Source organism: Chiloscyllium plagiosum, unplaced genomic scaffold (genome assembly GCF_037043375.1).
Source record: "Chiloscyllium plagiosum isolate Xiang-an unplaced genomic scaffold, Cpla_swu_hap1 HiC_scaffold_6, whole genome shotgun sequence".
NCBI lineage: Eukaryota > Metazoa > Chordata > Chondrichthyes > Orectolobiformes > Hemiscylliidae > Chiloscyllium > Chiloscyllium plagiosum.
Window position 1 is genome coordinate 11,294,747 of NW_028270144.1, and position 72,089 is coordinate 11,366,835.

Consider the following 72,089-nt stretch of genomic DNA (forward strand, 5'->3'; position numbering starts at 1 on the left):
TATTTAAGACAGGTGGTAAGGAAAAGCCAGGGAACTATAGACCAGTGAGTCTGACATCGATAGTGGAGAGGATCCTGAAGGACAGGAATTACATATATTTGGAAAGGCGGGGACTGATTAGGATAGTCAATGTGGCTTTGTGCATGGGAAATCATGTCTCATAAACTTGATCGATGAACAGTCATCTAGACTCGAAACGTTAGTTTGCTCTCTCTCCATTGGTGCTACCTGACCCCCTGATCTTCAGTGTGTTTTGCTTTCAGTATAGATTCCAGCATCTGCAGTAATTTGTTCCTACATTCTGGAGACCTTGGCTGCTTCCAGATCTGGCCAGTCACGAAAGCCCATCCTCAATGCATCAATAATACATCCGGTATTCATTTTAGTGTTTTTGTGGACTCCTGTTTGAGTGTCTGATAAGTATAATTAGACAGGTTTATACAGCATATTCTTGTCTCTTCCCAGCTTCCATGTTTGAAGAGATCAGGGAGGGTGGTTTGCCAAAAGATGAAAATTTGAGAAGAATCTTACCCTGGATAATTTATTTTGTCCTTGTTGACCTGCATGTACCTGGATTGGCAGATGAGTTCAATCAATGACAGCCTGCTTCTGTCAAGAGCTACCAGTGATAGTGTGAGCCAAGTTGACCCATAGGTGGATCATCTCATGTTCTGACCTGTTGACAAAAATTAATAACCAAAGCCATAAAGGGAAGGGTCCACTCACTCTGACTGGTAAGTGATAAAATTGAAACAATTGCCATTTAGTCCCAACATACGTTAGCAGTGGATCCCTGGCAGGAAATAGAAGCAAAGTTCTGAGGGCACTTCGGGACTTTTATAAACATTGATAACACATGGCCATGATGAACAGCAAGCAGTAGGTCTTTTATCTTTGAGGTGGCTGAGAATGTATGCAACTACCTGATATGACTACCTGAACCTTTTAATACCTGGGTGTTCTGTGTTACCAAGGGAACAGGGGGGCAGGACATTATAGGGACTTGAACGACACTGTGAGGTTTGTGACTTAAATCATGCAAGAAGTCCAGTGAGGCCAACCTCAACATTTCACTGAAATCGTCAGCAAAATCCACAGCCTTGACATTAAGTTGAAAACTGTGTGTCAATATTTTGCTCATTGAGTGAAAACATTATGAACTTTGATGGTCCAAGGGGGCTAGGACAATGATGGAAGCTTTCAGGTAGATTGGGATGAGAGAATGATATCAGGTTCATTGGAAAGAGAGCTGATGCCAGGTTCACAGCTGTGAGAAGACATTATCTACCAAAGGGATGAGGACGAGGGGAGGCGATGTTGGGGAGTGGGTGGTGCTGCGTCCAGTAGTGTTCACTCTATTCTGCTCTCTGTTCTGCTACCCTGATGCACTTTGTATGGTATGATCGGTCTGTACAGCAAACATTTTTCACTGTGTCTCGATACATGCAACAACAATAGATCTAATCCTATCGAAGCAGGAGTTAGAGTAGGTATTCAATAATGTAATATGTCCTCAGTGGCTATTTAATTAGTTACACTAGAACCTTCTGAATTGTCAGATTTAAATGAATACTTTTAGATGGTCTATCAGGCAGGGGATTTGTTAGTTGGAATCTTCAACTTCCTGGGATAGAATCTGCTATACCAGGGATTCCTTAGAATACCGAAAACAGTCCTCTCAATTGCGCAATCTGGACTCCATGAAATCTGGGCTGAGATACTCAGTAACAAGAAACATTGAAATCAAGTTTGTTAAATAGTGCGTTAAGTTATATTTTCTGATTCAGCGTGGATAGACACACAAAGAGAATGTAGTATCACATTATCACTTCTTTACAGCATTATTGACTTCTAAATTAGCACTGTTGTCTCAGAATGCATCAAATGGAAATTCTCAGGGGGATAAGCCAAGTTCCACTCTGGCGGCTGATTGACAAGAACATGTCACTCTGCTGTTTTCCACTGCTCTAACACTCTTATATTCCCTACTTATTCTCCAAGCTTCAGTACCGGTGGGTAAGAGCGCAGTGTGCAGTTTCTCAGGCTTTGATCTCTATTGATTTAACAGAGCAGAGTTGTGAAGTATGTAACCAATTAATTTTCAAAGTACACATTATATTTTGTTTCCTTCACGTGGTGGGTAGCCAGCTAAATATTGCAAATTGTTATCATGGAAATCAAATTGATAAGTTTTAAAACCTAATGGTAAAATAAAAACACACCATAAGTACAATTTTATGCTATTGATTTCTAATTTTCTACTTAAAATTAATGTAACAAAATTGGGCACATTCAATAATGAAGGCAATTAAAGAATGGATAATCAGTTCACAAAATGGAATTGTAAGGAAGAACATATACCTCAGCGCACTTTGGATTTCCACAGAAGTCAAAATGGAATACCTTTGTTTGCTGATATCCTTCCCATCAACTCAATCCTCACGCTCATTTATTGAATAATTGTATCATAGGTGCTTGGAGCATTCAAGAGAATATCTGAGCCAGTGGCTCTATGACATCTTTAAATCTCCAGCATCCAGTAAGTTATGCAGAAAGGAGCAAGTAGTTTCATTTACATTGTTACAATCGTCACCATTTATTTTAATGATTAGATTACTTACAGTATGGAAACAGGCCCTTCAGCCCAACAAGTCCACACCAACCCTCCGAAGAGCAACCCACCCAGACCCATTCCCCTACATTTACCCCTGCACCTAACACTATGGGCAATTTAGCCTGGCCAATTCACCTAACCAGCATTGTGGGAGGAAACCGGAGCACCCGGAGGAAACCCACGCAGACGTGAGGTGAACGTGCAAACCCCATACAGAGAGTTGCCCGAGGTGGGAACTGAACCCAGGTCTGTGGCGCTGTGAGGCAGCAGTGATAACCACTGTGCCACTGTGCCACCGTGCCGCCTACAAATGCACTAACAACTTTACTCGTAATATGAGCCAGCCGTTTCCAGGATTCCAATTATTATGTCATTCAGCGTAATGACCAAAGCAAGTCTTCCATAAAGGCCTCAAGAAACATGGGTACAAGTTCACATAGACCCCACCACACAGCGGAAGACAAGCAGAAAACATATTGAGGAGGAGACAGTGAAATTGAAGAACAGAAGTCAAGATAATAACCTTCTTTTTAAACATTACCTGTAAGAAAGGTCAATTAGTTAAAATAGGTGAAAACTAGTGAAAATAATCTTTAGTATCTTTGTAGGAATTTCTGAAAGTAGCATGGTAATTCCTCTTTCTTTTCACTCCAATGTAATCAAATAGCACTTCAGTTATGACAGTCACTCGGGCAGAGAGAGCTACATTTTTCAAATATTGAAATGCATGGATTTCCTGGAATTTTTCATTTGCTTCCCAGACTCAGTGTCTGCCCCTATCCATTAGTCACCACAGTGATCTTAGGTTGGTAAAGCAGCTTTGAGTGCTCACTTCTCTCCCTTGGGATATCATTCTGTTCATTCCTACTTTGTACTCATCGGGGATGACAGTTCTATGGCTGAAACTGCTTTTCTTTTTTCCCTCTCTCTACACTCAGCAGCGACAAGCTTTAAGCTTTCCCAGGTCCATTTCAGAACTCACACGCGTGGACTTTGTTCTCTTTCAGTCTGCTTTTGAAATTGGCCAAGTTAATTTGTCATCACTGCAACAAGTGGAAATTAGTCAAAAAATCCTTTTGTTAAAATGGAATTTCCACCAGGAATCTCCAACAGGGGTGAGCTGGATTACCTGGTTGTGTTCATCATGGGGAGTAAAGATTGATGGATTTCACGGGCTCATTTAAGGCAGTTCTGTTCATAAAATTCAATTTTATTTAATGTACGCTTCTGCACAGAATATTCTGCAGAAATGACATATAGACCCAATCTATGATATTGTCATCTCAGAGGCATACCTAATATCAAATACTGAATTTATAAAGGTTTAAAAAATCATGAGGGGCATGGATAAAGTGAATGGCATATTTGTAAGGTGAGAGGAGAAACATTTTTAAAAAGAAACTAGCGGCAATGTTTTTACACAGAGAGTGGTTCATGTGTGGAATGAACTTCCAAGAGAAGTGGTGGATGCGTGTACTTTTACAGCATTTAAAAGAAATTTGGATAAGTACATGAAAAAGAAATGTTTGGAGGGATATGAACCAAGCTCAGGCAGGTGGGACTAGTTTAATTTGGGATCATGGTCGGCATGTACTGGTTAGACTGAAGATTCCATTTCCATGCTGTGTGACTTTATGATTCTATGTCTCAATAAGTGATGAAATAATCAAAACGATAAACTTGCATTTTCAGATGCCTGTTTTCATACTCACCATTGAACCTCAGTTTAGAACTTCTATCTGCATATACACAGCACAACTGTTCACAATGTCCACTCCATTAAAATAAGTTTTCTTAAAAAGAAATATTGTGTGTGAGTACATCTCGGATGTGTTGATGTGAAATGTATGCTATGATGGCATTTCTCATTCTTTTCTGACTAGGGCATGATTTCCAACTAGCATTTTCCTGGACCCTCGCATTATGAAGGTACCTTTCTGCCCACATATGACAGGTCAAGTCACCATATTCTTACCAGTCCATAAGACTACTCTCTCATGACAGATAAACAACTGGGTGGTGATTTAAAAGCCACTACACCTCAGGCAAGGGGAATGGTTGTGAAGGAGAATCCTTTAATGGTAACTGCAGCTAATGATGGGGATTGAATCCACATGGTTGGCATCACACTGCTTTGCAAACTGACCATCCAGCTAACTGAGCTAAACCAACCCCTGTGTACCAGTACACACACACACCCATGCACTAAACCTGACCAGCGCAACTGCACACAATAACAACTATATTTGATCCTCATATTTCCCTTTATTAAGTTTCTTGTAATAGTTTTCTCTTTAGTGTATTTCCTCTCCAGAAGCTAACTGCTAAGCATCTGCCTGACAGAAAGGAAGACAGAATTCATTCATAGCAATGGAAGGCAAATTTCTTTGAAACATGAAGCCAAACTTTAACATTCCATTACAGCTGCCTTAAGAATGTCAACAGATCTTTGATATCTTGTGTTAACAATCATATGCATAGCAAGAATATTTCACGATGCTTTTCAATTGTTCCAAATAAGTTACTTTTAATATTTAATTGGACACAATTCCTCTTTCCCTCTTTGAAGATCTTCCATTGATTGCAACTTTCATTAAGCACTGGGACACAATCCCATATTCCTGTACTTCACAGCATGTGCACATAAAGAATATTGAATGGAACTCATGAGCCTATATTTGCTGATTCACTAACACTTAAAATGAATGGGTAATAAAAATCTAAGGTTTTTGGGTCTGTCTTCTTCCAGTCATGATTTGGAGGTGGCGGTGTTAGATTGGGGTGTACAAAGTTAAAAATCACACAACACCAGATTATAGTCCAACAGGTTTATTTGGAAGCACTAGCTTTCGGAGCACTGCTCCTTCATCAGGTGGTTGTGGAGTATAAGATTGTAAGACACAGAATTTATAGCAACTGTTTTACTGTGTGATGGAACTGAAATTATATATTTTTTTAAATATATAATTTCAGTTACATCAAACTGTAAACTTTTGCTACAAATTCTGTGTCTTACAATCTTATACTCCACAACCACCTGATGAAGGAGCAGTTCTCCGCAAGCTAGTGCTTCCAAATAAACCTCTTCCAGTCAGTGGACCTGCAAGTTTTATTCTCTCTGTCAGCTTTTGGTCAGCCGGTCATTTACAGGGCAGGACTAATTTTGTGATTCTTAATATCAAACATTCTGATGAGAAAAATGACTGGATATAAAGTACAAATCAAATGCTGTTTAAATTTCAGATAAAATTCCATTGTCTTCATTGCACAAAAGGGTTGTTTCCCTTCTCAGAATGCTTCCTTTCCTGCTTCGATTTTCTGAAATAATAATAAGCTATTTATTAGATTTAATCAATTTACTTTGTAACAAAACAATGTCTCAGGCATTGGGCCAGCTTTGTACGCTGAGGTTATATTGTACAAAGGTGAATTTGTGGCAAGCTATTAGCTCTAAATCTGTGTGAAAGTCAGATGTCTGGTTCAATTCAGTTGGCCTAAATCTATTCCAGAATTTAAAATCAAGTGCTACTCTCTTCATGCTCTAATTGTGTTTCTTCCAGTCTGATATTCCCTAGTTCTAGACTGTAAGTGACCCAATCAGATGCTTATCCCACAGGTGTTGTATCCCCTGTTTGTTTTGAGAATGGTTCTGCCTCATCACAAAATAGAAAAAATCCATCATCTTGCTGCCAGCCATGAGAATTGTACTATTTCTGTACACCACCAGGTATTTTCTGATCCTGGACAACAATTCAGCTATGCATCAGATCAGGATGATCAACTCCGAGGGCTTATAGCTGCCTGTAACTAAGCTTCTACATTAAATCCCTTCCTGAGTGAAGGGCGTCCGTGACTCGAAAAACATTCTTTCCTGCAAACTGTCCTTTACTGCACTTCAGACAGGGCCCATCAAGATTTGAATATCCCCATAACAACTTTAAAACGAACAATTTGTAAGTCACTGAAAATACCCTTGGACATCTCAGTCCTGGTGCAGTCTGAGGTGTCCAGACAGATCTCCTGAAAAGAAGTCCATTGCCTGACATTAAAAAGCTATTATACCAGCTCAGCCTGTCACCTAATTCCCACTTGTCCTGAGCCACAGGAAATACTTAGGTCATCGTTACCTACGTCTTTTCTGGCCTTAATTCTGCCAGCCATAAATTGCTGGAAGTCCCAAGTATTTAATACCACGGTTGCACTTGGATGTTACAATCTGATTGAGGTTAAATGATATCATCAAATGCTGATATATCAGTATCAATGAGCCCTGCCCACAGGCGGTGAATGGTCTTCAAACAGCCAATAACCACAGGGTTAAAATGGGTGCAGGTAATGAATAAATCAAAAGCCCAGTGGTTATTGCCTAGCCATCACGCTAACCCACCCTTCAGTCCCTTGTTATGGCAAGGTCAAAATCAAACCTTATCCTATATGGACAATAATAAAACTCAAGTGTCGACTTGTTCAAAGCTTAGTAAACAACACTTTGAGAGCACGAAGGAAATGGAGAGTCATTCCAAAGTGCATTTTCTTTCAAAACCTTAACTCCAATATAAGTTGTATCAAATGCACTGGTCATTATTATTACTAACAATATAGAAAGGCTGCGCAGATGCACTTAAGTGGAGAATTACACAATGTTCACATATCAAATTTTCTGTTCAATTATTTAGCTTCCTAGCTTTCGCTTTGAATGTAAACAGAGATAGAATTCCTACAGTGCAGAAAGCATGCATTCAGCTCATTCAGCCTGCACCGACCCTTCATAGAGCATTCTATCCAGCCCCACCTCCGTAACACTGCATTTCCCATGGCTGACCCACCTAACCCACACATCCCTGGACACTATCAGATAATTTATCGTGGCCAATCCATTTAACCTGCACATCTTTGGACTGTGGGAGGAAACCGGGGCACCCAGAGGAAACCCACACAGACATGGGGAGAATGTGCTAACTTCACACAGACAGACGCCTGCGGGTGGAATAAAACCAGAGTCCCTGATGCTGTGAGGCAGCAGAGCTGACCACTGAGCTACTGTGAATTGATATGTGACAGCTGGAAATTTGAAATTTCATCTTTTCACATTCTGCTTTACTTCATTGTTAAACCACCTTTGCTTCAGCTTAGACACTTTATCACTTCTACTCAGCAATTGTAACTCTTGAGAATCAAATACAAAAGAGAAGCAGCAGTTTTAATTCTAGTTGCTGCTTCATTCCTCTGTGTATTCTGCTTCAATTAAGGTAAACGCCCAGGGTTTCAAGAAAGCTGGGCCCTTATCTGAACCACTCCCTGAGGAATGGTGCTAAGTAAGTGAATTCAAACAGAGGGAAAGGGACAGAGCAGGACCATCTCACATGTACCATCTAGTGGTGAATTGTCAAATAACAAATAGGAGACCAGGTCAGTTGTCTTTTTAACGTTAAACATCACAAAACACCAGGTTACAGTCCAACAGGTTTATTTGGAGGACCTAGTTTTCGAAGCGCTGTTTCTTCATCAGGGGGTGATCATCATCACCTGATAAAGAAGCAGTGCTTCGAAAACTAGGTCCTCCAAATAAACCTTTTGGACTATAACTTGGTGTTGTGTGATTTTTAACTTTGTCCACCCCAGTCCAACATGGGCACCTCCAAGTCATAATTTTTTTTAACGAAAGACTGGGGATAATGTTAACATTACATAGTATTGACTTGTTTCCTGATAAACAACCTGGTTGATTGGTGCAGCATATAATAGGTAACTAATGCAACTTTATGATGTTGCCCAAAATTAAGATTCCTCACAGTGTGTTTAACAGACATTGTGCAGAAACAAACAATAACTTTCACTGGCACTTAAAATGTAAGATAGAACGAGTGTTAACAATGTATATTTATATCTGTAAGACAGGGTTAATAAAAAATACCCTTCCTGAAGAAGGGTTTATGCCCGAAACGTCGATTCTCCTGTTCCCTGGATGCTGCCTGACCTGCTGCGCTGTTCCAGCAACACATTTTCAGCTCTGATCTCCAGCATCTGCAGACCTCACTTTCTCCTTAATAAAAAAACATGCTAATGATGAAAATGCATCTAGAGTAGTTTAAGGATGCTTGTGACCCCCACATTTCATTGACAAGAGACTAATCTGTAAGATTGCTGGCTATGTTTGATGGTGACTTGTGAACTGAAACATGGATAATCAACACAAACAAAATCAATATGATCAGCTTTGTGTGACTCCACAGATATTCGACAGCACACTCAATAGTGATAAGGAGAAGAGGTCTATCAGTAAGGGCACAAAAGGCAATTATAAAGCATACAGTGATGGGCTATCAGGGTGCTTCCGCATCATCTAATAATGCTTGGCTCACTGGGAGAGAAGGCTGGCATTCTGGTAGATTAATAATGATGTTCAGTGCACACCAACAATTACATGCTGCTGTGGGCACAACCTTAGTAACTGAATAGAAGCTACCAACATCTCTCTTTCTTTCTCTCTCTCTCTCTCTCTCTCTCTCATGTACACACACAAATAACACGATTTAATTATTCTGTGCAAGAAGAAATTTGCCAACAGAAAGAGCTACAATAACATGACATTTCATTTCTTCAACAACAAACTGGAAATGTCAACATTATTTCACATTCATCTCACTGAGGCACTTGTTTCCAGTTATCTTATTTCTTTTACATTTGATTTTGATTAACATTTCTGTATTTGCTTCATGGTTCAACGGGGTTGAGATGTCCTTACTTACGTCCGAGGATTCCAATGTTTAGCAGAAAATAAATAATCCTGCAAAGTCCTAGATTATAGAGTTCAGCACAGCTGCATTGTGAATTTTTTTTTTATGCTCTTCAGAGGACATCTCATAACCTATTTCAAGCTGAAGCAGAGTTCTTCACCGTACACACACACACACAAAATGAAAAATCAAAGCTCTGAGCCATATTAATCCTGGAGTCCATTAATCATCACACAGAGCAGAAATGGAACTGACACATGGGTCACCTATAGGCAAAACTTTGCAGAAGGATTACATATCAACAATGTCCTTAAGAACACCTGCTGAGTATATTCTGTCCCATCGTCAGCGAAGAACCAAAATTTTCATCACAAATGATGCCTGCCTAATTTTGGCCATTGATAAGCTCATATCATAATGGATGCCATCACCAATACATCAATTTATCTTTGTTACATGCTGCTTATTTGATGCATTTTTCTGTACTTTGAAGATAGCTGTGTTGTCACTTTAAAAGAAATGTTGCTTGCTTGTGGTTTATTTGTTGCATTGTGAGATGCATTCCGTTCAGCCCCACATCTATGTGGCTCTGAGGGAATTGAACATTGTGATCATGGAATGCTCTCAGTGTTTTTATTAACTTCAAAATCATAAATAAAACATGCTCCAGAAACTTGAACACAGCATTCAGTATGATACTCCACTAACCATTGCACTCCACTATTCGATGACGCATTAAGGCAAGGTCTCATTCACGCTCTCTTGTGGATGAGAAAGAACCCTTGGCATTATTTTAACAGAGATGAGATTATTTTTATCTGATGTTGTCACCAATATTTATCCGAAAGCACCATAACTACAATCAAATTATCTGGTCGTTGTTGCACTGCTGTTTATCAGACTTCGCTGTGCACAAACCATGTTTCCTACACTGCATCCATTACTGCACTTTTAAAAATGTCTTTAATTCACTGGGAGTGACTGGGATATCCAGAGGTCATGGAAAGTGCAATGAAGGGTAACTTTACCCTTAATGTTTTTTCTTAAGGCTTGTTATAAACAGTGAGAAAATATCTGTACTTTAATGCCAATTTTCCCACACAATACTGCCCAGGAAATGCTGATTAAAGATATGCACTTACTCCTTATCGCTATGCTGGGTTGAAACATGTACTATTTTCTATTCATCGTTCTCAGCACTCGGATCTGAATCAGCCAGGCTGTGATACAGTGAAGGTGTTAAACATTTTGTGTGTCTTATGGCAGAATTTCCTTTAGCTTTATGGGACATGATGATTAAGCTTTCGGGCTGCACACTGCCATAATACAATTACCTTTGAAGCATCATGTACTATGAGCATTCTGAACACTTTCCCACCTCTCACTTTTATAAGACACCAAGTAGAAGTATATTTTGATTATCGTTGTTAACTGGATCGGTGTGCACTAGTGCCAACTCCTTCAGAAAATAAAACACGACCTAAACTCAATTGATTCAGTGCCGATAAGAAGATCTTTTTGAAAATATGATCCATTTATAATGAACAAAGAAAATGTGTTCAACAGTGCTCGCATGACAGCTGCTGGTAAGTTCATAAAGAGTCATTGAGCAACAGGGGGTGGTCAGGCTACGTCACTTTAACTGCACTGTTTCTGTGCAACAAAGAAACACAGCGATTCAGCTCTCATATCTACTCAATTGAAAACATTCATCTGTGTGTACTGCTGGAACAAAAGCTGTACCATCCACCTGAAACTCCAGAAGAGCCCTCGGTACAAAAGAAAGCAACCAATTGGAGCAACTGTGTGGCAGATAAGTCTGACTTGTGCATTTGTCAATCAAATTGTTCAATAGTTTAAAAGAAAGGAAAGCAGCATGAAACATGACTGTCTGCTCTTCAGTCAGGACTGAGTACAAAAACTGTGTGACCCTATCCCCCAGCACACAGTCTCACCCCTCACATTAACAAAGTATGGCTCTCCGCCACATGGAGAGACACTTCAAACACAGAAGAGAAAAAAGCCATTCAGCCCCTCAGGTCTGATCCGGCATTCAGTTTGGTTAGGGCTGATCTGTATTTGAGTGCCATTTACACGACATGGTTCCATGGTCCTTCCATAGGCCCAGGCGCAGGATTCCAATGACTGGCTTTGGTGGTGGTTTTCATCGGCATTGGTCTGGGTTTCCTTGTGGTGGCTTTGACGCTAGTCTGTAACTCCATTCAGCTTTTCTTCGGCATCATGGGAGTCCGGCTTGGATTCTAACTGGGTGTGTTGTCAGTTCCTTGAGCCCAGGGCCATGAAATGAACTAATTTCTCATTTTTAAAATAATTTCTTTTTTTATTATTATACTGCCGGGGAGGAGCTGTTATTCCGAACATTTTATTTCTTTATTTTTTTACTGTGATTTTGTACTTTTGAAGGTCTGTAATGCTGGACTTTATATTTTGTTTTTGTCCCTCAGAATTTATACTCTAGAATCTGTAACTGGGTGCCTTTGAACCTAAGTTGGCGCCATAAGTGGCAACTTATAAATTTTTCATGTGACAATAAAGCTAATTCAATTCATAATCTTAACAAACATTTCTGAGTTTCAGTTTGAAATGTTCAGTAGACATAAAGTCAGCAGCTTTTTGGGGAATGAGAGTTCTTCATTTCCCCAACAGGTTTTGTGGAGACATGTTTCTAATCTCATCCCTGAACTTCCCAGCTCTGATTTCACACAACTTCAGCACACTCAAATATGGCAAAAAATGTTTCAGACGCACCCCACCTCCTTCACTTAATTGCATCCAACTCAATTCCTACACAGACTTTGAGATTACTTTTTAAAACTATGATGGGGGCAAGCCTATCAGTTAACAGTTCACGTGCTGTCTGTTCGGATAGATTTAAAATCAATTAAATTCTGCTTTCATTATTTAAAGTGAGCCCACTTAACACTATCAAAACACATTTGTGTCAAGCTAAGTACAGCTATATGTTCAGTTTAGTGGCTATTGATAATATGCTATATGTTTTGGTGATACTTGACACAAGAAAGAATTCTCAATACAGCACACAATAAAAAGTGAAGAATGTAAAGTTACATTGCTATGTTTAGCTCCTACTAGATTATACTGGCTGAATACAATGGTACCCTGCAAAATAACAAGCAAGCAAAAATGATATTCTGATGGAGAAATTCCTAGCACAAGTTCTGTCCAGTACAAATTAAGTTTTAACAATTTTATGTATTGATTATACTGGAAACCATTGCTGTCTGGAAATCTGGTCAAGCCCTGGATCAAACCAATAAGGAAAGCAGGTGCCCATTAATTTTGTCCACTTCCAGCCCTTCATGGAACCTCTTAAGTCAGAAGTCACATGACACCAGGTTATAGTCCAACTGGTTCCTTTGAAATTGCAAGCTATCAGAGTCACATGACTTCTGACTTTGTCCATCTCAGATCAACACCGACATGTCCACATCATGAAAGCTCTTAAAATAAAGTCTCTTTTAGAAGTAGACCTGGGTTACTTGGCAATTTTGAATATTAAAAATATTTAACTTTCTTAAAAACTGATTTGTGTACTTTGAATAAACCTGTAATTCCATTCTAAAGGTATTTTTATTAAATTCATAATCAATTATTTCAATTCAGTTGTGAATTAGGCACACTGGGGTTGATTCTCAATGGCTGTTTCAGGCACAACAGAGCACCTGAGGTGATTGTTATAGTATCTTGAACTGAAATACTGGGCTGAATGTTTACCACAAATTGGATAAATGTCAATTGTGGTGAGTTCTGTGGAGGATTTCCTTTCATGAGCCCCAGCAAGACTTCTTTTCCCATTCTTCAAATCCATCTCGTTACCCATGTAACACATCTTTGTGATGCCCATTTCATCCCCTCTTCCCTCTTGTCAGAAGTGTGGGTATTCATCGTTACTGTGAACTCCCAGGATTCACCAGCAGAAGCGTCATTTTTAAAGCCCAGCTGTGCAGCCAGTCAGGAGCTGTTGGTCATGTGTTGGCCTTCACTGGACATATAGTGCAGCAGGAACCAAAACTAATCATTTCTCAGGGAATGTAGATGGCGCAGTCGACACTTAGTTGCAAATAAAAGGACACATTCATAAATGTATTACTTTTTTAAGAATCAAGCTATGGAAGTTACCCATGCTTTGTAGCATTCCAACTTAGAGCCATGTCTAATGGAGTGCTTCTTCTTCCTCAATGCCTAGGGTAGCCCATAATTTAATATAGACAAACATCATACTGTACTGTCCCACATCAAAGTCAGGGAGGTTATGACCATGACCTCACCTTCTCTGCCTTGCAGTGACCCATGTTACTCAATGCACTATGATTTCCTCACCCCTACCTTATACATTGATTGCCCCTGACTCCCTTTCACAATTATGATCTCCTTTGCATCCCATGAAAGTTCCCAGATGTTAAACATAAGATGAAGTAACTCAAATATTGATGGTACATACGTCTGTAAGTTAGCTCACTGAGCTGGAAGGTTTGCTTTCAGATGTTTCATCACCATGACTGGGTAATATCATCAGTGAGAGTCTCCAGTGAGGCGCTGGTGGTATGTCCCGCCTCTATTTATAGACCTTGGTTTCCTCAGGTGGGTGATGTCATTTCCGGTTCTTTTTTTCAAAGGAAGGTCAATGGGATCTAGGTTGATGCGTTCATTGATGAAGTTCTGGTTAGAATTCCATGCCTCTAAAAATTCTCGTGCATGTCTATTTTGCTTGTCCTAGGATGTGTTTGTTGTCCCAGTCAAAGTGGTGTCCTTCTTTGTCTATATGTATAGAAACTAGTGAGAGTGGGTGGTGTCTTTTGATGGCCAGTTGGTGTTCATGTATTCTGGTAGCAAGTTTCCTGCTAGTTTGTCCAATGTAGTGTTTTTTACAGTTCTTGCATGGTACTTTGTATATGACGTTACTTTTGGCTGGTAGTATCTAATGGATCCTTTAGGTTCATTAGTCGCTGTTTAAGTGTGTTGGTAGCTTTGTAAGCTACCATGATGCCAAGGGGTCTGAGTAGTCTGGAAGTCATTTCTGATATGTCTTTGATGTAAGGTAATGTGGCTATAGTTTTTGGTTGTGTTGTGTTTGCTTGTTTGGGTTTGTTTCTGACGAATTGGCGGATTGTGCATCTTGAGTACCCACTTTCTTGAAAACATTGTTGAGATATATTTCTTCTGCTGTTTGTAGTTCTTGGGTGCTGCAGTGTGATGTAGCTTGTTGAAACAATGTCTTGATGCAGCTCCGTTTGTGGGAGTTGGGATGATTGCTTCTGAAGTTAATTATTTGACCCGTGTGTATTGTTTTTCTGTGGACACTGGTTTGAAGCTCTCCGTCAACTGTGCATTCAACTGTCATGTCTAGGAATGGGAGTCTATCATCGTTCTCCTCCTCTTTTGTGAATTTTATGCCTGACAGGATATTGTTGATGGTGTTGTAGGTTTCCTCTACTTCGTTCCATTTTGTGATGACAAAGATGTCATCCACATAGCAGACCCAAAGTTTCGGTTGGATAGATGGAAGGGCAGCTTGTTCAAGTCTCTGCATTACTGCTTCTGCTTTGACCTCATAGGTGTTCCGTTGACTTGTTTGTAGGTTTTGTTATTGAATGTGATGTGGGTGGTGAGGTACAAGTCCACTAGCTTGAGGATGTTGTCTTTGCTAATGGGGTTGGTGCTGTCTGGTGTTTGTGGTCCTGGTTTTCCCAGTAGCGATGCCAGTGTTTCTTTGGCCAGGTTGATGTTAATTGATGTGAAAAGGGCTGTAACGTCAAAGGACACCATTATTTTGACCTCTTCTATCTTGGTGTCTTTGATGGTGTTCAGGAATTCTTGAGTGGAGTGAATGGAGTGGTGTGAATCTTCAATGAGGTGTTTTAGTTTTTGGTGGAGTTCCTAGGTTAGTCTGTATGTTGGTGTGCCAGGTAGAGTGACTATGGGTCTGAGGGAGCCCCACTTTGTGTATTTTTGGTCATCCGTAGAAGCATGGTGTGCTGGATCCATCTGGTTTCATATTTTAAAAGTCTGTCCTGCTTAATTCTCCTGATTTTTTACATCCTGTTAGAAAGAATGAGAGACAGTACCAACCACATCAGCAGACACAACATCCTCAAGCTAGTAATGCAGATACTTGAACAAGCTGCCCTCCCATCATCCAACCCAAACTTTGGGTCCGCTACGTGGATGACATCTTTATCATCACAAAACTGAATAAATTAGAAGGAACCTACAACATCATCAACAATATCCTGACAGGCATAAAATTCACAAAAGAGAAGGAGAACGACAACAGACTCCCATTCCTAGACGTGACAGTGAAACACACAGTTAATGGAGAACTTCAAACTAGCATCTACAGAAAACCAACACACATGGACCAAATACTTAACTTCAGAAGCAATCATCCCAACACTCTCATCAAGACATATCAAGGAGCTGCATCAAGACATTATATCAAGAAACTACATCACACTGCAGCACCCAAGAACGACAAACAGCAGAAGAAAAAAATATATGCAATGTTTAAAAAAACGGGTACCCAATAAATACAATCCATTGATTCCTCAGAAACAAACCCAAACAAGCAGACACAACACAACCAAAAACTATAGCCATATTACCTTGCATTAAAGACATATCAGAAATAACTTCCAGACTACTCAGACCCCTTGACATCATGGTAGCCCACAAATCTACCAACACACTTAAACAGTGACTAATGAACCTAAAGGATCCATTAGCTACTACCAACAAAAGTAGCATCCTTTACAAAATATGATACAAGAACTGTGAAAAAAAACTACATCGGACAAACAAGCAGGAAACTTGTCACTAGGATACATGAACACCAACTGGCCACCTAAAGACGCAATCCACTATCACTAGTTTCCATACATACAGACAAAGAAGGACACTATTTTGACTGGGACAACACACATATCCTAGGATAGACGAAACAAAGACATGCACGTGAATTCTTACAGGCATGGCATTCTAACCAGAACTCCATCAATAAACACATCAATTTAGATTCTATCTACCTTCCCTTGAAAAAAAGAACTGGAAATGACATCACCCACCTTAAGAAACCAAGATCTATAAATAGAGAGGTGGGACATACCACCAGCGCCTCACCGGAAACTCTCACTGATGATGTTACCTAGTCATAGAGGCATAGAAATGTACAGCACGGTCCAACCTAGCCATGCTGACCAGATATCCCAACCCATATCCCTCCAAAACCTTCCTATTCAGGTGAGGAAACGTCTGAAAACAAACCTTCCAGCTCAGTGAGTGAACTTACATACTTATCATCAACCTGAGCCACAATTCTTCTCAAAGATCGATGGTACATTTTTACTACTCTAACATATTTCACTAAAAACACTTCTCATTCTTTAAACGTGCAAAGAATGTTTGCTCAGTCCCCTCAATTTCTCTTCACAGAATAATCTTCTCATCCCAGATATCAGTCCAGTAAAACTTTGTTACTCTATCCTGAAGGCCAGTATGTACTTTCTTAGATATTATGTATCAAAACTTATACATAATACTCCAGGTGGGATCTCACCAAGGCCCTAAATGATCGCGTTACAATTTCTACACTATAATTCTCCAATCTCTGTTTAATAACCACTGATGTGTAAGTGCATTTTTTTTTGTGATTCCTTGCTGTACCTTCTGTTATTCACATACAGACGCAGTTCTTTCTGAGTACCAACATTCTTCAGCCTCCCATGATTTAAAGAAAGAACTCTGCTTTTCTACATTTCTGTCCAAAATAAACAATTTCACAGCATCCCGCACTTACTATGTTCTTAAGTCTTTTTGTTTTCTCTCATCTTACTGCTACATCTAACTTTATCTCATCAGCAAATTTGGATATATTAGATGTAATTCCACCATTTAAATGATTGATATTGATTGAAAATAGCTGAATCCTAAGGGCTGATCTTTGCAGTGCAGGACTAGTTACAGTCTGCCAAGCCTGATTATTTCATCTCTCAGTTTTTAGTTTGCAAAACAATTTTCAATTCACATGAATATATTACACCAATCCCATGAGCCTTAATTTTGGATAATAATCTTGTGTGATATTGTGTTGAATGTTTTCTGAAAATCCAAATGCACTGTCTCCATTAGTTTCTCGTTATATGCTCTTCTAGTTATCAGTTTTTTTAAAAAACACACAGATTTGTCAAACATTGCTTCTTTAACATAAATCCATGTTAATGCTTCATATTATGATTCTTCCAGTGTTCTATTACCCATCCTTAACAATAGATTCTCACAATTTCCAACCATAATGTCAGGTTAATTATCGAGAGTGTAGTGCTGAAAAAGCACAACAGTACAGGCAGCATCCAAGGAACAGGAGAAACTATTTTTGGGGCAAAAGACCTTCATCAGGAATGAAGCTGTGAGCCGAGGAGGTGGTGAGATAAATAGGAAGGGGATGGGGGTAGGTAGCTGAAAGTGCGTTAGGTGGATGGAGGAGGGGGTAATGGTGATTGGTCGGAGAGGAGGGTGGTGTGGATAGGTGGGAAGGAAGATTGACAGGTGGGACAGGTCATGAAGACAGTGTCGAGTTGGAAGGTTGGAACTGGGATAAAGTGGAAGGAGGGAAAATGAGGAAACTGGTGAAATCCACATTGATGCTGTGGAGTTGGAGGATCCCGAGGCGGAAGATGATGCGTTCTTCCTCCAGGCGTCAGATGGTTAGGGTATGGTGCTGGGGGAGACCCAGGACCTGCATGTCCTTGACGGAGTGGGAGGGGTAGTGGGTTTGGTTGGTGCAGGTGCCCCAGAGATGTTTTTCTGAAGCGCTCTGCAAGGAGGCATCGTGTCTCCCCAATGTAGAGGAAACTGCATTGGGAACAATGGATACAGTAAATGACATGTGTGGAACGACAGGTTAACTGGCCTATAGTTCCATGATTTTTCTCCCGTTTTAAATAAAAGGATACATTTATTATGTTTCTGTCCAAGATAATTGTTCAGCATTGAGAGTATGCTGGATGGTTAAAACCAAAGGATCCGTTATCTCTGAAACAAGTCCAGAGGATTTATTAAGTTTAAGTGCCAATAAATTTCTCTGGTATTATATCTTTACCTGTAAAATCCACCTAAATGCCTCCTTACCACTCAACACTTCATTTCTTTCTATTTCTAGATTGGCTTGTGCGTCTTAATTGGGATTGAAAGCAAGGGCCCGTTGGCCTAAATCCTAGAGTATGAAAGGAATTGGCAGCAGAGATCGCAGAATCACTTGTTGTAATAGTCCTGGCTGCAGGAAAGGTTTCAGTAAATTGGAAAAATGTTAATACCACATATTCACACGGACTGAAAATTATTTGATGGACAGAAAAATGAGAGATGGAATAATCTTTATTCAAAAAGGGAGGGAAGCAGAAAGTGGGAAATGATACACCAGTTAGTTTAATGTATTGTTGAAAAATTGTTGGAATCCATTTATTAAGAAAGTAGCAACCAGACATTTGGAAAGTCAAAAGACAATCCACCAGAGCTAATATGGCTTAATGAAGGCATGTCATATTTGACTAATTTGCTGGAGTTCTTTCAAGATATAACAAGCAAAGTTGATAATGGGGATTTTGTAGATGTAGGTTGGCTGGATTTCAAGAAGGTGAAAGTGAGGACTGCAGATGCTGGAGATCAGAGCTGAAAATGTGTTGCTGGAAAAGCGCAGCAGGTCAGGCAGCATCCAGGGAACAGGAGAATCGACGTTTCGGGCATAAGCCCTTCTTCCTGAAGAAGGGCTTATGCCCGAAACGTCGATTCTTCTGTTCCTTGGATGCTGCCTGACCTGCTGCGCTTTTCCAGCAACACATTTTCAGCTCTGGATTTCAAGAAGGCATTAGATAAAATACCAAACAGAAGGATAATACCCATGAGTTCACATGATGTTGGGTATAATTTATTAGTTTAGACAGAGGATTGGCTAACCTACAGTAAGCAAAGATAAATGGGTCTTTTTTTGGTAGGCAAGATGTAACGAGTGGGGTGCCACAGGGTTTAGTCTTCGAGGTCCAACTATTTACAATCTATCCTAAAGACATGGATGTCAGGATAGAAGGTACTACAGCCAAATTTGCAGATGAACACTAAAATAGATCAAAAAACAAATTAAAAATTTAAAAAATGAAACTTACAAATGGATACAGATCAAGTTAGGTAAATGAACCAAAATTTGACAAATGGAGATTAACATGAGTAAGTCTGAGGTTAGCTATTTTGGTCAGAAGAATAGAAAGACAACTTATTATTTAATGGAAATAAACTTCAGAAAAGTCAGGTATAGAGGGATTTGAGTGTCCTCGTGCATGAATCACAGATAATTAATATGCAGGTACAGTATGAAATAAGGTTTTGACTAAAATTTATTGCTAAAGGAATAGAGTATAAAAGTAGGCAGGTGTTGTTGTGAATATACAAGGCAAGAGTGAGACTGTACCTAAAGTATTGTTTACAGTTTTGATTCCCTTACTTGAGAAGGGATTAGTTGCACTTGAGCTAGTTCAGAGGACATTCCTTCCTGAGGTGAGGGGTGAAGGGAACTTGAGTAGTTTAGGCCTATACTCTCTGGAGTTCAGAAAAATAAGAGGAGATCTAATTGAGGCATGTAAGTTTTTTATTCATTTGTGAGACATGGTCATCACTGGCTGGGCAGCATTTATTACACATCCCTACCTGCCCTTGAGAGATTTTGGTAAGCTGTCTTCTTGAACAGCTGCAGTCCATATGCTGTAGGCTATAGCCTCATCATCAATGACACTTTCATAGAAACAGAGAAGATAGGAACAGGAGGAGGCCATTTGGTCTGTCAAGCGTCCTCCACCATTCATCACAATCATGGCTGATTTTCCAACTCAATAGCCTTATCCTGCTTTCTCTCCATAACCTTTGATCCCATTTCCCCAAGTGCTACATCTAACTGCCTCTTCAATACATTCAAGTTTTAGCATCAACTACTTCCTGCGGTAATGAATTATACAGGGTCACCACTGTTTGGGTGTATAAATGTTTCCTCATCTCCATCCTGAATGGTCTACACCGACTCCTCAGACAGTGATCCCTCTGGACGCACTCACCATCGGGAATATCCTCCCTGCATCTACCCTGTCTAATTCTAGAACATAGAACATAGAACAGTACAGCACATAACAGGCCCTTCGGCCCACGATGTTGTGCCAAACATTTGTCCTAGCTTAAGCACCCATCCATGTACCTATCCAATTGCCGCGTAAAGGTCACCAATGATTCTGACTCTGCCACTCCCACGGGCAGCGCATTCCATGCCCCCACCACTCTCTGGGTAAATAACCTATCCCTGACATCCCCTCTATACCTTCCACCCTTCACCTTAAATTTATATCCCCTTGGAACACTCTGTTGTACCCGGGGAAAAAGTCTCTGACTGTCTACTCTATCTATTCCCCTGATCATCTTATAAACCTCTATCAAGTCACCCCTCATCCTTCGCCGTTCCAATGAAAAAAGGCCTAGCACTCTCAACCTATCCTTGTACGGCCTATTCTCCATTCCAGGCAACATCCTGGTAAATCTCCTCTGCACCCTCTCCAAAGCTTCCACATCTTTCCTGAAGTGAGGCAACCAGAACTGCACACAGTACTCCAAATGTGGCCTTACCAAGGTCCAGTACAGCTGCAACATCACCTCACGACTCTTGAATTCAATCCCTCTGCTAATGAACGTTAATACACCATAGGCCTTCTTACAAGCTCTATCCACCTGAGTGGCAACTTTCAAAGATCTATGAACATAGACCTCAAGATCCCTCTGCTCCTCCACCTTACTAAGAACCCTACTGTTAACCCTGTATTCCGCATTCTTATTTGTCCTTCCAAAATGGACAACCTCACACTTGACAGGGTTGAACTCCATCTGCCACTCCTCACCCCAGCTCTGCATCATATCTAAGTCCCTTTGCAGCCGACAACAGCCCTCCTCACTATCCACAACTCCACCAATCTTCGTATTGTCTGCAAATTTACTGACCCACCCTTCGACTCCCTCTTCCAAGTCGTTAATAAAAATTACAAACAGCAGAGGACCCAGAACTGATCCCTGTGGAACTCCACTTGTAACTGGACTCCAGGCTGAATATTTACCATCTACCACCACTCTCTGACTTTGACCGGTTAGCCAGTTCTCTATCCAACTGGCCAAATTTCCCACTATCCCATGCCTCCTGATTTTCCCCATAAGCCTACCATGGGGAACCTTATCAAATGCCTTACTAAAATCCATGTACACTACATCCACTGCTCTACCCTCATCCACATACTTGGTCACCTCCTCAAAGAATTCAATAAGACTTGTAAGGCAAGACCTACCCCTCACAAATCCGTGCTGCCTGTCCCTAATCAAGCAGTATCTTTCCAGATACTGAGAAATCCTATCCCTCAGTACCCTTTCCATTACTTTGCCTAACACCGAAGTAAGACTAACTGTCCTGTAATTCCCGGGGTTATCCCTATTCCCTTTTTTGAACAGGGGCACAACATTCGCCACTCTCCAGTCCCCTTGTACCACCCCCGTTCACAGTGAAGACGAAAAGATCATTGCCAACGCTCTGTAATTTCCTCTCTTGCTTCCCACATAATCCTAGGATATATCCCGTCAGGCCCGGGGGACTTGTCTATCCTTTCAAAATGCCCAACACATCTTCCTTCCTAACAAGTATCTCCTCTAGCTTACCAGTCCGTTTCACACTCTCCTCTTCAACAATACGGTCCCTCTCATTTGTAAATACAGAAGAAAAGTACTCATTCAAGACCTCTCCTATCTCTTCCGACTGAATACACAGTCTCCCACTACTGTCCTTGATCGGACCTACCCTCGTTCTCATCATTCTCATGTTTCTCACATACGCATAAAAGGCCTTGGGGTTATCCTTGATCCTACCCGCCAAAGATTTTTCATGCCCTCTCTTAGCTCTTCTAATCCCTTTCTTCAGCTCCCTCCTGGCTATCCCTCCAACGCTCTGTCTGAACCTTGTTTCCTCAACCTTATGTAAGCCTCCTTCTTCCTCTTCACTAGACATTCAACCTCCCTCGTCAACCAAGGTTCCCTCACACGACCATCTCTTTCCTGTCTGACAGGTACATACATATCAAGGACACGTCGTATCTGTTCCTTGAAAAAGTTCCACATTTCAATGACATCCTTCCCTGACAGCCTATGCTCCCAACTTATGCTCCTCAGATCCTGTCTTGCGGCATCGTATTTATCCTTCCCCCAATTGTAAAACCTACCTTGTTGCATGCGCCTATCTCTCTCCATTACCAAGGTGAAAGTCACAGAATTGTGGTCACCATCACCAAAATGCTCACCCACTAACAAGCCCATCACTTGTCCCGGTTCGTTACCGAGTACCAAATCCAATATGGCCTCCCCTCTGGTCAGATAATTTACATACTGAGCTAGAAAAGCTTCCTGGACATGCAGCACAAACACTGCCCTGTCCAATCTACTTGATCGAAAGAGCTTCCAATCAATATTTGGGAAGTTGAAATCGCCCATGACTACTACCCTGTGGCTTCTGCACCTTTCCAAAATCTGTTTCCCAATCTGTTTCTCCACATTTCTGTGCTATTGTTAGAACTTTATAAGTCTCTATGAGATCCCCCCATTAGTCCGAATTCCAGTGAAAACAATCTGAACCTAGTCAATCTCTCCATAGGAAAGACGGAGTAAGTGTTGTCAGCTGTCCCTGAAAATGTTTCTGTAGTAACAAGGATCAGTGTTGGACTGGCCACTTGAACAACTGAACTACTGCACTATTAGGACTCACCCTGGGGTGCTTGCCCTGTCAATGTTTGCTTCAGTGAGGTATCGTCAATGGTTTACATGTTTTAGTGCATAACTTTCAGTTTTAGCTATTTTGGGTGAGAATTAGAAAATGGGATAAATACAGACTGTCCCACTGGGGTGGGGGAGGGAAGAGAGGACATGCTGACAGAGAATGTAACAGGTAAGAAAGGGAAGAAATAGGAGTTTGTTCACAACTTGAAGGGGTTGAACTCAATATTAGATCCAGAGGTCTGTAAAGTGCCTAGTCTGAAGATGAGATATTGTTCCTCCAGTTTACACTGTGATTCACTGGAGCACTGCAGCAGGTCTAGGACAGACAAGGTAAGTAAAATGTTCAGTTTTAATGTTTGCCAGAACACCAAAAACAACTACTCATTCAGAAAGTGACCCATGTCTGTTTAATGGATGTAGCACTACAAAACAGCAGGTAGTTGACTAAATTGGAGAAATTAGATCAAGCCATCTTGCAGTAACAGCAGTGAGGAGTTGGGGATAGACTGTGGGATGTGTTGGAACTAAAATAGTTTAAAAGCATTCAGAAAATTCTACAGGCCAGATTAAGAAGTCCAGAGCAAACTATGTTGTCATGGAATTTAAGAAGGTTCTCTGGTTCTCAATTCATCTAGGAATGTGAAGAATTGTGTGAAGAAATGAAGTGAAGAATTGGAACCCCTTATAAAGGAGAAAGGGCTTTAATGAGATATGGTAAACTCAGAGCGGTATTAATATTTGGGTAGAATCTTTCTTGATTGTATTGGTCATTTAAAGTACAAGCTATGGGCTGTTCACTGGAACCTTACTACTTAATTTGTTCCTTTTGTTGTCCCATATAGTCTATTCTTTAAAAGATGAGAGTTTATTAAAACTACACATGACAAATATTCAGTTTGTCCAATATTCTCCTAACAGCATGAAAACACAAGTTTGGAATATACAAGTGGAATTTATAGAAGTGTTGCATTGGTTGTTGACTGGACGATCTATACCAATTGTTGTGCAGCCCATGACTTTCTGTCCAGTGATTTCCTAAAATCCACTCCTTCAGAGTGTCTCGCTGACATAAGAATCATGCTCCATCACAGAATGTTCCTGGGAGTATGCAGAAGTTGTATTAAAATTTTCATTGGATCAGTCAAAATTAAAGTCTGACGTTCTTGTAGCGTTCACTGTGAGTTCATGTTATAGTAAAGTGCTTTGCATTAATTAAAATACCTTTGAAGCTCTGTCACACTTGTAATGTTGGAAAGATTGCAGCCAATACACGGTGATCTGCCAAAACACGGCTGATCTGTTTCCCTGTGACCTCACGTTATAGAAAATCGCACTGTAGAAGATCACTAATAGAAAATCACTTTACCCGTTCAGTAGAAAGTTCACATTATCCAAACAACTTCCACAATTCATCAACTGCGTTATAGCTAATTGGTATTGACAGAACGCATTTTAACAGAATGACCTGTACGCAAATAACAAATTCTTACAAATAGCAATGTAACATTGATCAGATACACAATTTCTTTTTATTATATACTGGGGGGTAAGTATTGGCCTGAACTCCAAAAATAACTATGCTGGATTTCTGGATACAGTAGGGTCTTTCACATTCAGCTGACAGAGTAGTTGGGACCTTAGTTTAAGATACCAACTCACATTGGGGCTGGAGTGTCAGCGTGCTCGTGTCACGGGAGTGGGCCCTGACCCTCAAGGTATTGTTCATTAAGGACATTATTGGTGAGTATCAAACTAACTAAGGCACAGTTGACCCTTGAATGTTCACAGGATCTGTGTTAAGCCTTTATAACACATCAAAATATATCCAACTATGTTAAAGGTGTTTAGTTTTGGTCACCAAGCCATAACAGAATGGACTACCAACAAGTGTACAGCTGTGAGGAATAATTAACAAAACTCTTCCTTATTCAGAATATGGAAAATGTCATCAATTCCTGGCTGTCCTGAGGGGATTGAGAATCAACTATATAATGTGTGGCTGGAATTATCTGCATTCCTAGTCCCAGCAGCAACTGGTCAGACTGTATTTTTGTCTTAAAATGCTTGGAGGTCAGGAAGAAGGATTATCCCATATCCTCTCACTCTAGCCCAACCCCCTCAACAAGCTCTTGGGCCTCCCCATCCTCTGGCAACACCAAATTACTGGTCATGAAGGATTTCCCAGCAATAGCCCCTCTAATTAGCAACCTGGATGCCTTACACAGATGTGAACAGGGTCAGATGTTGGAAAGGATTCTGGAAAGTTTTATTTGAATGAAGCCCTGTTATTAAGATCAACATGATGACCATGTCCTTTGTCTCTCTTGCTGTTTTCTTGCTATACTGATCCTCCAGTAAAACTCAGGTCCAAATTAGGGATGAGAAGATCCTGTACTTGAAATATAACTTCGAGCACCAGTCAAGAGAAACGTCTGAACAAGGCAGAATGACTAATTTTGAAATGTTAGCCTTCTGCCAATTGACCTGGATTAATTTCCTTTGGCAAGTGTTGATCTTGAACATTTCATGGCCTCCTTTCATTTGAAAACATGAGCAGCAATACCATAACTAAAAATATACTTCAATCTCAGATGTAGTTTTGCAATTGATACTAAGTGGTCAGCAAAACTGATGATAAGAAATGTGTCCCAAATTATTTGCTGCAGTTAATGTGCTTGTGGTTCTAACACTGACAGCCTCTTCACCTTATCACTCAAGACATGATTAATCATGCACTGGATAACAATTGCAGAATAGTAAGTGCTCCTTAGATGTCAACACCAATAGATATCAACGAAGTAAAGCCCAGAACCTTGACATTACATATCGTTATCATGATCTATCAATCAACATTGTATCTGACTACTATAATGCAGGGTACTGTTATTTGATCAGTGTCATGTATGTGATATAAATTTGATGGAGTTAATCAAGAGAAGGATACAGATGCTTTTGCGATTGCTGTGAATTTCAAACAAATCCTGCAATAGGGAAGATCTGAATGCAATGAAGTACAGAATTAGTGAAACTGTCTTGCCTGTTTTCATAAGATTCACACTAACAGATGTAGTTTTCTGGCGTGAGTGAAGTTCATCATCTATAGAAAGATGTATATAAATGCAAAATGGTGCAGATGTTGCAAATGTGAAATAAAACCAAATGCAAACTATTAATAGGTCAGGGAACAGACCACTGCTCTGATGACAGATCATCAAACTGAAATGTTAAATCTGTTTCTCTCCGTAGATACTGCATGGCTGTGTGAGCAATGAAAGGTGGATGCCTGGAATTGATTGCACAAAAGACACAGAAAGATAAAGTAAAGTATTGAAAGTCAATCCCTTGATTTATTTTCTGAAATTGAATAGATTTAATTTTGCATTTGCTTTTTACTGTTTTACATCAACACATTCTCATTTCCTGAACTGTTACCATAGCTCTTAACCAACCTGTACAGATATGCTATGACACTGCTCCAGCACATGACTTGAACTTGAATCATCTGACCCAGAAGCAGGGACACTACCATGACACAACAAAAGCCCTTAAGATTAATTTTAAGTTGTGTGGAATTATATATTTGATGAGGTAAATCTTGTCCCATCGTGTTTACAAAGGAATTTATATTGGTTCCTTTCAAAACATATTTATGTGGTTGATTGCATTCTGATTGCATCTAATTAATCATTTAATAAAATCCTCAATAGGCAATCTGATAGGGAGTGAACTATTGATTAGACACTAATGCATTAATTCTAAAAAAAGTAGCAATCTGACGAAAGGGTTTGTCTATGTCAGAAAGGCATGAGATAAGAATGAAATTTATCCTTTGAGCTGTGAATCAGGAATCAGCTTTACATCCCTCCATCTTATTGGTGTTTTAAGTGATTGGCAGTAATTGGTAAGAATGCTTGTCAATAAAAAGAAATGAGGGGAGTGAGGAAGGAAAGAAAAGAGGGAAGAACTGGAGAATGAAGGAAGGGGAGGCTTATATAGAATTTTTCATGAACTCTAAATGCCTCCCAATTGATTTAAAGCCAATGAAGTACATTTGAAATGGAGTCACTCTTGTAATGATGAATACACAACATCTAATTTTCACAGTGAGGTCTCACAAATACCACTGTGATAATGGCCCCATAATTTGTTTTAGTAATGATAGTAAAGAGATAAATATTGGCCAGAACACTGGGAAGAACTTCAAAATAGTGCAGTGGAATTTTTTACAATGTTTTCAACAACATTCGACAATGCAGCACTCACTCAAAATTGCACTGGAATGCCATTCCACCTTCTCTGCTCCAGGAACTGCAGGTTAGAGTATGACAGCTGACACTGATAATTATGTTATTGCAACATTAAATCATTCTGTGGGGTGGACAAAGAAATGAAACCATTTCTTGTGACAATTTATTTCTGCTCACATAAAATATGGACGTGAACCTGCAACATATTAAAATTATTGCAAATGTGGTGATAAAACTCCAGTCCTCAATTTCATTGCCACTCATCTGTAAGCCTCTTTTCTCAAAAAGATTTCACGGTGTAGCTTCACCTCACAAGCCTTCAGCGTAAACACAAACAATGTCTGGACATTAATACAAACATCAGATTATATCTACAGCACCTTGCTGTTGCAGTGGTTTTCTTAAAATACATATTGGCTCACTGGTTCACAGGAATCTAATGCAGTATTTAGCAAACTGATACAAACATCTTAAAAATCAGATTTTGCAGGAAATGAGAGGGAAGATCAACTTTATAAGAAATAACAGACTATAGACATAATTGCAATTGTGCTTTTGACACTGGACCATTGACCTGCAAGTTAGATGAGAAACTCAATTATTCAGTCCACTTACACAATAAAAACATAACTGTGCTTGATTTTACTGGTCATCTTGAAATGAATTAAACAAAGTAAGCAATTACTAATTGTTTAGATTTTTGGGGATACAAACATGATAGCTTTGATTGCGCTATCAACAAAATCAAGTTGAACAATTACCGTGTTGATTAATTGAGAAGGAATATCTTAACACTTGTGAAAGTAACTTTTTCGGCTTGGACTTTCATCTTTGAGATGGGAATCATGAGCTGATCCATTACAGATACTGCAGTCTTGCCTCCCGCCTGACTGTTCCTGACCACGCTACTTTTATCAGGAGTTCACAGGGGCAGACTGGATTGAGGTAACTACCCCTCAAAACATGCCTGAGGCATAAACAGAGAGGTCAGGCAATGAGAAGGGCCACATCAGTTCTCTGGTCCAATTTTGTTTATTCAGAAACTTAGCTCTCACCCCTCATCCCTAACAATTTAGTGAGCACTTCAAAGCCTCCCCCAGTGTTATTTTAAGCCTCATGTGTTCTCTCCATCAGTGGACATGACTGGGGTGGGAATGAAGGTGGCATGGGGTATGGATGTACTAATGAAGAATCCCAGGATATGAAGGGACATGAAGATAAGGGAGCTATGGAGGTATAGAGGTGCATGGAGAATGAGAAAACTTGGAGGTATGGGTATATAGGATACAAACATACAAAATCAAAGAAAAGGCAAACTATTTGCCCCTTGACACTGCTCTATCATTCAGACAGATCATGGTTGGTCTGTCTGTGTTTCAAATTCCAACTTCCCATCTAGGGATGACAACCTGTGATTCCCCTAGCTGACAAGAATTTATCCATCTCTGTTGGATAATATTTAATATTTAATGACTCTGCCTCCATCGCCTTCGAAGGCAGAACTTTTAAGATGCACAAGCATCTGAGAAAACAAATTCCATCCCATCACTGTCCTGAAATAGTGAGTCTTAATTTTAAGATATTGCTGCTTGCCTTGAACAGATTGCTGATATTGAAGTCATTACAGTTTTACAAGATGATTTTAAACAGATATGAATACTATCAGATTATTGACCATGCCTCAGAAATTTCATTTTCTGGGGGTTAATTTTGGCTTCCTGACATTTGGTAGACTTCCAGTTTTGGTTGTATTTGTTGGTTGCAATTGCTATAACAAATGTTTTAGTCCTCTGTGATACTGCACAAACATTTTTCATATTGCCACATCGAAAACAGCACAGTGAGGATGTGATTTTCTTTTTCACTTTAAGAAATTCCCTCCATGTGTTTGAAAGAGGCAATTTACTGGATTTGATTAGAACAGCTGAATCCTTCTCCTGAGGTCCGCAGCATCACAGATGCCAGTCTTCAGCCAATTTGATTCACTCCATGAAATATCAAGAAATGGCTGAAGGCACTGGATACTGTGAAGGCACTAGTCACGAGCAATATTTAAGCAATAGGATTGAAAACTTGTGCTTCAGAACTAGATGCACTCCTAGCCAAGCTGTTCCTGTACTGCTACAACACTGGTATTTATCTGAAAATGTGGAAAATTGCTCAAGTACATCCTGTGCACAAAAAACAAGATAAATTCAACCCAGCCAACTGTTGCCCCCAGTCTACAGCAAAGAGGCAGAAGGGATCATTAACAGAGCTAGCAAGCAGCATTTTCCTTAGCCATAACCCAGTGGCTCAGTGGTTAGCACTGCTGTCTCACAGCACCAGGGACCTGGGTTCAGTTCCCACCTCGGGCAACTGTCTGTGTGGAGTTTGCACATTCTCGCCGTGTCTGCGTGGGTTTCCTTCAGGTGCTCTGGTTTCCTCCCACAGTCCAAAGATGTGCAGGTTGGGCGAACTGGCCACGCTAAATCGCCTGTAGTGTTAGGTGCGTTAGTCAGGGGTAAACGTAGGGGAATGAGTCTGGGTGGATTGCTCTTCGGAGGGCCGGTGTGGAATTGTTGGGCCGAAGGGCCTGTTTCCACACTGTATGGAATCTAATCTCATTCCTCAGAATTTGGGTTGCACTGGAGCCACTCTGCTTTTGACCTCATTACAAACTTAGTCCAAATGTGGACAATAAAGCTGAATTCGAGAGGAGAGGTGACAATGACAGCCCTTACATAAAGCGGGCTTTGACCAAATATAGCATCAGGGAGCCCTAGCAAAACTCACATCAGCCAGTATCAGGGAGTATATTCTCCTTTGGTTTGATTCATACCTAGCACAAAGAAAGATGGGACCAAAAATATTTTGAGCCACTTTCAAATGATTATGCATCACTTTCAATTCTGCTTCAATTTGTTATGTGTCTGTCTTTGATCTATGCATAGTCCCTTCAACTTTTCCCTATTGTCAGTTTAGTCTCAATTTAATTTTCCTGCCTTCAGCATTATTATATCATGAGTGTATTTGTCAAATTAATAAACATAAATACCAATCTGTTAAACAATTATCTCAGCTGTTCAAATATGTAATATTTTATGCATGTTCATGGATTCATATGAAAATATATAATACCTTAAGGCCAGGAAATAGTTCAGATGAAAATGACTCAGGACTTCCTTGGATTTACTCTTGAACCATAAAACACCTACAGTGTGGAAACAAGCCATTTGGCCCAACATGTCCACACTGACCCACCGAAGAGTATTCCACCCAGACCCAGCCGCTTACCTTATAACTGTACATTTCCCATGACCAATGCACCTAACCTACACATCCCTGATACTCTGGGCAATTCAGCACGGCCAATTCACTCAACCTGCTCATTTTTGGACTGTGGGAGGAAACCCGCACAGGCACAGGGAGAATGTGCAAACTCCACACAGACAGTCACCCAAGGGTGGAATCGAACCTGAGACCCTCATGCTGTGAGGCAGTAGGGCTAACCACTGAGCCACCGTGCCACCAGAAATGAGTGATTGCATGTTAAATAAATGCTCTGGAGGGTACACAGAGGGACAGTTGGAATGGTGATGTCGGCTCGGGTCCAGTATGAGATCGACAGCTGGGGTAGGATGGTTTATTCAATCCAGTCTAACATGAACAAGTGGAGGGGGGGGGGGATTCAGATCCTGTGGAGGGGGGATGTCAGTTCCCGAGGCAATTCCTTCAGAGAGTGCTAGGCTGGTGGTTCCATAAGGGCCCCACTGGTATTTTATCTTCTTCAAAGACATTCATTCTGTAGGGAAAAAAAAACACTCCTCCTGTGTGTTGCTGTTGTGCTGAAGGGGTTTTGTCCAGTTTGCAACTGTAATGGAGGTTTTCTGTACTTTGCAGGTGTGCTGGAAGTCTCCCAAAAAGGGAATTCCATCTTAAACCTGGCATTTATCTCTTGAAATTGCATAAGGCTTATCTGCTTTAAATGGTTTGATGAGTGCTTCCCCAAGCTTGACTCTTGGAGTATAAGAGATTTCTCTCACGATGTTCATAGAATCCCGACAGTGAGCCACCGGGCCACCCCTCTGAGCCACTGTTCTGCCCATCTTACTTTGTCAATATAACTTTAAGCAGTAATGACAAGATCTCTATTTTATATAAAAGAAAATTACTACGGACGCTGGAATCTGAAACCAAAAGAGTAAATGCTGGAAAATCTCAGCAGGTCTGGCAGCATCTGTAAGGAGCTCTTTTCTCTCCTTACAGATGCTGCCAGACCTGCTGAGATTTTCCAGCATTTTCTCTTTTGGTTTCTATATTTTATATGTCCATCTCAAAACTTTTTAAAACATTTCTACCTTTTTCACCAAGCTTCCAGTCATTGTTCTTCACCTGACTTTGTCAAATCAGGGTCGAGACTATCTTTTTAATATATTTTCAGGAAGTTTGGTCTGGTCTATTACAATTCTATCAGTCACTACAACTTCTTCTGGAAACTTGTTCCTTGCACGCACCACCCGCTGCATGAAAATGTTGGGCCTCAGATCCTTTCTAAATCTTTCTTCTCTAATCTTAAACCTGCGTCCTTGGGTTTGGACTTTGCTACCCTGGGAAAAAGACTTTGGCTATTCACCCTCTCCATGCCCCCCATGATTTTATAAAGCTCTATAAGGTCACCCCTCAACCTCCAACTCTCCAGGGAAAAAAAGCCCCAGCCTATTCAGCATCTCACTACAGATCAAACACTCTAATCTCAGCAAAATGCTTATCGTATAATCACACAAAAGAAAGCCGAGAAAGAGATGTGGCTCCATCACACATAGATGTGCAAATAAGATGTTAACTGAATTAGGAGATACACTGGAACAATAAAGTCTCAAATGATTGACTGAATACTATTAGATATCAAAACCAAACAACAGTTACGTCAAAAACAAATAGAACTAAGATAAGTTGAGGAATGAAAACTTCCTTTCAATGGTGAACCTTTAAAAAGGATTTTTTTTGAAATCGAAAAGAATAAAGAAAACATAAAAGAAATCTTTATATGAAGGTTATAATATAGTTCACCCTCCTTAAAAGATCTTAGACACTAATTTACTTCATGGGTTAGTTGCATGCCCCCTGATCAGTTCCCATTAAAATGGGTAGGTTGGGTTGGACATAATTATGTAAAAATATTCAACTTTGTATCTATCCAGAATCCATCCATCCTTGGAGATTAAAACTCCAACCTTAATTAATGTTCATGAACAGTAACAATTAAAGATTCAAGTAAATGATAAAATACACAACTACCGAATTTGAGGAAAAAATGTCTTTTGCTGTTCAAAAAAAGAAAATTCTTAAATCATCTTTTTAACATGCTCAAATAATTTGTCCACTGGACAAGGACATTTACTGATTTTTTTTCACCTGAAATAAATTGTTATTTGCCTTGATGTGGTATTCAGCTGAGGGAAAGGGACGTGGACATGTCTGCCACTTGGGGTTGTCTCCAAGCTGTTCCAAAACACCTCTGGTGAAAGCGGTGGGTGATGGCCTAGTGGTATTATCGCTGGACTGTTACCTCAGAGACCGAGGTAATGCTCTGGGGACTCAGGTTTGAATTGCACCACTTCAGATGGTGGAATTTGAATTCAATAAAAATCAGGAATTACGAGGCTACTGATAACAATGAAACCATTGTTGATTGTTAGATATGAATTCACTATTGTTCTTTAGGGAAAGAAACTGCTACCCCTACCTGGTCTGGTCTACATGTTACTCCAGACCCACAGCAATGTGGTTGACTCTTAACTGTCAACTGGGCAATTACGGATGGGCAATAAATGCTGGCCTACCCTGAATGAATTTAAAAATGATTACAGAACAGCCATTGATAGATATTATCGAATCGCTTGTTTGAAGCAGATTGGAGCTTGATTTTATCATTGAAGATTTGTAAGAATGCTGCTTTCACCATAATCATTTTTTTTAACTTTTTAACACTGTGGCTAAAGACAGTTATAATTGGTCAGCCCCATGATAAAGAATTATCAAGGTGCACAAGAATGGCTACTGTGTACCGAATCATGAACTCACTCACCTGGTTTTTAAAGTAATTTACTATTTTTCCATCAAAACACTTTTTGTTGTATTTTTACAACATTATTGAGGCTTCTAAAGATATCTTGGCTTGATGACTTGGAAACAAGAGTGAAAACCTGAACAGATGAGACACAACCCCTTGCTGAGATATTTGTATCATCGATAGTCACAAGTGAGGTGCCAGAAGACTGGAGGTTGGCTAACCTAGTACCATTATTTAAGAAAGGTGGTAAGGACAAGCCAGGGAACTATAGACTGGTGAGCCTGACATCAGCAGTAGGCAAGTTGTTGGAGGGAATCCTGAGGGACAGGATTTATACTTATTTGGAAAGGTAAGGACTGATTTGGGATAGTGAACATGGCTTTATGCATGGGAAAGCATGTCTCACAAACATGATTGAGTTTTTTGAAAAGTTACAAAGAGAATTGATGAGGGCAGAACAGTGGACGTGATCCAAATGGACTTCAGTAAGGCATTCATGAGAGGCTGGTAAGCAAGTTTAGATCTCAAGGAATACAGGGAGAACTAGCCATTTGGATACAGAACTAGCTCGAAGGTAGAAGACAGAGGGTAGTGGTGGGTTGTTTTTCAGACTGGAGGCCTGTGACCAGTGGTGTACCAAAAGGATTGGTGCTGGGTCCACTACTTTCCCTCATTTATATAAATGATTTGGATATATGAACATAGGAAGTATAGTTAGCAAGTTTGCAGATGACACCAAAATTGGAGATGTACGGGACACCGAATGTTACCTCAGATTACAATGGGATCGTGATCAGATGGGCCAATGGGCTGAGTAGTGGCAGATGGAGTTTAATTTAGATAAATGTGAGGTGCTGCATTTTGGGAAAGCAAATCTTAGCAGGACTTATACACTTAATGGTAAGGTCCTCAGGAGTGTTGCTGAACAAAGAGACCTTGGAATGCAGGTTCATAGCTCCTTGAAAGTGGAGTCGCAGGTAGATAGGATAGTGAAGAAGGCGTTTGGTATGCTTTCCTTTATTGGTCAGAGTATAGTGTTGGTTAGGCCACTGTTGGAATATTGCGTGCAGTTCTGGTCTCCTTCCTATCAGAAGGATGTTGCGAAACTTGAAAAGGTTCAGAAAAGATTTACAAGGATGTTGCCAGGTTTGGAGGATTTGAGTTACAGGGAGAGGCTGAATAGGCTGGGACATGACCTCATAGAGGTTTATAAAATTATGAGGGGCATGGATAGGATAAATAGACAAGGTCTTTTCCCTGGGGCGGTGGAGTCCAGAACTAGAGGACATAGGTTTAGGGTGAGAGGGGAAAGATATAAAAGGGACCTCAGGGGCAACTGTTTCATGCAGAAGGTGGTGCATAAATGGAATGAGCTGCCAGAGGAAGTGGTGGAAGCTGGTACAATTGCAATATTTAAAAGGCATCTGGATGGGTTTATGAATAGGAAGGCTTTAGAGGGATATGGGCCAAGTGCTGGCAAATGGGACTAGATTAGGTTGGGATGACTGGTCAGTGTGGACAAGTTGGACCTAAGGGTCTGTTTCTGTGCTGTACATCTCTATGATTCTCTGACTCTAAGTAGAAATGCACAGGAGGAGCTCTTTGCTCAACTGCTAGTAGATACATGTCGATGACTGCAGACACTTCATTTGGCACATCATTTGGGATTGTAGAGGTTCCAATTCTCAAGGTGGGTTTTGGCACCTCACATTACCCCTGTGAAGATCTGACAAGGTGTTATGCTTGCTGGCAGATCTGAAGTATCTCAATTAAAGCATGCCAAACTTTTCAGTGTACTAAACATCAGCCAACAATATTTTATTGCCCTATCTTCTATTTATTACAAACTTCAACATCACAAACATATGATACATTATAATAATTAAATTATTACCATACCTTTTGAGCATTTTCAAAAGAGTTATTCATGTTGGCCCACTATCTTGAACTGATCGAATTCCATTTGCCAGCATTTTGGCCTTTTCCATTAAATCCCTTCCTTTCACGCAACTTGAGAGAATCTGAATGATTACTTTTTTATTTTAGTTTAATTTGAGGATACTAATTCTTCCTTTATATAATTTGTTTAAAGGCAATGAAAGTCTGGAATGAATTAATTAGGTTAATGATAAAATGCATTTTTTGTTATCAATTACAATTTCTACTAACAGTGGCAATTACATTGGACTAGTAATCCTAAACCTCAGGCTGACGTTCTTGGGACATGGGCTTGAAACCTACCAGAGCAGATCATAGAATCCCTACAACGTGGAAAGAGGCCATTCGGTCCATCAAATCTGCACTAACCATCCAAAGAGCATCCCACCCAGAATCAGACCCTACTCTATCCCATAAATGTGCATTTACCATAGCTAACCCACCTACCCTGTACATCCCTGGACACAATGGGGCAATTTAGCCTGGTCAATCCACCTAACCTACATATCTTTGGACTGTGGGAGAAAACTGGGACACCCAGAGAAAACCACACAGGCACAGAGAGGATGTGCAAACTCCACGCAGACAGTTGCTCAAGGTTGGAATCAAACTATGAGGCAGCAATGCAGTAATGGTTAACCACTGAGCCACCATGCTGCTCAAATGGTGAAATATGAGTACAATAAAAAACAGGAAAAATAAACCAAAATTATCATCATGGTGATCATAATAACTACTGTCAAGTGTTGTAAGAAAAAAAACGCACCTGGTTCGCTAATGTCCTTTAGGGAAGGAAATCTGCCATCCTTGTCTTATTCTGCTTTCAAGTGACTCTAGACCTACAATGAATAAAAAGAAAATAGAATCAACAGAACTCCAGTAACTTTTAAGACATAGAGACCAGAAGCTGAATAAAAGATTCTTGAATCGCAAATTGCATTTTATGGTAATTCAATGCATTAGTCTCAACAGGATGCTTGCAAACCGCCTTTACATTGCACTGATTCATTCCAGAAGAAATGATTCTACGAAAGGGAGGAGAGAGCCAAGAAAGGTGATAGGGAGCTCAACATCCATCTCCTCCCCATGCCTTAGTGGGAATGAACCAGTCATGTGTTGATGCTGTATCCTGCAAGGTTCATTGTCCAGCTCTTCCTTTGTCATCACTGTAAATGTATTCTGAACATACCCAAACTTCCACCTCTATTTGGCAACTCATTCTGTCTCTTGTATCCTGCAGGCATTAGTAATAACTGCTCAGTCTCTGCTCTGAAAGGAGCAACAACCCCAGATGTATCTCATACTCCTGAGGAGGACACATATCAGCCTACCATGTCATCATGCCACAGCTCCTATCAGGATACAGTTGTCTACTTCAATATCACACATGGGGCTGCAGCATCACCTCTCATTGTATTGTTGCTGCCAGGACACTTTGCAAGCAAGGACAATCACTCACCTCATTGATTAGACCAGCACACATCTCAGGGCTCCTTGCTTGCTCTCTTAGCACTCACTCACTTTCTGAGTACTTGGATGCTCACAGCATCTCTGCCTTGCCTTTAACGTGGCTTGCAGCATTATTTGGAAATTACAGGCATTGTTTTTTGTCTTTTGGTCATAGTTGTCAACAAGGGGGTGGACCTGTTGCTGTGCAGCACTATGCTACATCGACATTACATCCGCACAACACACCAGCAGCAAACACATTGTATGTACTTTAATTAAATGGCCATCTCTGACCATGAGATCAGATTACATTTCATTCTATCCTCCTGGGGAGAAGCAACCGAACCAAGCATGAGGCTTCGTTGAGATTGCAAACTTCCTTATGACTTAAGACGCCATTGACTGCGCATATCCCCCTGCAGAAGTACACTGAAACTGAAGGAAATTCACTTCTTATGTGCAGCCAATGAAAGTAAAATACACTTGTATTTTCACATTCATGATCACAGAATGTTCCAAAGTGCTTTAAAGCCAATGCAATGTTTTTCAAGTGCAGTCGTTGGTGTAATACAGGTGTTGAGGCTGACAATTTGTCCACAGCAGATTTCCACAGATAGCAATGTACTAAACTGCAGGGAAAATAGTTTTCTGATGATATGGAGGGGCTGGAGCTGGATTGGGATGGACAAAGTGTGATAATGCCGCTCCTTTCACCAGGTTATGATGTCCTTGGCTTTTTTTTCAGGAGGTCATAAAGACTCAGACTCTGGAAGTTTTACGTTTGAAGGGTTTCAGGACTAATTTGATTATCACTAACAGGTATTGTCTCAGGCAAAAGGCTTTAAAGTTTTAAAATAGAACACTTGTATAATGAAAGGAGAGTGGCCATCTCTCCCAGCTCAGCATTTCTCTGGTTTGGGTTGGGTTTGGTTTTAGCAGGCAGTTGTGAATCTCCTGCACCCAAAGAAGCAGGTCTAGGCTGGTCCTCACGCTCTCTCTGACATCTCTCCTGTCAGAACCTGTGTTTGATTTTTCCCTTTTGTGGTTGAGAGGTGTTGATGGGGATTGTTGCTAGTATTTGGAACAGCATCATTAAGTTGGGATAATCTGTTTGGTTTTGGAGTAGGTTAAATTACTTAGTGTTCTGTTCTCTTTTGTTTGTGTTTCATTCAGTAATCTTGCAAATAAATTCTGTTTGTTTATAAACAAGTGGTTTCATCAGCTGCATCCCTCCTGGAATATCCACTCACACCTGCTTAAAATTACTGGTGAAGTTAGGGTTCGGGATACTTTCTTGAAATGTTTTGAGAAGGTCTGGCCTCGTCCATAACAAAGGTCATGAGTCAGAAGATACCAGGTTATAGTCCAACAGGTTTATTTGAAATCACAAGCTTTCAGAGCACTGGTGAAGTGATGCTCTACTTTATTAATGCTGATTGGGGGATGAATATTGGACAAAGCACTAAGTATAACTCCCTGCTATTACCTTCACAAACTACAGTAAAGTATTTCTTCAGTACACCTGACAAAGGAGCAGTACTCCGAAAGCATGTGATTTCAAATAGACCTATTGTACCTAGTGTCATCTGACTTCTGACCTTGTCCACACCAGTCCAACACCAGCACCTCCACATCATGCAAAATAATTTGATATGCATTTCAGTTAAAATACTATCTTTCCTTTTCCACATTAAGACACTCTTCAATATTCTTTTCTCAAACATGCAGTCACTAATTCAGTTGGTGTCCATGGGATCGTGCTCTGCGCAAACTAATGATACATTCACAAAATACAGTGTGATAACACTGCTCCTTTAACAAGGTTATGTTGTCCTTGGCTTTTTATTTTCAGAGAGGTCATAAAAGCAGCAATTCCGAAAAAGTCTAGGTTTAACTACTTAAGAAGGTGTTCAAGTTAAAAAGAACATTTGTACAATGAAAGGGGAGTGGCCAGTTCTCCCAGATCAGCTTACCTCTGATTTGGATTTGGTTTGGTTTTTGCAGGCAGTTGTGAAGCTGCTGGACCCAAAGAAGCAGGTCTGTGCTGATCCTCCCTCTCCCTGACATCTCTCCTGTAAGAACCTGTGTTTGACTTTTCCCTCTTTTGTCAAGGGGTGTTGATAGGGATTGTTGCAAGTATTTGGAACAGCATCATTTAGTTGAGATAATATGTCGGGTTTTCGGATAGGTGACGTTATCTGTACTCTGTTTTCTTTTGTTTGCGTTTCATTTGGTAATCTTGCAAATAAATTCTGTTTTGTTTAAAACCAAGTGGTTTGACCAGCTGCATCCCTCCTGGAATATCCACCTTGCACCTGCTTAAAACAACTCGTGAAGTTAGGGTCCAGACTACATTCTTGAAATGTTTTGAGGGGGTCTGGCCTGGTCCATAACCGATTGGGGGCTCTTTGTGGGATTTGTTTTATCGTTCAAAATTGGGATTAGGATTGTTGGAAGGAAGACAGTGGTAGGTGTTAATGTCTTTTGTTCTGGGTGTTGACTTTGGTTGGTTTAAACAGGGTTGCAATGGCTCTTTCATTCACTAAGAGTTTTCTGAAGGTTGGAAGGAGGGACTGTGGAGGTTTTATAAAAGGTGATTAAGGCCAAGCTGCTGGAATTAACAGACAATGTGGAGTTGGAGCTGCCTCCTTCCATAAGGAAAGGAGAGATAATTACAGCAATAGCTCAGCATTTAAATCTGCTGGAAATGCCATCAGAATCTTTGGAGATGGCTGAAGTTCAATGGAAAATGAAACAACTTGAATTACAGGCAAAAGACAAAGAAAGGGCGAAGAAAAACTGCTTGAAATTACGATTAAAAGCAGAGCAAAGGAAAAAGGAATGAAAGGCTCTGGCAGAACAAAAGAGAACAGAATACAAAATAACATAACCTATCCAAAAGCCCAATTTCATAATGCTGTTCCAAATACTTACTACAATCCCTATCAACGCCGCTCAACAAAAAAAAGGAAAAGTCAAACACAGGGTCTTCCAGGAGAGATGTCAGGGAGAGGGAGGATCAGCACAGACCTGCTTCTTTGGGTCCAGCAGTTTCAAAAACTGCCTGCCTGCTAAAACCAAACCAAACCATAGCAAAGGAGAAAGTAAGGACTGCAGATGCTGGAGATCAGAGTGAAAAAGTGTGGTGCTGGAAAAGCACAGCAGGCCAGGCAGTCGCTGAGGAGCAGGAGAATTGATGCTTCGAGCATAAATTCTTCATCAGGAATGTGATGAAGTGCTTATGTTTGAAACTTCGAGTTTCCAGCTCCTTGGATGCTGCCTGACCAAACCAGAGCAAAGCTGAGCTGGGAGAACTGGCCACTCCCCTTTCATTGGATACGTTTTTCTAAAAAACTTGAATGCCTTCTCAAGTAGTTAAACCTGGACATTTCAGAATCGCTGTTTGTAAAAAAAAAAGCCAAGGACAGCATAATCTTATTAAAGGAGCAGCATCATCACAACAGCCATTAAATCCAAAGTAATTCATTGCAAAGGACTTTGAGATATTTTGCAAACCAGTGACTGGTGCAATTTTTCACTTCTATTTTGCACGAAAATGTGAATCCACATCTCACGCTTCCTGAAGAATTGATCATATGTGCATAGCAAGGGTATAATGAGAGTAAGTAGCAACTTAGCACTCCATGGTAGAACATTTACCACGCCACATTAATTTTTAAGTATTGGTTGTACTGTTCCCATGTCTGTTTAGATGGCACAGTTGGAGAACCTATTTACCTGCTGTCAGCTGAACAAAAACTGCTATCCTACTGGCAAACCTGGTATTGCTTATCACATAAGCTGAAACACTATCCCATGAATGAAGACAAGGACTCCAAGTTCCGGGTAGCCCATCTCTTTTTGGTATTTTCTGTAGTTCCTGATCAACTGTAAATATAGCAGATGCACACTCTCATGGGACTTCTTTTTTGTGAAGATTTACAGTGATGTAACGAAAGACAAGAAGTCTGAAGCAGCCTCAAAAGGAACTGGTTATAGCTTTTTCATGTTTTGTTTCATGAATCTCCCCTTACCCCAAACAACGAGACTGAACTTTCTCTGATGAATTCAACCATATCTACTCAGAAATGAAGCAACTTCATGCTATTCAATGAATTTGAATGGTGAAACAGAAAACAGGATAACATTTTCTCAAAGTTAATTGTACAGGAATACAAATTGGACAATGACTGCTGGATATTAACATTTAAACATACAACTGTTCTGGAGCTGAATGTGCTGTACTATTTGAGCATAAATTATACTGAGCAACAAAAGTAATCATTGAGAGAAATTGGGCTCTTTATATCAAGGAGTACTTTGTGCTGAAACTGAGTGCTTGTGAATGGTTCTCCTATACCAACATGCTTCATCTTAATTAGCAAGAAAATTGCAAAAAAAGGTTGTTATAATGTTGGATTCAGGTAACATTGCAGGAGAAGTTCCTAATGCAAATATATCTATTTTTGTTTACTTTGTCACCTGGGAGTTCATTAGCATATTTAGAAGCTTATTATCATATTTAGAGGTTTCCAGACTTCTGACAACTCTATGAATAATAACGTTGTATTTCAGGATTCTGTGTTAAATTCTCATGTAAGTAATCTGATGGATCTCATTTCATTGATGGGGTACTGCTCTTTACCAATTCCTGAAGACAGAGTTGCCTCTCACACTACCTTATGTTAAGATATCACATATTGTTCTCCATTCTGATATTGTGCATGAAGATTGATTTGAGGCTCTCTGATCAAAACATTTTCCATGTCTGTTGGAGTTATCACTGAGGTTGAAATGCCTATCTGTAAGGAGATAAAGAATTCTATCTTGCTGCAACATGGGACAATCGTTTTTCTTGGTTTTATTTATGGCAACCTTGTCTCTTTATGAAACCTCTGAAAGGTTTACATTAATTATTGGATTGGTTGTCATCACAATGACTCACAAACACTTTGGCATTGCCAAAATTGTGCTAGCCTGGCAGGTGTAAAGCATAGCCAGGAGGTTTTGTTTGGCATGATTACTCATGCTTAGATAGAGGCCTGGTTTATAATCACACAAGGAAATAAGTAAGTTTATTTTTATTGATTCTTCAAGACAGTTGCACTTTTTAAAACTATATGATAATTACTCGTTGCCTGCTATTGTGTATTCTTGGTATATTGAATACAGTTTGATATATGTTGAATAATTATGTCGTTCAGTGTTGCTGAGTCTGGAAGTCACTCCAGTGCCAGCAGCTCATGTATGTAGAATAAGTTCAGAATTGGAACACTATTAGAGACAATCTGTGACTTACCCTTTTTCATGAGTTTAACTATTACTTGGCAAATGTACTTTACAGTTAAACCTCAGCAGAGGGTTCCATTTCACTGTGCTGTTTTTCCTCAGATGTGTGTTATATATTAGAAGCATAGTCCAAATTGCTTGTCAGTAATCTTTGCATCTTTGTTTGAATAACTTCATTTCTGGGCATAAACCATTTATTTGTTGTTGTCCTAAAAAGAAACCTGGCTGACTTGATCTTAACACGGAACTTGACGCATTTTGAAATCCGTATAATTGGCCTAATCACTAAATGATTTCTGATGAAGGGCTTATGCCTAAAATGGAGTGAGACTAGAAAAGATACAGTACACACCTCAACCCCCCCACCAACTACGGCCATAATAGCCAAGCTTGTTACAGACTACTGGAAGCTAGTGGAGCCATTGATGGGATATGATATTTGAAGATTCATTTGTTGACTTTGACTATGTGTAAATATTTTTGCATTTTTGTGAAACTTTATTGAGCTTCTCCGGACTTGACTCCTGACATTGACCCCTGCGGGAGTATGGCAAAGTTTGCTGAAATACCCTCTTGACCTCCTTGTCACATCTCTTCACTTTTCCACATCAAGTTAATGGAGCAGAATTGAATACAATGTGGAGAACTGAATCACAAAGCCAGAAAATTATATCAACATGTGCCACGGACATACTTCGATCATTTCAAGCAAAGAACACATTGAGCAAATTACATTACAATACATTATTACACAATTTATTCTTTGACACAGTGGCTCAGTGGTTAACACTGCTGCCTCACAGCGCCAGGGACCTGGGTTCAATTCCAGACTTGGCGACTGTCTATGTGGAGTTTGCAAATTCTCCCTGTGTCTGCGTGGGTTTCCTCCAGATGCTCTGGTTTCCTCCCACAGTCCAAAAATGTGCAGGTTAGGTGAATTGGCCATGCTAAATTTCCATTGTGTTAGGTGCATTAGTCAGAGGGAAATAAGTCTGAGTGGGTTACTCTTTGGAGGGTCGGTGTGGACTTGTTGGGCCGAAGGGCCTGTTTCCACACTATAGGTAACCTAATCTAATCACATTTTGTTAAATAAGAATGTTAACATGCTTGATGTAGAGTTTATATTTATTTCTATTTAAGAATCAAATTGTTGATTAGTTTACTTGTGCTAAACAATATTTCAGTATCATGGTGAAAACCATTCAAAGTCCTTTTTAGTGCTACCTGTTAGTATCTATGTTCCAAAGACTGCTTATTATCGGGAATAACTATTATTATATATTGTTTTTGTAACCATCCATATTACTTTACTTTCTTTCTTGTGACATATTCAATTTAGAACAAGGCTGAGATTACAGCCACTCAGATTCTGAATGAGCTTTGTGTGTTAGATAAGGTATGCAAAAACAAAGATCCTAGATTACAAGAAATTAACATCCTTGATCACGATTGATGTGCAGCACATCATCTTTGAACTGCAAACGAGTAACATTCAGAAGGCATCCGTGATTTATCTAAAATGATTTGCGATGCAACTTAGGCAAAAATCCCAGAGGGAGTTTGGAATCAGAATGAAACTCAAAGCTCACAGAAATTAATGTCTACGTATTCAGATACCTGCTATTATACCCTCTATTGTTTGCGTGATAGGCTCTAAATTTTACAGAGAATATTAAACGCCAAGGAAATACATCTCCTTTCTAAGCGCTTTGTTTTGACTAGCCCATTGTGTGAAGATTGTAGTATTTCAGGCCTAAGGCAAAAAAAAAGATAAAACCGTTTCAGGAGTCTGAACTGATCAAACACGTTCATTTCTAGTGATGTTTCATTAAAAGTGCACGCACTCAGGGTGGAATTCCTAAAATAACTTTTTGAAGTCTTTGTCAACGAAAATCCTTTCTTTTCACATGAAAACTTTTTAAAAATTAAATTGGTACATTTAAAGACATAAACGTCATTTCAGGCCTATCTATGTAAGATTATGATGTCTCATGAAATGCTACTGACCAGATATTCTGAAATTAACTATCCATGGTCATGAAACTGAATGCCTGAAAATGCAGTCATCAGACTTGTTAGAGGTTTGACAGATACAGTTTCACTACTTTCCAGAAAGAACTGAGTCCAAAAGGTGCCAACTGCCACTGAGGTTACATTTCGTTTCTGCAAAATTCACACAATCATAAGGCAAGAGTAAGGAATAGCTGGAAAAGTTTCTCATTTTACTGACTTTCACTGGCCATTAACCATGTGGGGATTCCATTAGTTTCACACACTATAAGATTGGCCTTATCAAATAAAGTACTCGAGTCAATTGTTTTCCATGCAAGCTTGATGCTGGGATAGAACATAGAACAGTACAGCAAAAGAACAGGTTTTCAACCCAATATGTCTGTGATACTATTCTGAATTAATCCAAAATGTCTGCATATGGTCTATGTCTTTCTGTTCTCTTCCCTTTCATGTGTTTGTCTAAATGCCTCTTAAACTTTGGTAATGTAACTGTTCACCTTCCCTGGCAATGTGTTCCAGGTGCCCACCATTTTCTGTGTAAAACATTTTCCTCACACATCTCCTTTGAATTTTCCCACTCTCAATTTATATGCATACCCCTGAGTAGTTGACATTTCCACCCTGGGTAAAAGAATTCAACTGTCCACCCTGTCCAAGCTTCACATAATTTAAATGCTTATGTCAGAGCACCCCTCAGCCTCCGACACTCTAGAGAAAACAATCCAAGTTTGTCTAGCTCCCTTTTAGCTAATACACTCCAATCCAGGCAACATCCTGATAATCTTCTTCTGCACCTTCTCCAAAGCCTCCACATCTTCCTACATTGTGGCAACCAGAACTACACACAATACTCTAATATTAACCGGATGAAAATCTTTTATAACATGACTTCTACAACATGCAATATGACTGGCCAACTTTTATACTCAATGCCCTGACTGTTGAAGACAAGCACGCTGTATGCTTACTTTTCCACTTTATCTACTTATGGATCAAAGTCATAACCAGGATAATGTCTCCCTGATCAGATAATTCCTCACCATATGTTGTGCAAAGTAACAAAAAGCGCCAGGTGGTCACTCTTGGGTTCGAAAGTGTTCATTGTACCTCAGATTACCCTGGATGGGAAACACATCCCAAATCTTTGAGCAACAGGTGAAGCTGGTTGTTTCATGCCTCTATGGTGCAGCAAGACCAAGAGAGGAGATTGCTACACTGACAGGATGCTAGCATCAGGCAAAAAAGACATTCTACAACTCAACAAAATAGGTGGCACCCATTTGCTAGTTCATATCTCAGGGGAGTGATTTTTTTCTTCTTTTAAATCTAAAGCTTAGCAGTTAACTGGCACTCATCATTAACTGCTGCATGCTTCATGGCAATGTCTCTACCAATCAACACTCTCACAGCGTATGCTGGCTTAGCTTTGAATTATTACTATGGTATTTGCTCTGATGAGTACAGAACAAATTGTGACATTTTTCAGCAAGACTCCAGTTGTGTATTACCAAATAGTTTTGTTTTCCTTTTCATTAATTTTTCTTCCTAAAAAGAATTCCCTTTTTGACCCTTAACCTTACTCTCACCTTTCTTTCTCTACTCTGCAATCAACCCCAGTGTCTCCCCATCTCACTTCCTCCATTCTTTTTGACTGTAACAAATCAGCCTTTTCTGGTTTCAATTCATCGCTGCATTTGGACAGTCAGTACTTATATCAAGGTAAGTACAATTCCAAGAGTCATTAGATTCTGATCAAGAATTGTAACTCTGGATAACTTTACCTATTCAACTCAGCAATGAACACTGGCCTTTCTCTTTTAACTCAACATAGATGGGGGATAAACTTTAGAACATTACAGTTTTGTGTTGCTCAAAATAGTCCACTGTCTTGGGTTGTGAAGATCCTTTATTTCAATCTGTCTTTGAGAAATCAGTTTAAAATATTGTAAACATTGATTTCTTTGAAAGACAAAGGATATATTTGGCCTTTTTTTAAACATTGGTTGTTGGGTTTGGCACGATCAGTACAGGCAAAGTGAGGTGTTGAATCAGTGGATGTAGGGAATTGGATCCAGGAGTGTTGGGTTGTTGTAGGGAAGCTGACAGAGATCGGTTCCAATGGTGGTGGTCAGGTCAGCTAGGACATTGTGATGGTTGGAGGTCTTGGGATTTGGGTGCAGGTCTTGTTGGAGACTGTCATGCCCCCTGTGCTGCCTACTCATTCACTCGGGATCCTTTCCAGCTACACTCAAAACTAGCAGCTCTCTTTCATTCCAGGAGAAAAACAATCCCCAGTGGGTCAGAAAGAGTCAGGATAGATGGTGCTGGGCTGATTGACTTTCAGCTTCTCATCATTTTGTGGAAAGCATCCTGACTCTAACAACCATCGGTGGATGACTGACTGTGTCCAAGTCTCGAAAACTGATATCAGAGGTTGCCCTTGGCTTACTGTGCCAGGACTCTGACTGAAGGCTATCTCCCTTGACTTGACTGACATCTGCTGACAACCGTGACAAGCTTCCTGCCTAACATGTCAGACATTAAAATGTCTCGACACTGAAACACAACTCAGCTTACTGCTTGTTCCAAATGACCTCGATGTGACAGTGCTAAACAGCATGGAGTTAGAGCAGTTCTGTGAACGAGGGATGTCTGGCTGAGGGGGCATAGTGCAGAAAGGTAACGCAAGGTAAGCATCCAGGTTGGCTCAGTGTGCATTGCAACTGTGAGTGAAGAACTCAGGGATCCAGCCTGGTTCAGATCATGAGCTGGGTGTATGCCCCTGAGGCACTCAGTGTCTTTGATGCAGCATTACAATGAGAATTGCCCGACATGCTGCACTGAAATGCAAAAGCTTATTGTAAGTGGATCAGAGATGTGCCAGGAGCATTCTTAGAGCCTGGTACATGTTGGATGTCAATGTCCATGGATGTGCTGTGTATCTGACCATTGCCCGAGGATGTTGGTACCTAGTGTTGAAGATGGAGGCCATTTGCAGCAAGCAGTGAGCTGAATTGTGTTTCAGTGTCATGATTCTTTGATGTATAGCTTGTTGGCAGAGTGTGGTAAGATAGAAAGCTGAGTGCTAATGAGGTGAGTTGAACCACTGTTAAATTTTAGTGAATAATAACCCCCTTAATTGGCAACTTGTCATTTCTTGGTGAGAAATTTGCCACACATTTGTCAAAAGCATAACAAGCAACGACTTGCTGAAAATGATTAAATAGGCCTCGCAGAAACTTTAACCCGATTCTGCCATCAATAACATAACTCATCTCACCTCTGAATAGCATCTCTCCCAAATCCTAACCCCAACTGCATATCCCTGGGCAATTCAGCATGGCCAATCCACCTAACTAGCACATCTGTGGACCATGGAAGGATATTGGAACACCTGGAGGAAAACCACACAGACACAAGGAGAATGTGAAAATTCCACACAGACAGTTACCTGAGGGTAGAATTGAACCTAGATCTCTAGCACCATGAGGCAGCAGTACTAACCACTGAGCCATCATGCTACTCTGATATTATTTCCATGTTACTTCAGAAAGCATCACAAATTTATATAGGAAGGCTAGAAATGCTGGACAATGAGGGAGAGAATAAATTCATTTTTCATGATTTACAATAGAAGTTTGTCTTTTTGCTTTTATTTGCAGTCTGGCACCTGGCAGAGATAATGTGAACAGGCCACCCATGAATAATCAAAAAATATTTATTTAAAATTATTCCTAAAAAAACCCAGCCATCAGTTTCTTACTGCACTGTGTTCACCAGGAGGCCAGCAGAGAAAATGCACAAAGCAGTACATAAAATTTATTCACAAGGTAACCAAAAACTAAAAATAATATTTAATTGCTCCATAATAATTCGGGGTGACATTGGGCTATCCAGAATGAGGAAAGTTTCAACTTCAATCTTCTGGGCAGGGCTGAAGTGTGAGTCTCGAGCACCACATTGTGGGATAACTGATTTTATTAGTATCAAACAAGAGTAGAGAGCTAAAAGAATAATTCAGATGCTTTGTTTGACAACTATCTACTGACACCACTTCCATATTCCCCACTCAGTTAAAATAAAAATGTACTGGGTGTGGGCAGAATTATTAATGAATGTGATGTGCTAAGTAGTTGGACACCACATAAGCATTTATTGTCTATGTCAAGTCACCATTTCTGACAATATAACTAAAGAATTAAATATCCCAGCAAAGATGATTGTCTGCAGAAATGGAGAAATGGAAATAATACATTTCATTCAATGTCTTATTTCTCTCCACACAGTCATTAGGAAAGTTATTATTGTTTGTCCTGAAGAAAATCAACTTTGCAGCTGAAACAACAGTTATGTAATCTGTATGTGCTTTAATCATCTGAAGGTTGATTAGAGTAATGGTGTCCAGTTGCTGAGGTTCCAGGTATCTGTTTCCCAATGGTGTTTCTTTATACTGTGTGAGTTAAGTGAAAGAATAAGCTTCACAGTGTATGGCACCATCAAAGTTGAGAAGATTAAAAGACAATGTAAGATAAATCAAAGATAAGTGATCGACTGACACCAAGCTGGGATTTCAAAAGGATTCATATTGTTGACTGAAGGAATGATTGAAAGTCATGAGAGAGAATGAGTTGATGGAAGATATTGAAATGAATCCAGATTTCAACAGTGAGGTTGTTATAAGGTAGAAAAGCTGAAATTGCTAATTGAAACTTCAGAAGACAAAGAGACAAATATTCAATGGAACACTGAGCAAACTAAAATCAATTTTATTCTGATAAATGGTGTGCACATACCCATTTTCTTGACAGGTATGCAGTGGGCGCACTTTCATGTTTTTTTTAAAAAGCTGGTCAATTTTAGGAAAATCTCCATCTTAAAGCAAATCTCCCTGGTCTTAAACTTTTATATTCCCCATTACAAATGATGGTGAAATAAGGAACAGCTGTTGTAATTAGCCTGAACTTCTCGAGAATCTGTATTCCCCTCTAATAATGTTTCCAGATCATAATGGACCAGATTTTCCGAAGAGTTGCGATCTCATGCCTGATTACTGTACTGGTCCTTCTTTTCATGAGAGGAGATTTAAGCAAGACTCCTTCAGAAAGACAGAGCTCTAAGTCCATTCTGACAGTTCTTTCATACCGCAGAACTGTCAGTGGAAGGAAAATCACACTGCATTTTACACAGGAATCAATGACCGTATTTTGAAATATCAGGGATAGCTTGCCAGTGTAGGATGTTGGCTGAGCAGGGTTGTTCCAGGTTAGTAAGCTGGTGCTGGAAAAGCACAGGCAGGCAGGCAGCATCCGAGGAGCAGGAGAGTCGATGTTTCGATCACAAGCACTTCATCAGGAATGTGGGCTGATGAAGAGCTTATGCTCAAAACGTTGACTCTCCTGCTCCTCGGATGCTGCCTGACCTGCTGTGTTTTTCCAGCACTACACGTTTTGACTCTGATCTCCAGCATCTGAGGTCCTCACTTTCTCCCAGATTAGTAAGGTGTCATGGAGGATTCTAACGATGTCAGGTAAGTAAGGTGCCAGATGAATAAGGTGTCAGCTGGATAAGGTGCCAGTTGGATGAGGGTGTAGGATTCAATATGGATAGGGTCTGAGGGCCAGGTAAGTAAATAACAAACTGGGAAAGGGGTAGGGTGTAAGGTTAGGATACCAGAATAAAAAGAGGCAGGACACCAGGTATGTAGGTTGCTGTGTAGGTAAGGGATAGGGTGCCAGGTAGTTAGTTGTCAAGTGGAAATGGAGTAGAGAGTGTGGGAAGGGTGACAAGGTTAGTGATACAATATTTAGGGTGTGAGAGTGGTTTCAGCAGGGTTTGGGGGCCATGTGGGTGGGCTACAGGTAGTGTCTGACAGTGGGGAAAGGGCTGCCTTGCATCCAGCGAAATGGGGGAGGTGACGCATTCAGGTCCATTCTGATGAGTAAGGTAGTGGGCGTGCTAGGAGAGTGCAGAGGAGGGAGAATGGGTGGGCAAGTTGACTCCAGGCTGGGCTGTGGGAAATGGGGATAGAGTCACATTCGACTGGGTAAATGGGAAGGTGTCGGTCAGACTTTGTCAGGTGTATTTTGCCTGGGAAGGTGGAGCTTGGGCTATGTGGGCTAGGCATGATGTCAATTAAATAGTTTATCAGGAATTTGACTACGTATTTAATTGTTAAACTTTTTATGAGTAGCTATTTTACTTAATTTCATTGGAATCATCTGAAGTGTATGATTTAAATAGAGAGTTTTTTAAAAGGGTTCCAGGCGTGGGGGAACACCCCAGCAGGAAATTTCTTTGGAGTGTGCTTTGATGGGAATTCTGTAGGACCCCCATGCTCAACTCCCATCCATGCTGGACATCAGTATAACAAGCCAGCATTTTTAACTATGAGCTCAGTCAATTAAAATTCATTTGTGAAAACAATCCAACAGAAACAATGAGACAAATGAGTAAAGTTCACAACCAAAACTGCAATGGAATGAACTGTTTGAAAGTGAAATTGTAGCAATATATAACCATGTGTACAGACAGATCAATTTGGTTAAATCTCAGCTAACTGATGAACTGTTGCTGTGTGACAGACAGTATTTGAGGTCTATTCATAACTGCACTATAGACTAATATGTATGTTATCAGCTGGTAAGTTCTGTTTGTTTCTACATGCCACCAGAGTGAAAATCTCTTTCATCTTCTAGCTCTTTCACTTTCTACCGTAGCAGACACCAAGTGATTATTAATCTTTTAGCTGTTTCTTTTTCGACCTGACCATCGAATCGTGGAGACATATGGATCTTTAGAACAGAAAAAAGGCTTCTGGCTCATTACTTTTGACTGGCACAGATGCAATCACCTAACTATAATATTCCATTTGCCAGCACTTGGCCCATAGCCTTGTGTGTCTTGGGCATTGCAAGTGTACATCTAAATACTTCTTCAATGTTGTGAGGGTTTCTACCTTTACCATCCTTAATAGCAGTGAATTCTAGATTTCCACCATCTTCTGGGTTAAAACATTTTCTTCATATCTCCTCTAAACTTCTTGCCCCTTACCATATGCCCCATGCTTACTGACCCCTCCACCAAAGAGAAACGTTTCTTCCTGTTTACTCTGCCTATGCCCCACATAATTCCATACTGTCAATCATGTGCCCCTCTCAATCTCCTCTGCTCTCAGGAAAACAGCCACAGTGTATCCAATCTCTCCTCATAACTGAAATTCTCCTGCCAGGAAACATCCTGGTAAGTCCCCTCTACACCCTCTCCAGTCCTATCACATCTTTCCTGTAAAGTGGATTTCAGAACTGCCCACAATACTCTAGTGGTGGCCTAACCGACATTTCATACAGTTCTAGCATCACCTCCCCTGTTCTTATACTATATGGCTCCTCACTTTGATTAGATATCACTATTATGTGATAACGTTCTTCTCAATCAGTTGAGTGGAGTCACTGTGTTGTAAGCATACATAGCAGCTGTTTTGGACTTTGTAAGGTGCCCCTTATGAAAAGCACAGTGGAGTTGATCTCAGAAAAAATATCTTATTCAAACAGTGTGATATGATATTAACATTCAGGTGCAGAAAGGGGCTCAGTTGACATCTCAATTAAAAACTGGTTAGTTTGCCCCTAAAAATGAGTTTGGGGATTGCACTGACTGAATAACCTGAGCCTATTAAGCAAAATGCAGGCAACATGCCAACTTCATGATAGCCCTCCAGAAACATAATGAAAAGGCAATGTAACCAGACAGTTGCAGAGTTCAGTACTGGGAATAAATGGCAAGGGCTTGATGCAGTGAGAAATGTAATGAGCTCACATGCATATTCATGGTCTACAAATCTTCCAATCAGTGTCAAAGTTGTGCGCAGATTTCTAAGGCCTGGCCCTGTTTCAGTTTTACAGCCAGGACATTCAATCCCATCTGCAGAAATGATGGCTTGTCCAGGCACCCTTATGGAAACTATCCCATGGAAAAGATAGTCAAGTGCAGGTAGATGAAAAAAATACAGGATACACTGTATTTACAAGAGAATATTCAGGTAAAGTTTTGATGGTCAATTTTTATCAATGGGCCTCTGAGTGAGTGAATCGTGAATAAAGTGTGAGGTGGATAATTGGAAGAGTGGTGAGTGAGTGAGGTGCGTGAGGAGGACAAGTAGATGAACAGGTGAGTGTATGAATGGGTGAGTGGATGAGAGGATGACTGAGTGACTGGTGGGGTGGTTGGGTGGGTAGTCGGACCCGTCATGAGTGGGCAGTCTGCAAGGGACGTGGAGGATATTGACAATGAAAGGCAAGATGCCCGGCTCTCACTTGCAGCCAGGTATCAAGAGGCATCTGCTGCCAGGGGCATTCACCCATCTGACCAATCCCTCCATGCATTGTATGTTGCTGTATGAAAGTCACAGTTCTCTCAGCATTCAGTTACGTTCATCTGATGATGTGGACAAGATCATTGACCATCTTGTTAAACTGCACCCACTTCTGCGTTTGAACTCCTGTTAAACTCTGCTGTTACCTCTGTCCACACTTCATTGCTCAGGTAGTTGGCTCTTTTCATGATATCTATTGGGAACAATGCTTTGTGACAGTCGGCACAGCCTGGAATAAACGTGTGGAAAAATATCGCTGAACCGTGGAGCCACCCTTTTACTGCTGCGTGACATCTCATTCTCTTGTAAATCTTTGATAGAGTCATGGAGTTATACAGCAGAGAAACAGACCCTTTGGTCCAACTTGTGCACACCGATCATGTTCCCAAACTAAACTCGTCCCACCTGCCTACATTTGTCCCTTAACCCTCTAAACCTTTCCCATTCAAGTACTTGTCCAAATATCTTTTAAATGTTGTAACTGTACCTGCATCCACCACTTCCTCTGGCATTTCATTCCACATATGAGCAACTGTGTGTGTGAAACAAATGGCCCTCAGGTCCCTTGTAAATCTTTCTCCTCTCACCTTTAAAATATGTGGACTGATTTTGAACTCCCATACCCTTGGGAAAAGATCTTTACTCTTCACCTAATCTATGCTCCTCATGATTTTATAAACATCTATAACCGCTACAGCATGGAAACTGAAAATCTGGCCCATCAAATTCACACGAACCCTCCAAAGATCATCCCAGCAAGACCACCCTCTACCCTATCCCGGTAACCCTGCATTTTCCATGAGTAATCCACCTAGGCTGCACATCCCTGGAGACTATAGCATAGCAAATCAGCTAACTTGCACATCTCTAGACTGTGGGAGGAAACAGAGCATCCAGAGGGACCCACGCAGATAGGAAGAGAATGTGCAAACTCCATGCAGACAGACAGCTGAACATGGAATCAAACCTGGGTCCCTGGTGTGGTGAGGCAGCCATGGTAACCACTGAGCCATTGTGCTACCCTAAAGCTGTATGGTCACCCCTCAACCTCCTGATATTGGTACTTTGCTCATAGAAGGGGATTAATGATTCTTCTGGGGCAGGCTTTGCTGAAATGGTCATCAAGGACACAGATATGACAAAGCTCTTAGAGGACAGGAAAGAGATGGTAATGTTTCTTCAGCGGCCACAAGTTCGGATCCCTCAGAGACTCCCATCGTGATCCAGGAGCCTCACTCACTCTTTATTCAGTCTTATCACCATATATAAAGAGTCTCAGCACCTGTCTCCCTATCTGCGTGGGTATAAGTATCTTCCTACCTTCTCCCAACTGTTGACCCACACCATCCTAGATGCCTCTCTTTTACTATCTGTCTGAATATTTCATAATTATACTTGACAGTGTTTTGCTGCCCCAAGCAGCAATGCTGATCTTGCTCTGCTACAGGGGCCCCCACATTAAATTCCATCAGCAATTCGGCTGCAGAGCATGCTGATGAGGGCATCTGATGGGCCAGGTTGCAGATGTTACCTGAGGGAATACATGCCCAAATGCCAAATGCATTAGTAAAGTGTGCTTCCAATGTCAGGGAACCAGAAGGTGCCCAACAACATTGGGGTGCAGGGCTTTGTGCAGAACTTGGAGTCTATTCTTTTCAACATGGAATGGGAATCTACCTTCTGCAACTTACCTGTGGAACAAATTATCACAGAATCTCTACAGTGTGGAAACAGGCCACTTGGCCAAACAACTCCATACTGACCCTCTGAAGAGTATCCCACCCAGACTCATTCCCCTATTACTCGACATTTCCCTGACTAATACTACTTGTCTACACATCCGTCTACACTATTGGAAATTTAGCATGGCCAATTCACCCTAACCTTCACATCTTTGGACTGTGGGAGGAAACCGGAGCCTCCAGAGGAAACCCATGCAGACACAGGGAGAATGTGCAAACTCCACACAGACAGTCACCCAAAGTTGGAATTGAACAATTATGCTGTAGCATCTGATGAATGATAACTTAGCTTTAGTTGCAATGTTAGCTGGACATATGACTACTGTCAAGGATATAGATGCCAATATGTAAAGATGGTACAAAGGCATTGAAACATTTCTGTAATCTATTCTCTTGCCATTCTGCTCCCTTAAAGCTTACTGCAGGTGCAGTTTCCTGCTGCTCTTTCTCCTCTGGTAGCTTGGTCTGAGCTGAATGACCTCATTCTTCCAATCACACTCAATGCAAGAATTCAGACAGCCATGTCTGGAAACAACTGATATGTGTGCAAGTATTGAAGTCATCAAAAATATAATGTACAAAGGATGTTCATTCTTCAATGTGTTGTAATGTGACTAAATTCTCATGCGAGTTGGTTTATATTTCAAAAGCCTTCCTTCCTCCCTTGCTCTTATTCTGGTCTGTGTATTCTTGTATTCTTTCTATATTTTCTTTTGCTCCTACTTCTTGTTTCATGAAAAATGTTATCAGTAGTTTCAAGATATCTTCAATTCTTTGACTGTAGTTTCTTGCACCTACAAGGGTCAGTTTTCATCCCTTGCTATTATTGATTTCATACATTTTGTTGATTTTGTCCGGATTGTCCTTGCCCAGTTTTTTTTCATCTTAGCGGAAATTTAGACAGTAGTAATTAAAGGTTTCAGTGACAGACCATTCTTGGGAAGACCTATCTGTTGCTGATGTTGTCCATCTGAGATGAAATCTATCGACCTTCGTATTAATCCATCTGGGGGACATCCAATTGAATTTCACTTTATGAGGTTGAAATTTACTTAAAAGTATGAGTTTCACAGACATCCTTCAGAATGTTTTCAAACAGGTTTTATTGACAATCAATCAAACTGACATCATGGAGTGGTTTGTGTGAAGAAAGTAGGGGCAAGATATCAGGAGTGGCTTTGAAGATCGGGGGGATATGGGATTAAATAGACATGGTGCAGTGAGTCATTTCAGTGACTTGCCTTATCCTGTGCATTATACATTCGTCTATATTACACGTTCCACAAACAGCCAGGTTCTTACCGAGTCAAATATCTTGAAGTTAATTTACAAGTAACTATGTGATATAAACATGATATCTCAGACTTATGTACACCTGTGTAACACGCTCACTTATATTACTAGTATATCATGTACATAGTTGATGTGTGCAGACTGACTAACCAGATGACTCTCTGCTTTATTAATTAACCAACTGGCTAATTGTATAGAGAATAAGGTACATGGGACAGGTTAATGCAACAGTCCTACAGTCCAACATTCTATTTTGTTCACACTTCTTAGCTTTAAGTTCTGATAAGTAGCATGCCCGTTAAAAGTACAAACTCAATGTAGAGTTTCTTTGATCAATACGGGTACTCCCCTCCTTTTTTTATACTAGGCTATCAGATGTTGTGATGAAATCTAGCTGCCTTAAAGGAATAGTGTCTTTTTGACATCTGTACAATAGTACAACAGATCTGTAGCCCACCATCACCTGACCCACCTCAATTAAAACTAAAAGTGGGTGAACATGAGACAGGTTATTGTCAGGTGTGACATTGAATAGAAAATGTATGTTTTCGACTCACCAATTATTGAAGGTTAAAATTCCCAGCAAGTTATGTTGTGTAGTCAGCTTATTGTGAATGGGTTTACTTATTCTTATCCATAGAAACAACTGTTCAAATAACCAAACTTGTTCTAATTTAACAAAGCTTTGTAAAACACTTTTTTTGTGATGCCATGGCAATCAATATTATCCTTGGTAAGTCTTGTGAAGTTCCTGAATTTTGTGATTGATATGGAACATTGACTTACATTATAAAGATATAGCAACAGTCCCACATTAAAAACCCCTGTTTTATTAGCACTCCTTAGCTTTAAATTCTGGTAAGTAATATACCAGTCAAACTTAACAACTCAATGCTGAATTTCTTTGATCAATAACTGCACTCTTCTTTTTTTCCCCCTTTTAATCTTCTCCTAACAGGCTAGGAATATTAAATCCACATTTCTGTCCTAATTTGAATCAGATTTGCATTATCGCTGCAACATCATTATCACATGTATCTGGTTGTGAACACAGGTCACCCTCTTATTTAACATACTCCCTGCATTTACAAACATGGAAGGTAGACCCACCTTATTCTGCCTCACAATTTCTGATTCTTTTTATTTCTGAAGGGATTATTTTTCTGTTGCTGTTTGACTGTCCCAGTTCTTTGTGCAACTTCTAGCTCCTCTATAATACTTTATCATAGTGTCCTTCCATATTTTAACTTGAATAATTTGTCACTCCTTTCTCTCGTGCATAGGCATAAAATCTTCTTTTGGCACTGTCAATAGCCTCATAATATCTCATCCACCTATTATAACTTAACTCCACAACTCACTTGAATAGGAAGCAAATTAGAACAACAGTTGTTATCAGTGAAATTTATTCTTTGTTTGTGCAGGCTAGTTATTGTCACTGAAATGCATTCCAGCTGTTTCAATATTCTGGTGTCAGCCCTAATATTCCGGCAATTTTTTACAGGCGAATGAAAAGATTAATCTTATTGCTTTCCCACACTTCTTACTCCAAGAATATATACTGAAAATTCTTGGACAAGAATATATTTTAAGGCTAAACTTAATATAATTTCAAATTCTAGACAGTCAAATGAAAGAATAAATCATAGGTTTGCTGATTGCTTCCTTTTCCCTGCCTGTCAATTACAAGTAATTGAAGTTCGATGAAAAAGTGTTCTTTTTGCCAGCAAAAATATTTCAATGGAACAACCAAAATAAATTGTAAGGCGTATCATTAATTTCCATTGTTATTATCTTCCATCACCAGGAAGTGTTCACTGCACGATGACTGATATTAAGTAATGTGTCACCCATCATTATTCCCTCTCATGAAAACGTTAGACTTATAGGTAGTAAAAGCAGCTTGTTGACAGGAACATTCTGCAATTCAAATGGTTGATATTTAAACCTTCTTCTTTCCGCTGTCTTGTTGAGTACTATTTTAGTCCTTACACCCACCCTGCTCACTGACAGTCTGTTTTTCCTTCAGGATGGATTTCTCTACAACCTTGAGTTTCAGTGATAGCTTATTTATTGTATTGATAACAGCTTTTCATTTCCAGATCTTTTTTGTTTGAAATGAATTGTACTCAGATTATTCAACAAACCATCACAGGCTTCTCCATTTCTTGTCCAGTAACTTAACCAGACTGCTAACTACTTCTGAATTTTTCAGATAAGTTTTATAATCTTCCTGATATGCAATGTTGCACTATTACAAATGTTTAACATTTTAAATTGCTATTGTTAACATTTTGTCACAAATTATTTGTACATTCTGGTCAATAAGTGACATTGAAGTCTATTTTCAAATCCATCAACACCTTGTATGTATGAAGCAACTTATATTCATTAACTAGCTCCAAGCAATGTTAAGGGCACTTTACTGTCAATTGATTAATTAGTCTGGAAATTTCATAGTGACCAACATGTCAATGTGCATTTCTACAAGGTTTCTGCTTCCAATTATATACAACTAAATAGTAACTGGTTTGGCAAGAAACTTTATTCTCGGACCAGGACTTTGTACAGTAGGGATATAAATATTTTCATGACAGCTGTTATAATTACCCCTTCAGGTAATTGTAAAACAAATCTAAAGAAAACTTTATAACTGAGCATTTATTTTAGTCAAGAATTATACACCTTAAATTTTTCAAATGTGCTGCTTCCCAATGACTGAGTACATTATTGTATGATTATTGAAACAATCACATTAATTTAATGCAGTAAAATTAATATACTGCTTTCTTTCATATATTAGCACAATTCTGATTCTTGAACATACCAATACATATTATTTTGTTCCTGTAAATGCTAATAAAATTTATTTTTATACTTGTAGTGATATTCGACATCTTCCCTGTCGTAATTACAAATAGACCTTCTTCTTGGAAATTCCTCTCTCACAGCAATGAATGAATGAATGAATGATTAATTGTCACATATATCTAGGGAGATGCAGTGAAAAATGCTCCGTCACCACAATCCGGCGTCATTTTGAGGTGCAAAAGAAAAGAAAGGAAGTACTTAAATAGAGCACATCTTCATTGCCCGGGGTACTAAACATGAAACTAGGCATTTGCAAGATCTCTGCAAGGTCCCCGCTCTGGGCCAAGCGCAGCCAGGAGTCCCTGCTCTGGACCTATCACAGCTAGGAGTCTCCGCTTTGGGCCTACCACAGCCAAGAGTCCCCAATCCGGGCCTACGACAGCCAGGACTCCTTGTTCTGGGCCTACCGCAGCCAGGAGTCCCTTCTATTGTTGTGGTTCTGTTCGCTGAGCTGGGAATTTGTGTTGCAGACATTTCGTCCCCTGTCCAGGTGACATCCTCAGTGCTTGGGAGCCTCCTGTGAAGCACTTCTGTGATGTTTCCTCCGGCATTTATAGTGGTTTGTTTCTGCCGCTTCCAGTTGTCAGTTCCAGCTGTCCGCTGCAGTGGCCGGTATATTGGGTCCAGGTCGATGTGTTTGTTGATAGAATCTGTGGATGAGTGCCATGCTGGCTGTTCTTTGTTTGGCTTGTCCTATAATAGTAGTGTTGTCCCAGTTGAACTCATGTTGCTTGTCATCTGCGTGTGTGGCTACTAAGGATAGTTGGTCGTGTCTTTTCGTGGCTAGTTGGTGTTCATGGATGCGGATTGTTAGCTGTCTTCCTGTTTGTCCTTTGTAGTGTTTTGTGCAGTCCTTGCATGGGATTTTGTACACTACGTTGGTTTTGCTCATGCTGGGTATCGGGTCCTTTGTCCTGGTGAGTTGTTGTCTGAGAGTGGCTGTTGGTTTGTGTGCTGTTATGAGACCTAGTGGTCGCAGTAGTCTGGCTGTCAGTTCAGAAATGTTCTTGATGTATGGTAGTGTGGCTAGTCCTTTGGGTTGTGGCATGTCCTCATTCCGTTGTCTTTCCCTTAGGCATCTGTTGATGAAATTGCAGGAGTATCCATTTTTGGCGAATATATTGTATAGGTGTTCTTCTTCCTCTTTTTGCAGTTCTGGTGTACTGCAGTGTGTTGTGGCCCTTTTGAACTGTGTCTTGATGCAACTTCTTTTGTGTGTGTTGGGATGGTTGCTTTCGTAGTTCAGGACTTGGTCTGTGTGTGTGGCTTTCCTGTATACCTTTGTGGTGAATTCTCCGTTCGGTGTTCTCTGTACCATCACGTCTAGGAATGGGAGTTGGTTGTCCTTTTCTTCCTCTCTAGTGAATCGGATTCCTGTGAGTGTGGCGTTGATGATCCGGTGTGTGTCCTCTCTTTCTGTGTTTTTAATGATTACAAAGGTGTCATCCACATATCTGACCCAGAGTTTGGGTTGAATTTGTGGTAAGACTGTTTGTTCTAACCTTTGCATTACAGCTTCTGCTATGAGTCCAGAGATGGGTGAGCCCATGGGTGTGCCGTTGATGTGTTCATATATTTAGTTGTTGAATGTGAAGTTTGTTGTGAGGCACAGGTCCAGTAGTTTGAGTATGCTGTCTTTGTTGATAGGTTCCCCTTTGTTGTCTGTTCTTATGTCCAGCAGGTTGGCTGTTGTTTCTCTGGCTAGGGTTTTGTCGATAGAGGTGAACAGTGCCGTTACATCGAATGAGACATAGTTTCTTCCTTGTCTATGTGTATATTTCTGATGATGTCCAAGAATTCCTGTGTTGACTGCATAGAGTGTCTGGATCCGCTGATCAGGTGTTTCAGTTTCTGCTGTAGTTCTTTAGCCAGTTTGTGTGATGGTGTCCCTGGTAGTGATACTATGGTCTGAGTGGGATGTCTGGTTTGTGCACTTTAGGTAGTCCATAGAATCTGGGGGTGTTGTTACTTTCAGGTTTCATTCTCTGTAGGTCAAACCTGGTTATCTGTCCGTTTTTTTGTAGGTTCCTCAGTGTGTTGTTTATCCTATTGGTGAGCTGTGGGGTGGGGTCAAACTCCCTCTTTTGGTAGGTGTTGGTATCTGCAAGTAGTTGCTGCACTTTTTGGATGTAGTCTGCTTTGTCCAGGATGACCGACATTTTGCCTTTGTCTGCTGGTAGTATAATTATGTTCTTATCGTTTCTTAGTGATTTTAGTGCGTCCCTCTCCTTGGTGTTGAGGTTATGTGTTTGTCTTTTCCTTGTTATCAGAAGTACGATACTTTGTCTCACTGTTTGTTGTGTCTCTTCTGTCAGTCCATTGTAACCAAATGTATGAACAAATCAACGGCACACCCATGGGCTCACCCACCTCTGGACTCATAGCAGAATCTGTACTGCAAAAGTTAGAACAAACAGTCTTACCGCAAATTCAACCCAAACTCTGGGTCAGATATGTGGATGACACCTTTGTCATCATTAAAAACACAGAAAGAGAGGACACACACTGGATCATCAACGCCACACTCACAGGAATCCAATTCACTAGAGAGGAAGAAAAAGACAACTAACTCCCATTCCTAGACGTGATGGTACAGAGAACACCGAACGGAGAATTCACCACAAAGGTACACAGGAAAGCCGCACACACAGAACCAAGTCCTGAACTACAAAAGCAACCACCCCAACACACACAAAAAAGTTGCGTCAAGACACTGTTCAAAAGGGCCACAACACACTGCAGTACACCAGAACTGCAAAAAGAGGAAGAAGAACACCTATACAATGTATTCGCCAAAAACGGATACCCCTGCAATTTCATCAACAGATGCCTAAGGGAAAGACAACGGAATGAGGACATGCCACAACCCAAAGGACTAGCCACACTACCATACATCAAGAACATTTCTGAACTGACAGCCAGACTACTGTGACCACTAGGTCTCATAACAGCACACAAACCAACAGCCACTCTCAGACAACAACTCACCAGGACAAAGGACCCGATACCCAGCATGAGCAAAACCAACGTAGTGTACAAAATCCCATGCAAGGACTGCACAAAACACTACAAAGGACAAACAGGAAGACAGCTAACGATCCGTATCCATGAACACCAACTAGCCACGAAAAGACACGACCAACTATCCTTAGTAGCCACACACGCAGATGACAAGCAACATGAGTTCGACTGGGACAACACTACTATTATAGGACAAGCCAAACAAAGAACAGCCAGGGAATTCCTAGAGGCATGGCACTCATCCACAGATTCTATCAACAAACACATCGACCTGGACCCAATATACCGGCCACTGCAGCGGACAGCTGGAACTGACAACTGGAAGCGGCAGAAACAAACCACTATAAATGCCGGAGGAAACATCACAGAAGTGCTTCACAGGAGGCTCCCAAGCACTGAGGATGTCACCTGGACAGGGGACGAAATGTCTGCAACACAAATTCCCAGCTCAGCGAACAGAACCACAACGAGCACCCGAGCTACAAATCTTCTCACAAACTAGGAGTCCCTTCTCTGGGCCTACCATCGCTAAGAGTCCTCGTTCTGGACCTACCGTAGCCAGGAGTCCCCACTCTGGGCCTAGCACAGACAGGAGTCCCCGCTCTGGGCTTAGCACAGCCAGGAGTCCCTGATCTGGGCCTACAACAGCCAGGAGTCCCCGCTCTGGATTTACCAAAGCTTGGAGTCCCTGATCCAGGCCTAATGCAGCCAGGAGTCCCCAGTCCAGGCCTACAATACCAGGACTTTTTGCTCTGAGCCGAGCACAACCAGGAGTCCCCAATCCAGGCCTACGATAGTCAGGACTCCTCGCTCTGGGCCTTTCGCAGCCAGGAGTCCCTGCTCTGGGCCTACCACAGGTAGGAGTACCCGCTCCAGGCCTAGCATAGCCAGGACTCTCCACTCTGGTCATACCACAGCCAGGAGTCTCTGCTCTGGGTTTACCACAGCCAGGAATCCCCACTCTGGACTTACCGCAGGCAGGAGTCCCCACTCTGGGCCTAGCACAGCCAGAAGTCCCCACTCTGCAATCGCTGCAGCTGACACCTTACTGCCAATTCCAAGAACAAAGAACAGAAGCAGGTCCTTTGGTCTTTCATGCCTGCGCTGACACATTTTTCCCTTCTTTACTAAAACTGTCTTCACTTACAGGATCCATATCCCTCTATTCCCTTCCTATGCATGTATTCATCCAGTTGTTTCTTGAATGCTGCTATTGTGTCTGCTTCCATCATCTCCTCTGGCAGTGCGTTCCAGCACTCTCCACCCTTTGTGTGAAAAACCTGTCTCGCACATCTATTTTAAACGTCCCTCCTTTGCACCTGTGTCCACTTTTAATTGACCCCTTCACCCTGGGAACGTGCCTCATAGTTTCCACTCTATCCCTGTCATTCACAATCTTATAAACTTCTATCGGATCACCCCTCAAGCTCTTGCATTCCCATGAAAACAAACCCGGCCTCTGCAACCTTTCTTCATAGCTAAAATCCTCTACAGTAGGCAACATCCTGGTAATCCTTTGTTGTACCCTCTCCAAAACATCCACATCCTTCTGGTGGTGTGGTGACCAAAACTGTATGCAATATTCCAAGTGTGGCCGAACTGAAGTTCTATGAACTTGCAGCATAACTTGTCTATCCTTATACTCAAAGCCCCTTCCTATGAAGGCAAGCATGCCCTCGGACTTTTTTACGACCTTACCCACCTTCAGTGATCTGTGGACCTGCACACTCAGATCCCTCTGCAGATCAATACTCCTAAGGGTTCTGCCATTCACTGCATAATTTCCACCAGTACTTGACCTTTCAAAATGCATTACCTCACATTTGTCCCTATTAACTATCATCTGCCATTTTTCTGCTCATGTCTCCAACTGATCTATATCCTGCTGTCTCCTCTGACAACCCTCCTTGTTATCCATAGCTTCACTGTCTTTGTATTGTCCGCAAACTTGCAAATTAGAGCAACCACTTTTTTTCCTGCACCTTTTCCAAAGCTTCTACATCCTTCTTATAATGCAGTGACCAGAACTGTACACAATACTCCAAGTCCGGCCGCAACAGAGTTTTGTACAGCTTTAGCATAACCTCATGGATCCGGAACTCAATCCCACTATTAATAAAAGCTAAAAGAATGTATGCCTTCTTAACAACCCTGTCAACCTGGGTGGCAACTTTCAAGGATCTGTGTACCTGGACACCGAGATCTCTCTGCTCATCCACACTACCAAGAATCTTACCATTAGCCCAGTACTTTGCATTCTGGTTACTCCGACCAAAGTGAATCACCTCACACTTGTCCGCATTAAACTCAATTTGCCACCTCTCAGCCCAGCTCTGCAGCCTATTTATGTCTCTCTGTAACCTACAACATCACTATCCACAACTCCACCTACCTTAGTGTCGTCTGCAAATTTACTAACCCACCCTTCTACGCCCTCATCCAGGTCGTTTATAAAAATGACGAACAGCAGTGGACCCAACACTGACCCTTGCGGTACACCACTGGTAACTGGACTCCAGAATAAACATTTCCCATCAACCACCACCCTCTGTCTTCTTTCAGCAAGCCAATTACTGATCCAAACTGCTATGTCTCCCACAATCCCATTCTTCCACATTTTGTACAATAGTCTACTGTGGGGAATCTTATCGAATCCTTGCTGAAATTCATATACACTACATCAACCGATTTACTCTCATCTACCGGTTTGGTCACCTTCTCAAAGAATTCAGTAAGGTTTGTGAGGCACGACCTACCCTTCACAAAACCGTGCTGACTATCCCTAAGCAATTTATTCTTTTCTAGATGATTATAAACCCTATCTCTTATAACCTTTTCCAACACTTAACCAACAACTGAAGTAAGGCTCACTGGTCTATAATTACCAGGGTTGTCTCTACTTCCCTTCTTGAACAGGGGAACCACATTTGCTATCCTCCAGTCTTCTGACACTATTCCTGGAGACAATGACAATTTAAAGATCAATGCCAAAGGCTCGGCAATCTCCCCCCTGGCTTCCCAGAGGATCCTAGGATAAATCCCATCTGGCCCAGGGGACTTATCTATTTTCACACTCTGCAGGATTTCTAATACCTCTTCCTTATGAGCCTCAATCCCACCTAGTCTAGTAGCCTCTATCTCAGTATTCTCCTTGACAATATCGTAATTTTCTAGAGTGAATACTGTTGAAAAATATTCATTAAGTGCCTTCCCATCTCCTCTGACTCCACACACAACTTCCCATTACTATCCTTGATTGGCCCTAATCTTACTCTCGTCATTCTTTTATTCCTTAAATACCAATGGAAAGCCTTAGGGTTTACCCTGATCCTATCCGCCAACAACTTCTCATGCCTCCTCCTGGCTCTTCTGAGCTCTCTCTTTAGGTCTTTCCTGGCTACCTTGTAACCCTTAAGCGCCCTAACTGAGCCTTCACATCTCATCCTAACATAAGCTTTCTTCTTCCTCTTGACCAGAGATTCCACTTCCTTCGTAAACCACGGCTCCCGCGCTCTACAGCTTCCTCCATGCCTGACAGGTACATACTAATCAAGGCCACACAAGAGCTTTTCCTTGAATAAGCTCCACATTTCTAATGTGCCCATCCCCTGCAGTTTCCTTCCCCATCCTATGCTTCCTAAATCTTGCCTAATCGCATTGTAATTGCCTTTCCCCCAGCTGTAACTCTTGCCCAATGGTATGCATCTATCCCTTTCTATCACTAAAATAAACACAACAGAATTGTGATTGCTATCACCAAAGTGCTCACCTACGTCCAAGTCTAACACCTGGCCGGGCTCATTACCCAGTACGAAATCTAATGTGGCTTCACCCTTTGTTAACCTGTCTACATACTGTGTCAGGAAGCCCTCCTACACACACTGGACAAAAACTGACCCATCTATAATACTCGTACTATAGTGTTCCCAGTCAATATTTGGAAAGTTGAAGTCCCCCAAGACAACTACCCTGTCTTTCTCACTCCTATTGAGAATCATCTTTGCTATCCTTTCCTCTACATCTCTGGAACTATTCAGAGGCCAATAGAAAACTCAACTTCAGCCCATACTACCTCAATTGACGAGTCCCCAAACATCCTTTCTGCAACTGTAATCTGTCCTTGACCAACAATGCCAACCCCCCCACCCCACCCCCCCAACCCACTTTTACCATCTTCTCTGTTCTTACTGAAACATCTAAATCCTGGAACCTGCAACAACCATTCCTCTCCCTGCTCTATCCATGTCTCTGAAATGGCCACAGCATCGAAGTCCCAGGTACCAACCCATGCTGCAAGTTCACTCACCTTATTCCAGATGCTCCTGGTGTTGAAGTAGACACACTTCAAACCAACTTCTTGCTTGCCAGTGCCATCTTGCATCCCTGAAACTTGATTTCGGACCTCCTTACTCTCAACCTTTTCTATACTCAAACTACAATTTTGTTTTCCATCCCCCTGCTGGATTAGTTTAATCCCACCCCAATAGCCTTAGCGAATATCCCCCCCCTCCAGGATATTGGTACCCCTCTGGTTCAGATGAAGACCATCCTGCTTATAGAGGTCCCACCTACACCAGAAAGAGCCCCAATTATCCAAGAATCCAAAACCCTCTCTCCTGCATCATCCCTGTAGCCACGTGTTCAACTCCTCTCTCTCCCTATTCCTTGCCTCACTACCACATGGCATGGGCAACAAACCAGAGACAACAGCTCTGTTCGTCCTAGCTCTAAGCTTCCATCCTAGTCCCTAAATTATTGCCTTAAATCCCCATCTCTCTTCCTACCTATGTTGTTGGTGCCTATGTGGACCACATAGCCTGTTAGCCTATTAATACCAATTAGCCTAGGTATTAGTAGTAACATAAATCATTTTTGTATCCATTTGCACAAACATTCCTCATTGTAAAATTAGAAATACTAACAAATCTGTACATGATTAATGAAATACTAGCACCACATCCCAGCTTGCATCTCTCTATACCAATACTGGCACACTTCATTCCTGTAAATGCTAGCTATCAGACATTTTATTTTCCTATGCATTAGCACCAACATGCTTTATTCCTACGTGTACTAATGTTAACCCACTTCATTCTTGTATGAAATCAAAGTTTGTGAGTGCTGGAATAAAAACAGAACCTCTGGGCCAATGCTGGCAAATGGGACGAGACTAAATTAGGACATCTGGTCTGTACGGACAAGTTGGACCAAAGGGTCTGTTTCCATGCTGTATATCTCTATGAAACTAAGACTCAATTGGAGAAATTCAGCAGATCTGGCTGTATATGTGAAGAGAGAATCAGAATGATTGTTTTGTGTCCAATCTGCCTACTCTTCAGAACTACTTTTATTTCATTCCTACATATGTACGTGTGCAAACCTACTTACTTCCATTGTCTATTACCACTAACCCAACTTATTCATGTCTGTCCTGGTGCTTCAGTCCTGTAAGGCTTCTCATTAGCACTCTTTCATACACTTAGGCCATACTGCTTCACTCCTCGCTGTCTTAATATGAAGCACTTGATTACAGTATATGCTAATACAAAACAATCTGCCCATAGAACAGGTTTCACTTATTTTGTGCACTATTTTATTTGTGTGAAGAGAATTGGAATTATTTGCCTCTTTTACCACTCCAGGTTTGATCAGAATCAGAAGTCACATGACCCCAGGATTGTAGTCCAACAGGTTTAAATGTTTTGGGTGCACGGCTCCTTCAGGTGAAGTCACGAAGGAACAGAAGTTCAAAAGCTTGTGATTTCAAATAAACCTGTTGGACACTAACCTGGTGTCATGTGACTTCTGACTTTGTCCATCCCAGTCTAACACCGGCACCTCCACATCATGGTTTGATCAGAACAGTTTTTTTTTCTCTCATAAGCTATACACATCTTAGAAGGATGACTGTTTATATATACTGTGCTTGAAAAAAAATACTAACAGGCAGCTTTCCTTGAGAGTGGGTTTTTAAAATAGGTTGCATTTAGTGTACTAAATCCAGCTGAAATAACATAATAAAAATGCACAAAAAAGTGCACCTACACACTCAAGCTACACACAAAATATAGGTGAATTTGTGAAAGAATAGGTTAGGGGGTAGTTTTAACGTCCAAACTAAAATTAAAGTGACACGATTCTCACAGGTTGGCGATTTGAGTGGATTGAAGTTAGGATTGATGGTCCTCCTGGTTTTGGCATTCAGGTGGTTTTAAGATGTGGAGAAACAATTCATCTATTCTTCTGAAGAGGACAGCTGCTTTATCGATTTCTGCCCGCCTGCAAAACGTAGATAGTCAAAAGTATTGGACAAGATTTGAGCTTGAAAAAAAGGAGAGAGAGAGAGAAGACGCATGCAGCAAAACTTCTATGTCGTTCATTTCCAGATGAGCTTCTTTCTTTCAGGTTGTTGGTGTAAGTAATATATGTTACCTGAAGTTTTCTTTTTGGTCATGTAACAAGGAGGATGTGCAGGGGTGAATCATCAAATTCATTACATGACTCGCACAGTTAAGAATCATTAAATTTAGTCTAATAGCTGTTATGGAGAAATGAACCCCAGTTTTCGCTCTCAAGTTGGGTAAAAGGAGTCAGGAAATTTCCTGGCTTAGTGTGACTGCCTCAGGAGAAACTGAGGGAATGGTGGAATCTTCCTTTCAGGCTTTGAAGGATGCAGGAGTGTAGTGCGGCCGACTTCATCAGAGGAGCCATTGGGAGGCAGCTTCATGCCAAAATGATAGTTTTTTTAAGAGTCAACCTCAATTCTTTGGGACTTTATCTCAATTTTTTCATTAAAACAGGTTTGGAAGGTACACCCTCACCTGCAGGTTCCCCTCTAAGCCACATACCATTTTGACTTGGAACTATATCATCCCTCTTTCACTGTTGCTAGGCTAAAACCTTGGAAAACCTCAAATACTGGCCTTGTTAATGATACCTCTATGGATGAACACCTAGAGGTATGATGGTTGGTTACAATGCTCTAATGTACATGTTTCTAATCATTATCTCCATAACTAAGTGAACATACAAGTGTAATAAAAACAGAAAGTGTTGGAGAAACTCAATAGTTCTGGCAGTGTCTGTGGAGAGAAAAACAAAATTAACATTTCAAGTTCAGTGAGTCTTCCTCAGAACTAAAAGCAGTTGGAAACTGGTGGTATTTACACTGATGATGCAGGTGGGGTTGGGGATGGGATGGAAAGAGTGTTTCAAATAGTTAGAGACGGTGCCCAGAGAAAGCGAGAGAAAAAAGAGAAGCAGACCAAAAGGATTGCTGATGAAAAACTGTGAGAGAGATAGAGAGGGAGTGAAGAAGGTATTTGATAAGCTTGCTTTTATTGGTCTGTTCATTGAGTATAGGAGTTAGGAGGTCATGTTGCATCTATACAGAACATTGGCAAACTTTGGAATACTGTGTTCAGTTCTGGTCTCCCTGCTAAGGGAAAGATGTTGGGAAAGTTGAAAAGGTTCAGAAAGGATTTACAAGAATGTTACCAGTGTTGGAGGGCTTGAGCTATAAAGAAAGGCTGAATAGGCTGGGGCTGTTTTCCGGGGAGCATCAGAAGCTAAAGGCATTATAGAAGTTTATAAAATTCTGAGGGGTGTGAATAGGGTGAATAGTCAAGGTCATTTTCCCAGGGTGGGTGAGTCCAAAACTAAAGGGCATTAAATGAAGGTGAGAGGGAAAGATTTAAAAAGGACATAAGGGGCAACGTTTTCACACAGAGGGTGGTAAAATAGGAAGTAGTGGAGGCTGGTACAATTACAACATTTAAAAGGCATCTGGATGGGCACATGCATAGGAAAGGTTTTGAGGGATATGGGTCAAATGCTGGCAAACCAGACGAGATTAATTTAGGATATCTGGTCAGCATGGACAAGTTAGACCGAAGGGTATGTTTCCATGCTGTATACCTCTATGGTTCTAAATTCTAAGTAGGTGTTAATGAGAAGTGTGAACAGTGGAAAATGGGTTGGTTGTGCTGGGAACAATACAGAACAAGATCTGGGGTCGGTAATGAAAATGATGAGAGGTATTTATGCTTTGAAATTATTAAATTCAATGTTGAGTCCTGAGAGCTGGAAGGTATCAAAACAGAAGATGAGTGTTCCTCCAGCTCTGGAGCACTGCAGCAGGCCTGAGGCAGATATGCTGGCACGGGGACATGACAATGTGTCGACATAGCAGGCAAGTGGAACCCTGGGGTCATTTTTGTGAGCTGAGTGGTGATGTTCCGCAAAGAGGTAACCCAGTCTGTGTTTTGTCTCCCCAAAGTAGAAGACAAAGTATTGCAAGCTGCAAATACTCATGCCCACATCTCCTGGTTCCGTTCTCAATGGATTGCCCCCAGTACAGTCAACCCATTTTCAACAACGCACACTCCTGTTACCACTCATTAACTTTTATCTCTCTCCTGGCTTATCATCTATCCCTTTGTCTGCTTCTCCCTTTTATTCTCTCCTCTGCCTCTGTACAAAGTGTTCTCTTGCTTTCTCCTCTGTCTCCACCTATTCCCCCTTTCCCTCTCATCAGCATAAACGACAAATCTCGCAACTACTTCCAGTTCTGGTGAAGGGTTAGTGAACTCAAACATTAATTCTATTTTTCTCTGCACAGATCCTGTCAGACCTGCTGAGTTTCTCCAGTACTTTGTTTGTTACAGATCTCCAGCTTCCATTGTTTTATTTGAACATAGAAATGCTTTAGCTCCCTTTGAAATATTCCAACAGGAGCCTATTTGGAGTCAGCTGAATAACACTAGAGTTTTCATGGCAACCGCAGAAAATGGAGATCTTACCCTGATTGAAGGTTTTAGTTATGACTGAGAAAGTTAATAGATTTCAGTCACAATTTGTTTGTGGGATGTGTTCTTGCTGGCTGGGCCAAAATTTATTGCCCATCCCTAGTTGCCCGTGAAATGGTGATGATGAGTGCCTTCTTGAACCGCTGCATCACGTGCTGTGGGTTGACCCACAATACCATTGGGGAGAGAATTTCTGGATTTTGACCCAATGACAATGAAGGAATAGTGATATATTTCCAAGTCAGGATAGTGAGTGGCTTGAAGGGGAACTAGCAGGTGGCTGTGTTCCTATGTATCTGATGCCCTTCTAGATTGAAGTGGTCATGTGTTTGGGAAGTGCTGTCTAAGGATCTTTGGTGAATTTCTTCAGTGCTTCTTGTTGATAGTGCACACTGATCGTACTCAACATCAGTGGTAGAGGGAGTGAATATTTGTGGATGTAGTGTCAATTAATCAGGCTGCTTTGTCCTGGATGATGTTAATCTTCTTGAGTGTTGATAGAGCTGCACTCATCCAGACAACTGGGAAGTATTCCATCACACTCCAGACTTGTGCCTTGTTGATGATGGACAGGCTTTGGGCAGGCAGGATGTGAGTTACTTGCTGCGGGATTCCTCACCTCTGACCTGCACTTGTAGGCATTGTATTTATGTAATGAGTCCAATTGAGTTTCTGGTCAATGGCAATCCCAACGAGGCTAATAACAGCGGATTCAGTGATAGAAACACCATTGAATATCAAGGGCCGGTAGTTAGGTTGCTTCTTATTGGAGTTGGTCATCTCCTGGCATTTGTATGGCGAATGTTACTTGCTATTTGTCAGTCCAAGCCTGAATATTGTCCAAATTTTGTTGAATTTGAACACGGACTGTTTCCTACTAAAGGAAAGACAATGCAAGTGCTAATTATTAATGAAACTGAAGGAAGAGAGGACACTTGGCAGTTATAATAAACTGCTAAGAGTGTTTTTTTCCATTCATCCTCCTCTCCAGCAGATTTTCCTGCCTTACGTTTTATTATTCCCCTTCATTCATCCAGACATGGATAATTTCATGAGGGCGGCTTACCAGGACAATCATTGGACAGCACCATTAAATCACCAAAAAGTAAATTACTTCAACATCCTTATAGACTCTGAGGCTTGATACATTAAAGTTCCAAAAAACTTCATTAAAGTTCCAAAAAACATACAATTACAATGTTAACCAGATGAATTGATCTACTAAGTAAAAACAAAGAACGTGGAACAGCAGACACTGGAAATCCAAAACAAAAACAGAAATTGCTGGAAAAACTCGGCAGGTCTGACAGCATCTGTGGTGAGAAAACCAACTCATTGTTTCAGAACTGAGGAAGGGTCACTGGACCTGAAACGTTGACTCTGCTTTCTCTCCACAGATGCTGCCTGACCTGCTGAGTTGATCCATACAAACTAACCCATCTGGGTCATTATCCTTGATAGAGGTAGGGATTTGCATTCTTTATACCATTTAGTATTGAACTCAGCTGAGCAAGGTCATCTCCTGTTACTTTGTTTTTGAAAATGGCAGCACTAGATTTGAATCAATATCTGTAATAAACCATCTGCTCTGTGTACAATAGCTAACTTGAGGTATGACTGTGTCCAAAATGGACAGAGCCGTGTCTTTCGCATTGGAATCGGAATCACATATATTTCAGAATCACACACGTTTCAGAAACCATTATTGAGCACTAGAGGGACCAACTGATAAGTTAGAAACAAGTGCTACTGATCAAACCTAATTTCATT

The 72,089-nt window shown here is 40.8% G+C and overlaps 1 long non-coding RNA gene across 1 annotated transcript; it reads left to right on the plus strand.

Annotated features, from left to right (window-relative positions):
* The first annotated feature begins 23,889 nt into the window (after window positions 1-23,889).
* Window positions 23,890-41,747, plus strand: LOC122550446 (uncharacterized). Its single transcript, XR_015757328.1, has 3 exons — window positions 23,890-23,937; window positions 26,470-26,542; window positions 40,625-41,747. It is a non-coding gene; the product is annotated as an uncharacterized LOC122550446 (long non-coding RNA).
* Window positions 41,748-72,089: the final 30,342 nt, after the last annotated feature.